Source organism: Nelumbo lutea, chromosome 7, assembly GCF_056320005.1.
Source record: "Nelumbo lutea isolate HS-2025 chromosome 7, American lotus-T2T, whole genome shotgun sequence".
NCBI lineage: Eukaryota > Viridiplantae > Streptophyta > Magnoliopsida > Proteales > Nelumbonaceae > Nelumbo > Nelumbo lutea.
Window position 1 is genome coordinate 17,916,194 of NC_142690.1, and position 72,089 is coordinate 17,988,282.

General features: G+C 37.5%; 3 protein-coding genes across 7 annotated transcripts; 2 read left to right on the forward strand and 1 right to left on the reverse strand.

Moving 5' to 3' along the window:
- The first annotated feature begins 12,255 nt into the window (after window positions 1–12,255).
- Window positions 12,256–49,289, forward strand: SCAB1 (plectin-like protein). 5 transcript variants are annotated; one of them, XM_088955029.1, is made up of 14 exons: window positions 12,256–12,576; window positions 12,667–12,742; window positions 13,388–13,686; window positions 13,954–14,082; window positions 15,339–15,431; window positions 28,896–29,036; window positions 31,764–31,832; window positions 32,837–32,920; window positions 34,941–35,121; window positions 37,439–37,555; window positions 38,157–38,215; window positions 48,133–48,267; window positions 48,738–48,887; window positions 48,975–49,289. In XM_088955029.1, exons 3-14 carry the CDS (start codon window positions 13,405–13,407, stop codon window positions 49,017–49,019), a joined length of 1,485 nt encoding a protein of 494 aa, XP_088811155.1. In that variant the 5' UTR covers window positions 12,256–12,576; window positions 12,667–12,742; window positions 13,388–13,404; the 3' UTR covers window positions 49,020–49,289. The 5 variants fall into 5 exon arrangements, with proteins under 5 accessions (XP_088811155.1, XP_088811158.1, XP_088811157.1 ...); XM_088955030.1 differs by having other exon boundaries at window positions 12,268–12,576; window positions 12,652–12,742; XM_088955032.1 differs by lacking the exon at window positions 13,954–14,082.
- Window positions 49,290–53,889: 4,600 nt separating this feature from the next.
- Window positions 53,890–57,331, forward strand: LOC148845423 (G2/mitotic-specific cyclin S13-7-like). The gene is made up of 9 exons (XM_088954815.1): window positions 53,890–54,232; window positions 55,028–55,172; window positions 55,253–55,319; window positions 55,411–55,662; window positions 55,791–55,916; window positions 56,010–56,258; window positions 56,346–56,504; window positions 56,595–56,773; window positions 56,862–57,331. The coding sequence occupies exons 1-9, from the start codon at window positions 54,196–54,198 to the stop codon at window positions 57,031–57,033; spliced, it is 1,386 nt and encodes a 461-aa protein (XP_088810941.1). The 5' UTR covers window positions 53,890–54,195; the 3' UTR covers window positions 57,034–57,331.
- A 5,040-nt stretch (window positions 57,332–62,371) lies between these two features.
- Window positions 62,372–63,834, reverse strand: LOC148845424 (glutathione transferase GST 23-like). The gene is made up of 2 exons (XM_088955564.1): window positions 63,520–63,834; window positions 62,372–62,900 (listed from the first exon to the last, which is right to left on the reverse strand). Exons 1-2 carry the CDS (start codon window positions 63,832–63,834, stop codon window positions 62,547–62,549), a joined length of 669 nt encoding a protein of 222 aa, XP_088811690.1. The 3' UTR covers window positions 62,372–62,546.
- Between the last annotated feature and the right edge of the window lie 8,255 nt (window positions 63,835–72,089).

Genomic DNA, 72,089 nt, shown 5'->3' on the forward strand with positions numbered 1-72,089 from the left:
GATCGCATATTCTGATGCTGATTGGGCCGGTGATCCTACTGATAGACACTCCACTACTGGTTATTGATTTTTTCTTGGAGATTTCCTTATCTCTTGGCATAGTAAGAAGCAAACGGTTGTCTCTCATTCCAGTACTGAAGCTAAATATCGAGCTCTTGCTGACACTACCTCCGAGCTACTATGGTTACGATGGTTATTCTTTGACATGGGAATTACTCATTCATCTGCAACCCCTCTTCACTGCGACAATCATAGCGCCATACAAATTGCCCACAATGAGGTCTTTCATGAGTGCACTAAGCATATTGAGACTGATTGTCACTTTATTCGTCATCATGTGCTCGAGGATACTGTTCTCCTTATTCTTGTCCCTTCCCAGGATCAGTCTGCAGATATATTTACCAAACCTCACTCTCCTATTCGCTTCCGTGCTCTCGTTGGCAAACTCCAGATGACTGATACATTACCATCTTGAGTTTGAGGGGGGATGTTAGCATATTATCTCCTTCCTTCTAGGAGATAGTTGTACATATCTTATCTTCTCTTCTTTCCTTATTGTATCTTCTTTAGGTCACCGACCTTGTCTCCCTATTGTATCCCTATTATAATTAGCTCTATTATAAATAGAGTTGTAGCCTATTGAATAAATATATTAAAGAGAAAGATCTTCTTCATTCATCCTTCTTGGTTCCTATCTAGTGGGGTGAGGGTATTTTAAGGGACAGATGTCAAAAAAAAATTCCAAGTGTTCATTGAACATACTTACAACTCTGTGCCTACCTCATCCAAATCCAACAAAAATATAGTCACTAGTTTATGTTTCGCGCTCGAAAACAATTGCACACAGAACAGCCAAGTCTATTCTCGACGAACGACTCCTCACTTTCTCTGCAATCCAACCTGGTTCACTGTTCGTTCCTTATCTCTCTTTTATATTTCCAATTTTTTCTTTGTTCATTCCTTTTCTTTATCTACCATAAGATTTCTGTTGATATGGCCCCATTTCTTTTGCCCACAAAAAAGACTTTAAAAGGTTTGGCTTCTTTACCATTTGAAATGGCATTTGCACAAGTAAATGAGTGATGATCACCACAGCCATTGACAATGTTCAGTCACCCTTGATATGATTGATCTATTCATGGCTTTGGTCACTAGGTAACTGATTTAGCATCCTATTAACTTCAAATCTCCTATGTTTTATTCTCAAGTGTTTGGTCTAGCGTTTCATTTTCCTATTGTGTATAAGATTTTCTTTTCATATTCTCTTTACCTCTTCGGTTTTGTTTTGTAGGGTTTTCACATGGACAGCAAGGAGTATTGCATCTAATATGGTTTTGGTTTCTATTTTGAATGGTTCTAGGGTTTGATTCTTTTGTTGCGTCTAGGGTTTTCATAGTCAATGGTACAAAGGATTCACAAATATGGCCATTTTTTTTATTTTCACAATGTAGACATAGAAGCATTCTTATGAGATCCCATTTTTTTGGATTTAAATAGATGAATCTTTGTCTATAATGATTCGAATTTTCAATTATGTTGTGGACATACGTGGTTACACATTTAGATACTTCTCAATGTTTCTAAATCGATGGGCATTTAGCTCATTTTACATCTTATAAGAAGAAAATATGTTTCAAACATATAAATTTTAGAATTTAACTATGATGCACTGATTAATATTAGTTAATTGCACATTGAATTGAGATTTCAACCAGCCAATCATATAAATGTGTGATTACTTTTCATTTTTTCATCTTTCAGAAAGTGTGCTTTCACATTTAGCGAATTGTACTTGTCTTCACATTCAACCAATCACATCTTTTGCTACGATGTACAACGGATGCACCACAGGTTTTGCCTAAACTTTATTAACATAGAAAAATGAATTAGAGCTATTTAATAATGAATTTATCAGCTAAAGAGGCGTTTGATAACACTAAATCTGCCACTTATCTTTAAAAAACTTACTTTTCAGAGGTAAGAGGTGTTTGGGGTCATGTCTTGAAAGTTGATTTGAATGCCACTTTTAAATCTTAAAACTTTAAGACCAACGCGGTCAGATGCATTTCAGACTTGGCCAAAAGTCTAAAATATCCTTCATATTTTTTATAATGACAAATTATGCCTTTCATATTTCAGATCTTTTGTCATCGAACAATAAGGGAGACGACGATGGAGAACTTGAACAAACCCTATGATGGAGATGTCATCAGAAAGAAAATCTCTCTCACATCCCATTCTTCTCCCTCCCCCCCCCCCCTCTCTCTCTCTCTGATAACTCAAAGAAACCCTTCCGGTAGCTTCGATCTCTACCTCTGTTCAAATTTCTTTGATGCAAGAAATCCTTCCGGTCCTTCACGATCATTTCGGTTCAAGTTTCTCTCATATAGAGAAAAAATTGCCCATCTCCGCCTCTATTGGCATGTTCTTCACCGTCGATCTTTGGCAGAAATTTGACTCCGATGGCCTCTATGTGGACTCCAGATCGTCTGATTCAGCTTTGAGTTTGTTGTCGATCTCTGATGCAAGAGGCCACGCTGTGAAATCCCACCACTGCCGCTGCAACGCTCAGTAGCGACGGTTAACACCCTCCCTCCCTCCCTCTCTCTCTCTCTCTCTCTCTCTCTCTCTCTCTCTCTCTCCATCTGTTCTCTACTCCAGACCACTATCTTCTCTGCCCCATTCCGCTTCGAGTTAGATTCAAGTTCACCGTCAAACTTTGATGCAAGAGGCCTCGCTGTGAAATCCCGCCCCTGCCACTGCAACTCTCAGTAGTGGCGGTTAACACCCTCCCTTCCTCCCAGTCTCTCTCTCTCCCTCTCCATCTCTTATCGATTCACAGCCACTGTCTTCTCCGCCCCATTCACTACTCTACAACTAATGTAAGACAGAATATGTAAAATTAATTATTAATTCTTTTAATTTTAATTAATTATAAAATATTTTAATAGTTTTTAAGATATTAATTTTCTAATTACTAAATTTTTTTTAAATTGTTTCATAGACTTTATTACTATTTTTATTATTATTTTAGTTCTTAATACTTTATTTTTAATTTATAAATTTTTACTTTCCAATTTTGTTCTTATTTTAATAAATTATTTATTATTTTTTTATAATTTTTATTTGTATTAATTATTAATTATTAAATGTTTTAATAGTTTTAAGATATTAATTTGCTAATTATTAAATATTTTCTCATTGCTTCATGGACTTTATTACTATTTTCATTATTATTTTAACTTTTAATTATTTATTTTTAATTTATAAGTTTATATGTATTTTTCAATTTTATTCTTATTTTAATAAATTATATTTTATTTTTATAATTTATTCATATTTTAATATTATTTTTGAATTTAATAATTTATTTTTATGAAATAGTGCAAATTGAACTCAAAATTATCAAATAGTTTGTTTTAGGGGTAAAATAGTAAAATCAATGAATTTCAGATCCTAAAGGTTCGACCCAACACAAACAACCTTATTATTCAAAGCCTCTAAAAAGTAGAAAAACATTTATGCCTCTTTTTAGATTTCAGACACTTTTAATATGTTTTTAATTTTTCGGACTTCAGATCAAGGTTCAAAATATTGATACGCTTGATATGTCGATAGGGGCATATCGGGTGATATCGATAATGCTTTTTATGCCTTTTATTTATTTATTTTTAAACCGGTTCTGGGGTCTGGTTTAAGGCTCCTAGCGGGTGTATTGGGGGGTCTTGGAATGATACATATCGAACGATACGAGCCGATACGTGTTGATACTCTAAATCTTACTTTAGATTTCAGATTTATCAAATGCCACCTAAATCATGATACTTTTTCTAAGCTACTATGCATATGTTAGATGTTGCACGTCAAGATTATAGAATGAAATCATTAGTATCGAAGCAAATAAATTAAATTAAACATGCAACTCATCTTCAGAAAAAAAAAAAGGAAGTAGAAAATTTAACCTATTATAATCTAAAGTTAATGATTTCAAATAAAAAGAAAGAAAGTTGATTCAAGGCTCCATGCTTCATGGTCTTAACTACAAGATTCTTAAGTTTTTGAGTTTGAACCAATTTCCATAGGAGATTGCTCTGTATAAACACTTTAAATCTGCTATATTCATCATTTTGGAAAAGCTCAGAATTCTCATCTCTAGGTGTATTAAGTCCTTTATGCAATTATTAAACCTCTATTTATAGATTTTACAAGCCTATGACATTTTTAGAAAAAAAAATGAACACTTGATTAAACATGGATCAGTCACAATTGAAATTTTATAAAATGGCTTGGTTTTGATTTATATATAGAGAAGTGAGAATTTTAGGCTTATTGAATTCCTAATGTTTGTACATAGGGCTACAACTTGGGCTAAGTTGGGTTGAAATTTAGGTTAGAGTTAGGCTTGAAAATATGAACATATGAACCACACTTAACTTCATGTTGGTTTAAGGTTGAAGCCTTGGGCAACTTGGCCCAACCCAAACTCGACATGATGCATAAATATCATATATAAATGTTCATGTATGCATGTATAAGTTATGCATTTATGAATATAATAATGCTAAATTATCAATAGATATCCATCAACAATTTTAAAATTAAATGCAAAACTTTTCTAGTATGACATGGGCATTACTATAATTTTGTCCTTGTAGATATAATAATGCTAAATTGATCAATCAACTTTGATATGTTAATCTTAACCTTAAAATTAAGAAATAAGAAGATTTCAACAAAGATGAGTGAAAAAATTGGGCCAACACAAGCCCGACCTGACCCCAACCCAACCTAAAGCCACCGGGGTGGGTTATGGTTCAAGTTCAACAACTCAAGATGGGCTAAGGTTCGACCTCAATCCAACCTAGCCCCGTCTCGACTTGCACCCCTATTTGTACAACAGTACAAGCCCTTGACAATTCAACCCAAGGTTTGTACTCGGAGAAAAGCAAAATGTATAGAATATTGTTAGCTTTTCAAACAACATCCAAAAAAAGTTAGAAAATAATGCAATAGCTGTATGTAGACCTGTTCATGGGCCAGGTAGCCCGCTGGCCCAGCCTGGCCCAGGCTTGCACATCTCTTAGGCCCGTGGGCCTAAAGTCGGGCTAAAAACACTAAGCCCGCTTTATTTTCGGGCCGGGCTCAGGGTTTATCATAAAAGCCCAGCCCGAGCCCGAGCCTGGCCCGACTTTATTTTATATAATAAAAATATATAAATATTTGTATATATTATATAAAATATTTTTATTATTAGCCCAAAATCCTAACCCAACTTTCCCTCTTATGGCCTTTTCGATCTCTTTTGAATCGCTCTTCACACTTTCTTTCTTCAACCCTCAAACTTCCATGTTCTTCTCACTCGGCCACACACACTTGTTACCCTTCCACCTCTTCCACCCAAACAATTCAAGTCCACCACACCATTGGTCTTAAACAAAACTTCAGAAATCTTTTAGATAAAATCAATACTTCAGAAAATTTGAGAACAATTTAGAAAAAAAAAAAACAGTTGCAATTTGGGAACAAATAGGTCGGGCTTCAGGCTTTTATGAGGGCCGGGCTCGGGCTCAGGCTTTACCAAATTCTGTTAATAACTAGTGAAATCCCGGCCCGAGTTTGGACCAGCCTGGCCCATGAACAGGTCTGGCTGTATGGTTTTTTGACCCAGCTGTATAAACAGAAAATCCAACCGTATAGTTGAAAATCCAGCCATCTAACCAAATTACAACCCATTTATAGAATTTCTGCCAAATATTAAAGGGTTATTTTTTAAAACCTTCATTGTTAACAAGCCCTTATAAAAAATTCTGCAAAAGCTGATAAAATATAGTCAAATTAATAAAAAAAAATAACACAACCATATGTTTGATTTAACCTTGATTTATCCTTCATCTTATTTGTTGCATTGTTACTATTTTCTCCCAACATGAACAATCACCATAGTTTTTTTTTTTTTTTTCAGAAGGTCTCTTATACAATTTGATTCAAGAAATTTGGAGAATTGGACTAAGTTTGATTCTAAACAAGAGAGTGCAAAACTGCAAAATTTGCAATTTTCTGAGTTGCACAATTAAGCAAAGCAAAGCACATAGATACTGATGAGAAAGGTGAGAAGCGATGTAGGCTGATCTTCTGATTGACAAAATATATGTTCTTCAGAGAGTATAACGGATGGAGATTGGAATTCAATTAGTAAAATGTGATCAGTTTTATTTATTTTAATACATTAAGCAGTTGGAGATGCTGTTAGTTTAACAACCACCACTACCTTTGGTGGCTTGCTGTTGGTAAAATATGAGGTTTTTAGCTATAAGATATAATGGTTATAAATTGGAAACCGAAATTAGTAAATGACTAATGTCAAGATTTTATTATTTTAATACATTAGGGTAGTTGATGATGCTACCAATGTAATGCATCATAAAATATCTGAATTGACTTATTTGTGTTTAACTGGTTGCTTATCTCTTCTCTTATTTCTCTTTATTTGTTTTTTTTATTTATTTATTAAAGGGTCTTCGAATAATCTTGGACACATTTTCATTATAACATTGTTAGATGTTTGAATAGTCCAGGATTCTCATGTTTTGTTTTAGACCTACAGACGGGAGTTCACATCTCCGCCCCATAAAGGGCCACCCCACAACGTCTCACAGCACATTCCTGTCAATGTATTGGAAAATCTTTCGATGATAATATCATAGATTTTGGTATTATCATTGGGAGATATTCTCAATACACATCGGAGATGTTCTGTGGAACGTTGTGGGATGGCCCCTTGTGGGGTGGAGATGTGTACTCCATAGACGGATCGGGTTGGGTGATGGCAAAATTGGGGTTGGGCTGGTAAAAAGATTTGCCCCCTAATCCTAATTATTCAGGTTGACCTGCAGGTCAGATGGGTCGATGGTTCAATCTTCTATATTAGGTTGTTTTTTATCAAGTCAGTGTTTATTTTTTTATCAAAAGTATGGGTGTTATCGTCCGGTTTTAACAGTTCAACCATTTGTGTTAATGCTGGTTCAGAAGTGTAAATTTGAAAAGATGTATCCCTGATGTGATCTAATTCGCTCTAAACCTCAATCCACTTCAAAAGCATACTAGTGGAAGGGGCCCTGCGTTGCAAGGGCTCGCTCATAAACTATCAGGTTCGAGTTTGAGTTGAATTAGAGACATGAGCTCAAGCTTGAGCTTGGCTCGAGTCAAAAGCTTGAAAGTTCGAGCTCGGCTACCTTCGATTGTAGGTCTCTCAAGCAGCCAAGGTGTCGAGCCGAGATCTCCCTCAATTGTTGAGGTGCCAAATTGAGGTCTTCCTCAACTGCTGAGGTGTCAAGCTGAGGTCTCCCTTAGTTGTCAAGGTGATGAGCCAAGATCTCTCTCAGTAATCGAGGTGCCGAGTCGAGGTCTCCCTCGATTAGTCGAGGTGTCGTCTAACTCGAGCTCGATTCGAATTAGAGACTTGAGCTTGAGCTCAAAAGTTCGAGCTTGGCTTGGCTCAAACTCGACTACCTTTGATTGCATGTCCCCTAGTAGCCGAGATGCCGAGCTAATGTCTCCCTTAGTTGGTGAGAGAGTTGCATTTTGTAATTTATAAGGAGAGAGAGATGGCAGGAGAGAGAGAGATATGGCATTCTTGTAATTTGTAAGAGAGAGAGAGAGTGACATTCTTATTATTTGAAAGAAAAAAAGCAAATGAGAGAGTTGGTATAGAGTGGCATTCTTGTAATTTTAATGAAAAAAGGCAAAAATACTGTTAGATTCCATTTCCCTCATCCTTAGGCCTTCTTATGTACACATTTTAGCTTAATATATTTATATGGATGTTTGAAAAAAGGTCAATGCTGGGTTGGTTGAATCCTATTCTAGTTTGGGTTACTAGACTAGAGACCCTTATCCACTTTTTCAGGTAGGGTTAGGCTTTTTGTGAGGTCTTGTTTCTGATTTTAAGTTTTGAGTTTTGTGTATGGAGTGTTTGTATACTGAAAAAAGGAGTTATTTTTTTTGGCAAGGGTAACTAATTTAGAGGAACTATTTTAAGTTTGCAATCGAACTAAGGTGGCATTTGATTGCATTATTCAGACGTGAAGTCTAAAATAGTTACTTTTTAGATGCCATAGCCGTTTGGGTGTGCCTCTTAATCCATTAGTATTCAATACAAAAATTGATTTTCTATAGCTATGTTTGGGAGTGTGTGTGTTAAAAATAAGTGCTTATTTGAATAAGCACTTATTTGCATTTGACATTCAGCTTTTTCAAGCACTTATTTCATATTGGGCATTTGATGTTTTTTTTTTCAATAAACACTCGTTACTCTTTTATCCTTCATTTTCTTCAAAATATACCATCATACTCTATAGTCCAAGCATAGCATAGTTTCTCTATTCATTTTTCAATAACAATACTACCAGTGACTATGCTTCCAATACACATTCAAATCTAACACATATGTGGGATTTAACTCTGACCAAGTCTACGAGCTTGCACTCTACAGAGGCAATGTCATTGCTTCGATTAATAGGCGGAAAGCTTCTTTGACCTCGAATTCTCTAATCAAGATGCCTACGAACTCTTCAAGGAAAACAATGAGCTAGAGCTTGAATGGAGGAGAGAGACCTCGAGAAGGGCAAGACCTAAGTATTGTGAGAGCCATCTCTCTTGACGAGAGGCTCCTAATTGGAAATCGTCGATCAAAATCTCCTAGTCCTGCATTAAGAGCTGCTTTGATGGCTTTAATGTGCCAATTTTACCCGCAATAAGAAAATTGAACTAGAGAAAGCAACTCTTAGGGGGCGTTCTTTTTCTGGATTTTGAGATGGGGAAAGTTGGTCAATGATATTTTGATTTCCAGTGAGGAAGAATCCCATGTTTGATCTTTTTCTAGATTTATGTGGATAAATAACTTTCCCACCTAGGGGAAAAGTTGCTAATACTTGAATGGGAAATAAAAGAACATGCGCAAATGCACTTATCTGGGTAAGTCTTTGCTAAGAATCACTTACCTGGGTAAATAACTTACGAAAAACGAACGTGGCCTTAAAAGAAAACAAAGTAGGCATGTAGGGAAGTTGCGGAGGTAGTGCTGGAACAAAGAACAAAAACTGAAAAACTCAAAGATAGTGAGAGAGAGAGATCTAGATGTCATAAAGTTTCCACCGTGGAACGAGTGAGAGCAGAATGTGATAGACCCAAATCAATATGCGGTGGAGAGAGATTTGGGTGTCAAAAAGTTTCCATCGCTGTTGGACGCAGTTGACAAGCGTTCCGCCCTGGTTGCAGAGAGCAATGGAGAAGAAAACCATGTGTTTTTACATTCAAGGTAATAAATGGAATTGTAAAAATTAAATAGGAACAGTTTTGCTAGAAAAAAATCGAATAAGTGCTTATTATTTAAGCACTTAAAAAAGTTGGAAATTCGGGTTTAAAAATAAGCCCTTATTTTTAAAGTAATCACTTATTTTGGGCTTATTTCCTAAACACAAAAATAAATACTTAATGGTGTGGTCTTAGCCCAAATAAGCACTTATTTCGAATAAACACTTATTTTTAAGCACTTCCAAATATGGCCTATAATACCCAATTCAGATCCTCCTCAAAATTGACCAACTTGGGCTATATGCGTGGATCTTGATCCATTCCCAGTAGCTCCATAAAAATTATCCAAACCCAGCCCCATTTATTAATTCATACCAGATATCCAAGTTTAATTCTAATCCAAGGTTAAATTGGGTGATATAATAGGTGTTTGACATCAATGCTGGGAACATTGCACCTAGACCTATTCATGGGTCAGGCTCGGGCTTGGCTTTTGCCAAAATTTGAATGGGGCCTAACTTAAAGCCCAAGCCCGACATAGTGTAAGAGAGGCCCAAAGCCCAACTTGTGAACAGGTCTAATCATATCATTTTCTCATAAAAATATTGCTGGACATGTGGAGTTGTAAGCACCGTTTTTTGAGAAAACGCTGCCTATTTTTTGTTTGGAACCGGTGCTGCCACATAGGCGTTTTCTGAGAAAACAACACTAGTTTTGTTTGGTACGAGTGTTGGCAGCAACATTTCCAACATTAATCTATATTATTCAACGTCGAGGATGATGCCATATCATTGCATCGTTGATAACAATAAATTAATTTTTCAGAAAATATTAAATTTAACATTGCTCGAGATGACTTTTTGATTTCCAAGACTTAATATGGAGTAACATTTTTTTTGAAAAAGCAACACTAAACAAGAGGACATTGTTTAAAGCACCATTTTCTCTAATGTGACACCTACATGGCACCGTTTTTTAAGAAAACTACATCTATGCCAAACACCCGCACAGGGCTTTCAAAAAGAATTGGGTGATATAGCATCATGTGCATATATGGATCTGTTCTATAACCATTGAATACGAAGCTGGAGCAAATGCCCTACGTCCCCAGTCATCTGGCATCTGTTCAGAGTCTTCAGACCAATGCCCAGCATTGTCCATACAATGGAGCCAGGTTCTTTATCTCTTGGGCCCATAGGGCACGGACATCAGAAAGCTGCTGAGCTCAACCCTCCCATTAGTCAATGGAAACATGCAGCTGAATATTGCCTTTCGGACCCAAAAGAAGATGGTATGGCGACAACATCAAAGCACTTTTTGTTGTCTGAAAACCCTCTCTCTATCTCTCTCTCTCAAAATAATCAATGTCACAACAAACAAAATAAAACAGTCAAGTTATTGCATGGGAATTATGCTGAATCATAACTTCCTCCAAATTACGCTTTCTGATTGCACGCGAATACTAATTTCAACCATTATCTTATCTTTGGAAGCTGGATGGTGGTCTACGCTCTACCTGTTTAATGGGATGGTTGTTAGAAACTTAGAATTAGGTAGCTGAGTGAATGGTCTGACCCGATCTTTTTATATATCTTATCATAATCATGAAAGAAAGATCTAGAGGCTGTTCGGCAATCTAAATAGAACTTTAGACAACCTAGCAAACCAAAAAGAAGGATTGAACTTTTGGGGTTTTGTATTTGAAAATTAAAGATTGTTTGGTAATTGTTTATCAGGCTGTTGGAAACGATTATAAAGTAATTTGGGGTGTAGAAAGACCAAAAAGTTCTATTTGAAGTTTTACTATTTTCAGTTATTTTGAAAGCTCATCCTTTAGTCTTTCCATGTTTTAATTATGAAATGGAAAACGCTAAATTTTGATCTTCTAAGCTTTAAAATAACCCCAAGATGAGAGTTCTTGTCAATGACTCGATGGTTTTCTTAGTTCAGCAGATAGAGATGATAATGGGACGAATTTGAAAAGAGTTTTGTAGATTCTAGACTCTTTTCACATCCCATCTTTACAATCCTCCCGATTATACCTTAATCAAAACTTCAACATGAAAATACAAAACCCTCTCTGACCCTATCTTACCTACTTTGAGGGTGGGATGGATTGGATCACCTAAATCTAACAAAAGTTAGTAAAGTTACTAAAAATAGTTTAAATTAGTAAAGTAGGTATAAGTACTAAACTTAATAAACATTTCTATGTTATACTTAAGCATTAAACAACAAAAATAACATATCAAAATTCCCAATAACCGAGATACTTTTCAGTTATTTTAAGTGTTAGGGGCATTTTAATATACGGATGATCAGGTTCAGGCTTAACCAAAACCCATATGGATTGTAAATGACAAATCCTGTTCCTGCCCTAAAATCCGTTTTAACCAAAAAAAAAAAAAAAACACATGATTTTTGCCGCTTCTTTACTGGGTCCGGGTCTAGAATAAAGTTACTGGGTCCATTCAGTAACTAGGTTGGTCTGGCTAGGGTTTTCGAACAATGATTCAACACTGTTAATTTGAAAAGAACTTTTACCAAGAAAAGCATAAGAGCTGAGTTGAAAAGATCCAACTTGTTGGCTTCAAGATGAAGGGAGGTTTCCCACTGCTTTCAGCCCTCAGATTGGCATCTGAGGAGCATTCCCGCATTTTAACCGGGGTCTCTGGATTTACGCAGGAAATACATTCTATGAGATGCGGCACGTTCAAAACCGTCAGATTGGGATCATCGACTTTGGAGCAAAAGGATTTGGAATGAACTCCGCAGGTGGGGTCACCCGCACATGGTCAATAACTTCTTCAAAGCAGCTCAACGAAAGCACTATCGTAAATTTGAACAACTAGAGGGTGCAATTCCAGACTCCCCCAGTCTATCGGCTGAAAGAAGCCAGAGTGGGTCCCGTCTAGAGGTTTAAGATTCAAGTAAGCAGAAGCTTTATGACGCTGAGAAAATTCAAGTGGGGAGAGGGAGGGAGAGAGAGATGGAGAGAGAGGAAGAGAGAGGGTGGCGAGGGCGGCTTTTCTTTTGCTTTCTTTTCCTTTTAAAAAAGTTGACATCTTTAGTCTCTCTCTCCGTTCGTATTTAAAACCCTCTCTCTTCCTCTTCCATTCTGTTTTCTGCTGCTCTTTCTTTCATTCTCATCTCCAAAAATATCCACTTGGAGTCTTCAGCAGATGATCGAGCGAGCTCTGACCGATCGAAGAATCTGATAATTAAAGCTCTCCTTTTTGACCATTAATTCCTACTTGATGATCTGTAAGTAAAAAAAAGTTCTCATTGTTGAGCTTCTTTTCTGGGTTATTCTTCTCTGTTTTTCTCTGAATGATCCAGTGGCTGGGGTTCCAGTTTGTTTGTCCTAAGAGTTTTAATGTTGAAGCTTCCACTGTTTCATGATCGAGTTGCGAGGATTGGTTTCATCTGGGTTAGTTTTGTTTTCCATTTTACCTTTCAAAGTTGTGTAGGTATTGTATTTTCGAGCTTCATAATTTGCGAATTTTGGATCATTGTTCCTTGATGGAGTCTATGAAAATTCATGGCTTTCTGTACTCTAAAGAAGTCAGGAGGTTTGGTTGGTAGCAGAGGAGTGGGGGTGTGAGGAAACTACTACATTTAGTTGTGACAATGCATTCTGAGGAGAATAGATGTTATATAAGTTTCATCTATGTCTATCACTAGCTACCAATTAAAATCCTAGTGCAATGCGGGAGCTCCTCCTCCCCTCCCGGCCGAAAAAAAAAACGAAAAGAAGAGAGAGAGAGAGAGAGAGAGAGAGAGAGAAGGTTAGGTACCTTTATCCATTCAACGATTTTGATTTGTCAGCATCTTTTTTTATCTTTAAAGTCCAATTTTGAGCTGTTTTTTCCCTTTGTTTTGAATTTTAGAAGAATGGGTAACTTAATTTAATGAAAACAATTGGGGGTGAGGATGATCTACCTTGTGGTTTTATTTTATAAGACTTGCCATTTTTAGTGGAATTTTTATACCTTGATTTTGATAGAATTCTTCTTCTTTTTCTTGTTCTTTTGTTGTTGTTATTGTTCATTTTGGTCCTTTTGATGATATACAGAGGTTCAGTCAGTGAAGATGACGAGGGTAAGCCGGGATTTTGGTAATACCATGCAGAGGGACGCGGTTCCGTCGGTATCGGCCGACGTGAGCTTTGTCTCAAATCGATTTCCACATTATAGAATAGGAGCCAACAATAAGATTATGGAACCGAAGGAGGGTCCAGAGGTGCCGTCCATGAAAGATATTGTTGCACGGGAGACCGCAAAGCTAATAGAACAGAAAAAGCGTCTCTCAGTTCGGGACCTTGCCAGTAAATTTGAGAAGGGTCTGGCTGCTGCTGCTAAGTTGTCTGAGGAGGTTAATGCCTACTAAATTTGTAGTCCTTTCCTGGTTGCATTGTTCACACATGTTTGTAATTTTTAATAGTCTCATTCAGTATAGTTCTTCCTGAAATCACTATGGAAACAACATTAAGTAATATCAGTTCCATCTTATAGCAATAGTATTTTGTTATTTCTTTTTCTTGTCCTTTTTAAAATTTTCAAAGTGGAAAAGAATATCAACATTAAAGGTGAATTGATGATATTCTGAGTGAATTGCACCTGAGCCTTTCTTTAAATTCAGGCTAGATTTAAAGATGCGGCTTCACTTGAGAGACATGTCCTTTTGAAGAAGCTCAGAGATGCTTTGGAATCTTTGAGAGGCCGTGTGGCTGGTAGAAACAAAGATGATGTAGAGGAGGCAATTGCCATGGTTTGTTCTGTATATTCTTATCTTCTTTCCATATGTAATACTCTTATTTGTATGGGAGTGGTTTCAAACTTTTGGAAATATTCATCAAACATACCGTTTAGTATCTATTCTTATTTATTCCTTGGGATCATAGTTTTGTTTTAGTTTTTCAACCAGTTTTTATTTCTAGAAAGGAAATACCACAATATAGAATCTAGTCATTAAAAGATTTTGTGTGCTTCTTTTCCTTATCTTTTAGATGAGTTATTACCTGAGTTGTTTTTGTAAAATGAATGGGGCATTCTAAAAATATAATGCTCTACCTGGCTGCAACCTCTTGGAGTGCTTCGTGTAAAAATATCTGCTTCTGAGTAAGTGCCGAAAGAAAAGTGAAGTTATGTATTTGTAGTCTTCGCTCTAATTGGTTCCAAAAGCCAAATCCAGCTAGTGGTCTTTGCTTAAACTCTAGGGCCATTATGGTCCTCATCTTTATATTAAGTCTATGCTTTATACAGTTATTGATTTGTATTTTGCTGTCAGTTGTCATCTATTACTTTATATGATTGTTGGTTACCACCTCTAATATTGTGCATATACATTGCGATTATTTGTTTAAGAGTCCATAATTTAATGATGGATATGGCACTGAACATAGTGGAGTGGCAGAACATTCATGTGGTCAATCCAATATTGTTGGGACAAGGCTTAGTTGAGTTGAGTTATGATATGATAATATGTTGGTTTTATGAGAAATAAAGGAATTTTACTCTTTAATCTATATGATATAATTAAGGCCCTTGTAGTTGTATTATGATTCCCAGTTTCAGAATGTCTTATATAATTGCAGATTTGCAGCCAACTTTGTCAAGTTAAGTCGATCATATTTTAGTTAGAAATATTAGCTGTAAGATACTTTCTGTCATCTTTATATTGTGAGAAATTGAAGACTTTTACTCTTTAACCTATATGATTCAATTAAAGCCCTTGTAGTTTTTATTATGGTTCCTAGTTTCAGAATGCCTTATATAATTACAGCCAACTTTGTCAATCTTAAAATGAAGACTAATATTTTAGTCAGAAATATTAGCTGTAAAATTTTTTATATCTTATTTATATTGTCTTCTTACTGAATATATTCTTTCTTGATGAATTTCTTCTGACAATGTTTATTATGGTTTTGTGCACATTTCATATAATTATTCTTACTATATATGATGCCTTTTAACCAAAATGTATGGTAAGACCTTAAATTGCAGTATTGTACTGTATGTCTTCAGGTGGAAGCATTAGCAGTACAGTTGACTAAAAGTGAAGGAGATCTAATTCATGAAAAGTCAGAAGTGAAAAAGTTAGCAAATATTCTCAAGCAGGTGCTGTAGAGGCCTTTAAAATTTGTATATAAATTATTCAGTCATATTTTCTGTGTGTTTTATTTCTTATATCAAAAGAGGCAATATTTTCTTTCTGTCATTTATGTAATGTTTATGAAATGTATAAAGTATTGTATTGCACAGTTCAAAAAAAAAAAAAAAAAGAATGTCATACAGAGACACAGAAAGATACACATGCACTGAATGTATATTTCTGTGTCATATGTATTTGCACATTTGCACCTACTGTCGTATGTATAATTATATTACATAGACATAGAAAGAAACAATGACACATACAAACGCATGCATTGAATGGTCATTTTTATTCTCACTAGAGTGCCTTGCATGTAGATGCATGTATGTAGTTGTTTGCTTTGTTGAACCTTCTTTTTTGTTTTACTGGGATGATGAGATTTAAATTAATCCTTATTGCTGTCAACATTTTTTTTTGATTTAAAAAAAAAAAGAATGATACAGAGGCAATAATCCCTTCCCAACTATAACAGAACTATTAACCATCAATCCAAACCCATGGAACATGGATTTTTTTTTTTTTTTAAATGGAACATGGAAGTTAATGACAACACATTTTCCCTCTTCCAAATACAACATTGCCCACTAGGGGTGAGTAATCGGTTTATTTGGTTAAAAAAATGAGCCAAATAAACCATTTTTTTTAAAACCGAAGTTTGAAATGGAAAACCAAGCTGAAACCAAAATAATGAAAAACCAAAAATTTTGGTGATTTCGGTTAAAACCAAATTTATTTAATATATTAATATACATTAACATATTATATATATATAATAATAATATATTTTTATAATATAATATTATATATTATAATATGTAATATAATATATTATATATATTCTAAATAATATATAACATATATTTTAATATATAATTATATATATTATAAATAATAAAGTTTGGTTAATTTAGTAAACCAAATTTCCTAATCTGAAAACCGAAACCGAAACTGAAATTTTTGGTTTTAACCGAACAATGCTCACCCATACTGCCCACACTCAAATTCTTATAAACAAAACCACACACCCACATGAAATTTTAGTAAAGACAGCTAAAGGCTTTGCCACAGTAAACCTAGATTACCTGCCTACCATATCTAACCCTGACTCCATACCTTCCTAAGTTTACCCTTGCTATATCAAATTTACTTCTCCACCCCTTCCTTAAACAATGCTCCTCAATAAAACACTTTTTTGTAAACTCTTCAGTCCCTCATCCTCCTGTTTTTCTTCTACTTCAGAATCTTCATTTCTATTATCAAAACAGACCTTCTCAACGTGTTCCATACTTCCTCTTCTGGTCTGCAGATAATGTGTCTCACAAAACAAAAATTTGGGAGTTCCTCTTCGTGTATTTGTCCTCTACATTACCAATCTGTTTTAAGTGCTCCTTATCTTAACCTGTGGCTATTCATTCCCTACCTCTCTTCCATCCTTTTCATTACTTGACAAACCCAACACCAGTAGAAGATTCATCTGAAATATTATTTTTTTTCCCACCCAAATGAGTGATTGTGAACCTGGGGATTTTGTTTTGAGCCCCTCTTTTGTAGACTTCAAACTTTTTGTGTGAATCAGCACCACTACTGCCACTTTTCAATACAGAGAAGACTTTAGTAACTTAGACTTATGATTCTTGGAATTTTTAAATCTTCTAGCTGCAGTTTTACCCTTTTTTTGAACAATAACAGAACCTTTTATTATGGAAATTCTGATCCTTCTTCCACTTTTCTTCATTCAGTGAATCTGCCAAATTACCATTCATAAGTCTTAATGTGATATATCCTGGTTCACAGTCCTACATCGACCTTATCCATGCTAACCCTCCAATTGAAACCTTAACACTTTCTACTAACCTAGGCATCATGAAGAAGCAACTAAGCCTTCACGTAGAGATTAATGGTGAATTTCTAGACCATCCATCATGTCAACCATCTAAATTGGTGATACCACTCCACTTTGAGTCTGATTATCACCATCATTGCCAAACCCTGCATTATCATTAGGAATCTCTTTATCCATGACTTTCAACTCGAACCTGTCCCCCACTTTTTGAATAGGAATTACTTAACCCAACCCACCCAATTTTGTTAACAGTACCCTTATTCTTATTGAAGTCTATATTTACAATTTTTCAATACTACTGTCAACTGGTTGAGTTTTGTCAGGTCAAAGTGGGTTTATGACTTGACTTAACCTGATCCATTGACACCCCTACCTACTCTTGTTTTCACCTACCGACACTAAACCGTAACTTATCTTTAGATTGGTCTAGAGGTACATGAATAAATTGGAGAACTTTAACAGATTCTTGGGCCACTTAGAGGTACAAGTTGGATACCTGATTTGAAGAGTTTACACCCGGGCCAATTGAAATTTTAACAATTTTCCAACCCAATCCAGCTCAAATTGCACTCCTAGGGACAGTGCTGGAGATAGATTTTCTTCGATCACTTTTTCTTACTACCCCACCTCAGTTCTATCTTTTAGCTTTAACGTTTATCAGTGTTTATTGACTCTCATGCATGTCATAGCTTCCTGGTTCAACATATCACTGACCTGCTCTTTGATATTTTTACACCTCTTGGTTGGTGCCTAGTCACTACCCAAATTTAATTGTCTATTGGGTTCCTCTTTTCTATCCTTTTATCCTTCAATCCATTTGGTTCCAACCTTTTTTGAATTATGAGCCCACTTAAAAGCAAAGTTTTAAAAAATGACCTGGAAACAGAACCTTTTCTTCCCCTTGTGGTGAGTCAGTGGTTTAACAATCTGGGTGATGGGCACAAGCCCAGTCAAGCTACTTGGCCCGTTTCCTTAGTCCTGCTTTTTTCATACAAGATAACTTATGTGAGGGGTCCATGTCAGCAAGCTTGTTATTTGTTACAATTGACAGAGTGAGTTAGCTCTGATCCAGTGCAAGTAAGGTAGCTGCTATGAATGGATGTGAATAGATATTGAAAGGGACATTTTGGCCGAACAAACTCTTTTTCTTCTTCTTCCTCTTCTTCTCTATCTGTGCCTCTTAGGAGGTCCGAGCTCCCTCAAAGAAGCTCTTGTGATAGGCAGTCCCTATCACTGAATCACTTTTTTTTTTTTTTTTTTTTAAATTTTTTATATGTAACTGAGTCACTTTTATTATTGCAAATCACAAATAAGAGTATAAGTACCCTGAGGTAGGGTAGTGATTACTAGCCTACCTCAAAAAAGTTACAAAAGTTACAATCTAGCACAGTACAAATGAGTCCTGTTAACCCCTTGCTTAGCCAATGTATTAGTCACCACATTTGCAGATCTTTGCACCCATTCTTTCTTAAGCTTCTAATTAACTATTCGATCTGCTTCAATTCATTTCTATAAATGCAAACTGCTTTTTCATGAATTTTTAACCATCCAGTCACAACTTTAGAGTCACCTTCAATAACTAAATTTGTGATATTCATTTCTGTTACCTGCTGTAGTCCATGAAGTACTGCAGTGAACTCAGCCCTTGTACAATCTCCAAAACTGATAGGTCCCGAAAACATAACAATGTTGTGGCCTTGTGTATTTCTAAAATCTCCATCCAAGGTTCAAAATATAGATACAGGCCAATACGCCCCATCCGGCATATCAGCCTGTATCTTTAGCTGCTTTCTTTTTCTTTTTTTTTTTTGTTTTTTTCTAAACCAGTTCAAGGTGGTCGGTTTAAGGCATGCCTACCCCTGAAATAGGTAAGACCCCAAAACACTTAGTATAGGGGCGTATCGGAGGGTCATTGATACAATATGTATTGGCTGATACGCCTCAATACCTGACGACATTTTAATCCTTGACCACACCTATACCCAATGGGCCTAGGTTACCATTTATCGGTAGTTGAGACTAACATTGTTGTCTTTTTATAAAAATATTATATATATATATATATATAATATTCTATGTAATTTTATAATATTTATATATTTGAATATATCATATATTATAAAATAAAACATACACACACATATGTGTGCGTGTGTGTGTAATGTATGTATAAAAATATTATTGGTTGGGTTGGGCCTAGGCACAACTTGCAATTTCCAGACTTGCAAATCTACTCTTAATGTGAAGGCCATTTTTTTGATCAGCAACACAGAAATGATTTCATCATAAAAAAAGGCATGAATACAACAAGAAGTTGTGGAAAAATAAAAAGATCAGCTATAGAAAAGCTGACTCAACCCAGATATTACAATTGAGTTCTTTGTACCCCTTGCCTAGCTAGACCATCTGCCAAGCTATTTGTAGTTCTTCTCACCCACTTAACTCTTAATGTGAAGGCCTATTGGTAGCCTTTTCTGTTCCCAAAATTAAGCTCTCTATGGCTGGATGTTTAACACACTTTTAGGTCTCTAATATGATAATTTCATATGTATAGAGTCCATGATGCCAAGAGGGTATGGATTAGGGTTTAGTAGAGAAAGACTTATTGAATTATCCATTCCACTTCTTTAACCAGTGGCTAGGATTAGAAAGACTTACTGAATTTGTAAAGAGGTCCAATAGCATATTTTCAATTATACTATTTTTTTTTGATAGTACCAAAGATCATGAATTCCATTAATTAAAGACAAACAAGTACAACCAGATGTTGTGATTTACTATTCATAGAGATTTTGTATACAGGACCCTTGTTATCTTACCCCAGCACATACTTCTTACATGAGAGCCCAAAACAACTATTTCCTACTAGTCCCATTTTTAGCCAGAAAGTTTTCCAAACTCGGTGTTTTAAAAGCGCAAGGCAAGGCACACGCCTTTTTGAAGCAAGGCATAAAAATACAAAAAATTCTAAAAAAATAAAAAATGCTAGAAAATTAAAAAAAATGCCAAAAAATAAAAAATATTAAACATAATATTAATAAAAAAATATAAACTTAAATTTTAAAATAAATGTTTTAAAAACCTATTACCTAAAATTGAAATACATAAACATAACATGTAAAGCATATTCAAATGAGAATTTAAAAATAAAATCAAACATATAAAACATTTTGAAGCATGTAAAACCCACATTCTCTTTTTTTCCTCAATCACATTACTTCAATTAGCTAACGTGACGTAAAACATATTACATTCCTGATTCTATGAGTCACCTTTGTGCCACGCCCCTCGAGGCAAGCCCAAACAAGCCCATGTTAGGGTCTTAAATTCTTAATTCTCATATAAAAAATAATGATTTTATAATTTTAATTGCTTTTTTAAGAAGATATTTTATTAGGATGAATGAATGAACAACATTAGAAAATAGGGGGTTCTCGGACCTAAAATGAACAACATTATAATTTTAACATAGACTTGTTTGGGCTTGTCTTGAGGGGCGTGGCATGGGGGTCCGGGGGTGGAGCCCCTAACCCAACCGTTAGGTACAAAAAGGCAAAAAACATCAAATTTTCAAAAGGTGCACGCTTGGGCTGAGGCGCAAGGTGCGCACACCTAGGCGGACCAGGCGTGCGCCTAGGACCAAGGCGAGGCACATACCCTAAAATGCGCTTCGCCTGTGTGCCTAGGTGCACCTTTTAAATCATTGGCCAAACTATTAGCTGATCTTTGTACTCATTGAACTTCTAGATGCATGGTTTTTGAAAACCATCTAAATCGTCTGGTTTCATTTCTATTACTCCAAACAGCTTTACTACCCACCATTAGCCAACTGATTACCACTTTGGAATCTCCTTCAATAATCAATCTTTCAGCTTCCATTTCCTTAGCCCTTTGCACTCCAAATATTGTTTCCATAAGTTCTGATCTGATTGAATATCCTTGACCTATTGGACCTAAATATATTGCAAGCAAAATCCCGTTCTCATCCCTTGTTGCTCCCCTGACTCTTGAATGCTCTAGATAGCCCAAATTACTTCCATCAAAATTCAGCTTCAACCGCCCCTAATTGGTAATGTCCAATCCATCTTCATTTTTGGATTTTTAGATGATGAAACTGCTGCCCTAATTGTGAAGTCTGAGAAAAAATCCATTGTCTTCTCCCAATTTGCTACCCTTACTGTAATGCTTTTAATTATTGCCTCCTTACTTCCTTCTTTCCCCTCAAAAATTATTGTATTCCTTTCCTACCACAAGGTCCAAATCACAGAAGCATGGCAACATCAAACAATCCTTCCTAGCTAATAGGGGGAGTTCATATGCATCCAATAATATACATGCTGGTTGGTTTCTTTAATTAATTATTTTTGTTCCTTATAAAAGAAGTCCATTGTTAAATTGTGGGTGCTTAAATCTTTTCTTATTACTTTCACCCAAGTGCTTTTCAGTCTCTGTTGGAACCCAAACACTCCCTCCGAACCCAACTTTGGGAGTGGAGCAGGCCACCACCAATCAACATTTCACTAGAAGACAAAAAGGGTAGAGTGACACGCGGCAGAGCCCCCGGAGTTAGTTACACTCAGAGCCTTCCAGAGTTAGTTACACTGCCACCAGAAGATATTCTCTCCATGATTGCACACATGTAGGCCAGCTGTATAAGGCCTTGATCATGTAATAAGCAGTGTGAATGAATATCTCTTTTATCTCTCTCTCTCTCTCTCTGAGTCATTTTCTTCCTACCCTTCCCTCTCTTCTCTCCTTCATCTTCTGTTTCAGGAGGTTAAGCCACCTTCGAAGGGGCTTCCGATGTGAGCGGTAACTCATCAATTGGTATCAGAGCCAGGCTATCCAGATCACAGGCTTCACGATGCCACAAACACGTTCCTCTACCATGGATGATAGGGTCGACCAGCTTGAGGTTGGATTCCACCAGGTGTTGAACGAACTCAGGGAACTCAAAGTGGTCGTCTCAAGCTTCGCCTCTCAACAACAATCCAGAGAGACCAATCACCCAGTAGGAGCGGAAGCCTCTGCTTCCAGTAGCCAAAGAACAGGGTATTGCCCCATCGGAAAAGTCACTAAGATTAACTTTCCCAACTATTCTGGTTGAGATCCCATTCCTTGGATCTTCAGAGTAGAAAGATTTTTCGAATACCACGAAACTCCCGCACACTAGTGTGTTTCCATCGCTTCCATTCATCTAGAAGGAGACGCGATTCTATGGCTCCAGTAGTATCGCCAAAATCATCCCCAGTTAACTTGGGTGGAGTTTACTGAAGCTCTGTGCTTCCGTTTTGGGCCGACGACGTTCGTGGACTACAACGAGCTTATCACTCGGTTGAAGCAGACTGGAATGGTAGCAGAGTACCAGCTCGAGTTCGAGTGAATGGTGACCAGGGTACACGGTTGGCCGGAGAAAGCCTTAGTAGGATGTTTTGTGGGAGGCCTCAGAGAGGATATCCGTCTGGAGGTGAGGGCTCTCCGTCCGGCGACTGTCATGGCTGCGGTGGGATTGTCTCGCCTGCAAGAAGAAAAAATCGACAACCTACGCAGAGCCAACAAACCGACCTACCCGAATGTGAGGACTCCTCCATGGGTCGATCAACAACCATGAAACAGGTTGGGGATCATCAGAAGCCCATCTTGCCCCGACCCACTATGCCCTTCAAACGTCTCTCATGGGCTGAGATGCAGGCCCAACGCGAGAAAGGCCTTTGTTATAACCATGATGATAAGTTTGGACCGGGCCATAAATGCCGGGTCCAACGGGTGTTTCTCCTATAGACAGAGGAAGAGCCGAAAGAGACAGAACTAGAGCACTTAAATGACTGTGAACCGATTCCAGACGAACCAGAACCTGATGGGGCCGAGATCTCCTTACACGCCCTTATGGGCCTCAACTCTCTTCAGTTCATGCGAGTAGAAGGAAGATTGGTTGGCCGAACTGTGATGATTTTGATTGACAGTGGCTCTACCCTGAATTTCATCACTTGTCGTTTGGCAAGGCAACTAGGTATGACTATACAACCCACTCCTCTCTTTTCGATCCATGTGGCTAATGGGAGTTAGATATCATGTAATGGTGTATGTGAGAAGGAAAAAATCCTCATACAGGGCCATAATTTTGTGGTGCATCTCCACCCATTGGATTTCTTGGGGGTTGATATTATTTTGGGGATTCATTGGTTGCGTGGCCTGGTACCTGCTCTATGTGATTGGGCCAAAATGACTATGGATTTTCACCAGGATGGCCAGACTTGTCATTTACAAGGGGTGCGGCCCCCTAGTCCCCAAGGTGACACTTTAGCCTCCATCATACGAGCCTCCAAGGATGCTGGACAACCCTTATTTATGCACTTAGGCATCCGGCCCACAGTCCCAATTTTGGACAACCAGGGCTGTGTCCACCCCACAGGAGCCCAACACGAGGCCTTACGATCGATACTCGGTTAGTTTGGCGACGTATTCAAGGAGCCGAACCAATTACCTCCACCCCGGGCTCATGATCATCTGATACCTCTCTTACCAGGTTCTAAATCGGGCAATGTGAGGCCATATAGATACCCTTACTTTCAGAAGCTAGAAATTGAGAAGGCAGTGAGAGAACTATTGGTAAAAGGGCATATACAGACCAACACCAGCCCTTTTTCATCCCATGTACTCCTAGTGAAGAAGAATGATGGTAGTTGACGCTTTTGCGTAGATTACCGGGCCTTGAATCAGATTACAATGAAGGACAAGTTTCCTATACCCCTCATTGATGAACTGTTGGACGAGTTAGGAGAGGCACGAGTGTTCTCCAAATTAGACCTGCAGTCCGGGTATCATCAGATTCGGGTCCACAGGCTGACATCCACAAGATGGCTTTTAGGACCCACGATGGCCGTTATGAGTTATTGGTTATGCCTTTTGGACTCACCAACGCCCCCTCCACCTTTCAGGCTATCATGAATGACATCTTCAGGCCATTCCTAAGGCGATTTATTTTGGTGTTTTTCGATGATATTCTGGTATACAGAAGAGATTGGGGCACATATATGGAACATCTGAAATTCACCCTCACAACTCTAAGGGGGCACTAGTTACATGCCAAAATGACAAAGTGTTCCTTTGGACAAGGACAAATTCAATACTTAGGCCATGTGGTTGCAGCAGGGCGGGTCATGGTAGACCTAGAAAAGGTAGACGCCATCCAGAAGTGGCCCAAGCCTACTACTGTAAAGGCTCTACGGGGCTTTCTTGGGCTTACCGGATATTATAGGCGCTTCATTAAGGGGTATGGGCTTATGGCCACCCCTCTAACGCGTCCATTAAAGAAGAATTCCTTCGGTTGGACTGATAATGCCCAACAGGCTTTTGAAGACTTGAAGATGGCAGTTTCTAGCCCTCCAGTCCTCACTCTTCCAAACTTCTCTCAGCCCTTTGAAATAGAATGTGATGCATCGGGTGTAGGAGTAGGGGCCGTCTTGATGCAGAAAGGGCAGCCCATTGCTTATTTCAGCAAGGCTCTCTCAACAATTCACCAAAGTCAGTCCACTTATGTCAAAGAAATGATGGCTGTGGTAATGGCAGTGCAAAAGTGGCGTGCATACCTATTGGGACGCCAATTTGTTATAAGGATAGACCAACGAAGTTTGAAGTACATAGCAAAGCAAAGGGTGCACACCCCGGAGCAGCAAAAATGGCTTAGTAAACTGATGGGCTTCGACTACCTCATAGAATATAAGCCTGGGCTTGCAAACAGAGTAGCTGATGCCTTGTCACGAGTAAAAGATTTAGCCCATCTGACCTGTTGTCAGCCCAGTTTTCCTTTGTTTGAAGCTATACGGCAAGAAGCCAGGTCTGATCTGCAGTTGTAGGATATTAGAGATAAGTGGAGTCGAGACCCTTCCCAAGTTGTTGGTTACCAAATTGTGGGGCCTTTTTCTTTAGGGGCCGGTTTGTTGTTGCCCAGAATTCAGCCCACAAGGCTGAACTGCTAAGGTTGTTTCATGACTCCGCCTTGGGGGGACACTGAGGGGTGCTACGGACCCTAAAGAGGCTCAGCAGCCACTATCATTGGGTAGGAATGCGTAAGGATGTTTTGCACTATGTATCCAAATGCCAAACCTGCCAACAACAGAAATACTCCTCACAGTCTCTCGTTGGCCTTCTACACCCCCTCAAGATTCCAGAGCCAGTGTGGGAAGACCTCTCCATGGACTTCATCACGGGTCTTCCTCGTTCTGCAGGAAAGGAGGTTATCATGGTAGTGGTTGATCGTCTCACCAAGTACAACCATTTCTCTGCATTACCTCACCCTTACACCGCAACAATGGTGGATGACATCTTCATACGGGACGTTGCTAAGCTGCATGGAACCCCAAGATCCATTGTCTCAGATCGGGACCTTGCCTTCTTGAGTTCATTCTGGAAGGAATATTTTCGGTTGCAAGGAACCCAACTTTACCCCTCCACGACTTATCACCCGTAGACTGATGGACAGACTGAAGTTCTTAATCGATGTTTGGAAGGCTACCTTAGATGCTTCACAGGGGAGAAGCCTCGACAGTGGGCTCATTGGCTTCTGTGGGCATACTACTGGTACAATTCGACTTATCAATCGGTTGTTGGAATGACACCCTTCAAAGCTCTATATGGCAGAGAACCCCCTCCCATATTACCTTATGAATATGGGCCATCCAAGGTGGCAGAAGTAGAGACTCGTCTACTTGCGAAGACAAGATTCTTAGATTGCTTAAGTCCAACTTGACAAAAGCCCAACAACGAATGAAGGCCCGCTATGACTCTCACCACCACCCACTAGATTTTCAGGTGGGTGACTTTGTTTACCTTAAGCTCCAACCTTACCGTCAGATCTCGGTAGTAAGACGGACTTGGCACAAGCTAGCACCCAGGTATTATGGGCCTTATAAGGTTCTGGAGAGAGTGGGCCTTGTTGCTTACCGGTTGGACCTCCCTGCAATCTCAAAGCTTCATCCAGTGTTTCACATCTCACTTCTTAAGAAGGCGGTTGGAAATCATACTCCTGTCTCATCCAACTTGCCCTAATTCACTGAAGAAGGGGACATTGACACGAAGCCTATCAGAATTGTGGATTTTCGTTGGGTTCGACGAGGTGGTCAGGTTGTGCCAGAAGCCAAGGTAGAATGGGCTGGGCTTCCTCCAGATGACGCCACTTGGGAACCTTATCTAAGGCTGAACGAGAGGTTTCCGAACCTAGACCTTGAGGGCAAGGTCAATGCTAAGGGGGGAGGAATTGTTGGAACCCAAACACTCCCTCCGAACCCAACTATGGGAGTGGAGTAGGCCACCACCAATCAGCATTTCACTAGAAGACAGAAAGGGTAGTGTGACACGCAGTAGAGCCCCCAGAGTTAGTTACAATCAGAGCCTTCCAGAGTTAGTTACTCTTCCACCAGAAGATATTCTCTCCATGATTGCACACATGTAGGCCAGCTATATAAGGCTCTGATCATGTAATAAGCAGTGTGAACGAATATCTCTTTTATCTCTCTCTCTCTCTGAGTCATTTTCTTCCTACCCTTCTCTCTCTTCTCTCCTTCATCTTCCGTTTCAGGAGGTTAAGCCACCCTTGAAGGGGCTTCCGAGGTGAGCGGTAACTCATCAGTCTCCCCTAGCCCTTTTAGCCCCTTCAACTTGTAACATATCACTTTTTCTAAACGGTACTGTAGATTTTATGAACATGACAATACCATCTCAATCTACTTTCTCTCATTTTATCACCTATTGGAGCTACTCCTAGGTTTCTTCATATAACTTCATTTCTAACCTTTTCCTTTCTTGTTTTACCCATGGTTTAAAGTGTCCCTAATTTCCCTAATATTTGTTTCCATTTCCATGGGTAGTGACATGAAATTTTACTGGAATTGACATATTCCTCAATGAACACTACTAGCACTATGTGGAGTACAGGAGATAGTTTCCACGACATATTTCCATTTCCACTTCCATGGTCAGCGACATGAAATTTTACTAGAATCGACATATCCCAAGTGAACACTACCAACACACTGTGGAATACAAGAGATAGTATTATGACATAAGTTGGTGACAATATTGTAGATATGTGGAGTAACAATGTTATTGCCCGCCTAACTTAAATGATTTCCACTTTGAGCTAACTCAATATTTCATTTCAAACATGAAGCTAAATATTAGTTTGTGTTTGTGTAATAGATCATTTGGTTGATCTATTACTACCATTTACATTTTCTATGAGTGTAAATTTTGCTTTAACTCATTCTATCATGAAGCTCCAAATCTTAAGGTTTACAGTGCAACATCAGAACATATTCTTTTGTCTATAGCCTTAGTTTCTTAGCTTTGTTTAGTGATTTTAAACAAGATAATATTTTAAAAAGGTGTGCCTGTGCTTCTCTTATCATTTCATAAGATATGATTCTATATTTTGCATAGTTTACAATGTTTCCACCATGTCTATAAATTTTACAATATTTCCATACAATGTTTCCAACATTTCCGATGTGTTTCTTATATTTGGATGACTGACAGTTCCACCGACACCGATCCATCTAAGCATTTGCAATGTACACACTGTTCCATACAACATGGCTGCCCTTGTTACTATTTTATAGAAATTTTCTTTTATTTGAAGAGGTATTTATCTATCACACAAGACTCTAGACACACCCCTCAATTTTGCCCATTCTGTCCTTTTTATGAATTATTGAACCAAGGTAACGGAAGAAGTGACATTGATTTATCTCTTGGTCCCCAATCCTAAGTGTTCCCTGGTTTGCTCTCCTACAGTCCTACTATTATTAGATTTACATTGCATGCATTCTATTTTAGTCCTTATTTTAAATCCTCTTGTTTTTAATACAGTTGTCTATAAACCTAATTTGTCATTTAATCCTTCACTAGTTTCATCGAATAATACCATGTCATCAGCAAACATCTTGCACCATAGAACCCCTTCTTGAATATGTAATTATGTAAAATTAAAATGTATTCAATCTTCTTACATTAAAAGGGCAAACTATCTTCCACTTTACTATTTATCATTTAGCAATATCCATTTGGATCTGATTTCACAAAGCATCCTACCAAACAAGACAGATCTAGGCATTGTGATATATATCTGGTTGACAAAACTGTCACCCTTTGGCTACTCATTGCTAATATGGAAATCAATCTGGTTATATTGCTTGTCAGCCAACTTCCTTCTCCATGCTGGATAGCTGAGGTGAAACAGGAGAGTGCCACCAGTTTTCAAAGAAGGGCATGAAACAGTTGTCCCTAATGTGTACTGGCTAGACAATTCTACTATGACCTTTGATAAAAAAAATTTCCACCATGACCTCCATTCTGTTTAGGAGAAGTAATCCTACCCCAATCAGCATTTCACTAAAAGAGAGGGTTTAAGCTAAGGAAATTTTCTTTCATCTGTCATTATTGAATGCAACAATTAATAATAAATTTAGTTATACCTTTTGACGTTATGTTCTTATTGCACCACAAATTGGGATTCTCAAATGGCCCTGATATAAACAATGCAAATCTCATTTCTTATTAGGAAAACACACTATATATTTGATTCCAGGCTTCTGAAGATGCTAGAAAATTGGTTGATGAGGAAAGGTCTTTTGCACGTGCTGAGATTGAGAATGCTAGAGCAGCAGTGCAGAGAGTTGAAGAAGCTCTGAAGGAACAAGAACGAATTGCCCAAACTTCTGGAAAGCAGGTTTGCTATCGTCTTTTCTGCCATACAAATATAGTAATATACAATAGAAGTTTCTAAAAGCTTACCTTTCTTCTGTTTCCTTTGTAGATTCAAGTTTGCCATTTCTTATTTCAGTTACTCTTTTCTTTCTGGATTTGTTCCAAATATATGAATCTTTCACACTTTGTCGCATTGCTATTTGAGAACTTTTTTCCTGGCTGTAGGATTAGTGGATTACAATTGCACTATATTTTGGTTACGAATTCTCTTTCAAGGATAGGGCTGCCAATAGGTTGGGCAAACCTGACAGACCTGAACTGAACAGACCCAATTATATAGGGTCTGGGTCTGCATTATCTGTCCCATCTATAATTGGGTTGGGATCAGTTTTGGTTGTTCCGGACCGATAAAGCCTGAACCAACTATATAATATAATTGTGTGTGTGTGTGTGTGTGTGTGTCTATATATATAATTATGTTTATGTATGTCATCATTGTTAAGATGTCCAAAATGTGTCAACTTAACAATAATTAATTTTATGTTCATATTACAGTCGAAGTTATAGATGTCTACCTGTCAAATTGGGTCTTATTGGGTCAGACCTGATTGCTCTGATTACACCGCCTGGTTTGGAACTTCTACATATTTACTTTTTGGGTCAAGACTGTGTACCCTAACCTGGACCAGGTCTGTCCAGTTGACAGCACTATTCAAGGGTGTATTGATTTGCAAACAAGCATTGTGCTTCAATGCAATGGAAATGCTTTTTTTTGTGTATAAAGATTATTATTCTATTATATGAGGACTTGGTCTAACATAACTTTTTGTGAACCAAGAACAATACTATTACAAGGGCAACATAATTTGAACAATATTGTAACTTTCAAGTTTGTATTTAATAATCTTAATTTATTCTGTAACTGATAAAAAAAATCTTAATTTATTCTGTAGTTGACATCTCAGTAAAGAAGTATCTCAACAGAAAAATGTAACATCAAAGATTTATCATGCTGTGATACGTGAAATTCTAGTGAGAAACTACATATCAAAATGTGGGAAGTGTTCACAAAGGAGATCAAGCACATGAAAAGAACTACTAAAGGTTTAAAGCAGAAATGTAAGAGAAATGTGGGCCAACATACTTGGCTAGACTGAGTCGGAGAGGTCCTTTTTTTGTGTTTCTCTAGTCATAGTCATAAACCTATGACTGGCCTATATACTGCAAACTATCTAAACTTTTTACTCATCAAACCTATTTAAGACAATTAGTCAAATCTTAATTGAATAAAACAAAACTAAATCAAAACTTAAAATGCCAACCTATTTAGCTCTTTGTGAGGCCTACTCCAATTCATGTCCAATTCATTAATTAAAATGCCAACCTATTTCATGTTGGTACTCATGACATGGAAATATGCCAACATTTTAAAAAATGTTCAGATTCAATGCTTGATTCAGACTTGATTAGCCTTTTGGATTCCTTAATCAGCCTTGGAAACTGTGCTAAAAGCCATTTTCTGCATTTTATTCTGCCTTACAATGTAGGAGGTTGTACTCTTCTTTATCTTCCTTATGAAAAAGAGTAATCCTGGTTTTACAGTTCATAATTCATCTGGTATTAATTAACCAAATACCTATTGCCATGCATCCATTGTTTTTACATATTCATTCTTTTCTCATGGGTTTTTGGGTTCTTCCCCTTTAGCCATTCTTTTTTTGATCTCCTGAGACATAATCATGCTGTTTTTGTATCAAGATGCATAATTAATCCCTGTTTAGGTCCTATTTGGGAGGATGAAGTGAAGCTGTTTCCAATACTATCAATCTTCTGCCTAGTAGACATAGAATAACCTATAGCTAGTATAATGTTGGGTTGGAGTCCCTTCACCCGAGTGAAGTTTGGGATTTGAAAAATGGTGACAATGAACCTAGGAAAACCTTGCAAAGTTGTCTCAGTTTTTTCCTAATTAGCATGCTGTATGCATGTTATTTTGGTATGTTTAGGTACTTGGTCACATTGCTGCTAGATTAGAACTTGTGAGGATTATTTTTCCGAGTGGGAGGATGGTAAGGTATATGTAAAATGTCCATTTGATGAAGAACCTTCTGGATTATCACACTATTTGTCCTTTCTGACATATATTTGATGAATGATGATGAACTTCTAGATTAAGTTTTTTATGTATTATACTCCTTACATATGAATAATAAACAAGGTATCAAATGAGGAGTCAGAAAGGCTAGTGTTGACTCTGCCATGCTGTAGTAGGCCTTTGACCTATATCTTGGCACATAGAGTGAGTGTGATGTGAAGAACTACATGGACCTATTTAGTCTTCTCCTTGAACTGCCATTATGTGTTTGCGATTCATAATAATATTCCATTGTGTGATATAACTTGATTTTTGATAGAAGAGAAGTTAAAATTAATGTTCTTGATCAATTGCTTCATATTGTGAACGAGGAAAAACATGTAAAAACTTTTAGGTTTGTTTGGAGATAGACTGCTTAATAGTTTTTATAGCTAAGGGAAATTAAGAAAGTGTGTAAATTTCTTCATCTAATTCTGTGTTGTCACAAGTATTTGGATCCTCTTAATCTCCCCAATTAGCATTTTCTGCTGATTATTTAACAATATAATAGTTTACAAGTTATCTAGCTGATAAAAGAAACTTACAAGTTATCTTCTTTTTTTTTTTCTTTTCTTTTATGCTTGTAATTTTGTATTTCATGGTTGAAATTGTTAGGAATTGGAAGATTTAAGGAAGGAGGTTCAAGAGGCTAGAAGAATTAAGATGCTACATCAACCAAGCAAGGTATACTGTATAAGTTTAACCTTATGGATTTTTATTGTAATCTATTCAGTCGTTTATGCATATTTCCTTTATAAGGTAGTTTTGGGCAGAAGTTTTCTGGTCTTTTGTTTCTATTTGGACAGGAATATGAAGTTTTTGGTTGTACGTGACCAAGGATATACTGGTCATTTCCATTATCTTTTGAACTGTCTGAATGTAGCCCACCTTATACTTTTCCTCTTCAAGCTGTGCTCTTTCTCATACTTTTCCTCTTCAAGCTGTGCTCTTTCTTATAACTTTTCCTCTCCAAACTGTGTTCTTTCTTTTTCTCTTTCTTTTCCTACTTCTCTTCCATCTTCTTTCTTTCTCTCTTGTCTTCTAAATCAATCGGTCTATAAACAAATTCTACAAGGAGATTAGGGAATAAATAAATTGGTTTCAGAGAAACAAAGTCTTTGTCTTGTTGGACGATCTTCCATGCAAAATTCATACAGTTTTTAAGATCAGCAAACTACATGGAGTGTTGAAAGCGCCAATTAATCTTTCTTTTATTGTCTGGATTATAGAACCCAAATGAAATATAGAAGTGAAAAACATGTGAGATGATTTTCATAATCAACCAACCCATCCAAGTGTGGCCTGAGTTATGTTTGCTTTAGATCAGGCTGGGCCTGGGTTGGTAGGCTCAGGCTTTGACCTTGATTTGAGTTGGCCATGAGCCCGGGGTCCATATATTAGGGTTGGGCTTAAACTTAGCCTACCTGCCCAAGTTATATGCTTGTATGCTTGTATCCCTAAGAGAGGATCCCTTGTAAATGTAGATGTCCTGGATGCCTCTTTTTAAATATCAGGTCATTGTATTTGTACCTTCTCTATACTTCCTTTTCTGATAATTGACACAATTTCATGTTACCAATAAAAAAAGGTGCTATTTTTTTTTCCATTCTGAATGCTGCCATTATCAAATTTTATGTTACTATCTTGTTTTTCCCTTGATAGTTTATTATATTGTGATACATATATAGGTAATGGACATGGAACACGAACTTCGAGCATTACGAACTCAGCTTGCAGAGAAGTCTATGCACTCTCTTCAGCTTCAGAAAGAGGTCAGTTCTCTGTCAAGTAGCTCTTCTCTATTAATTGTAATATATGGCTTATATATGAAATTCCTTATGATTCTTTCTAGTTTCCCATTCTATGGTTGAACATCTCTAGCAGTTAGCAGTTATTTTGTTTTCATGGCAGTTCCACTTGTCACATACAGCTCATATTTTTGGCTTCTTACCCATTTTGTTAATTGGTCTTGAACCATTTGGATGGAAGAAAGTGAACGCCAGTTTCTCTAGTTGTATGGTTTTCATCACCATTTTTCTTGTATTCACAATTTTTTGAAATTTGTTTGGTTATATATTGCTTTCTTTGTAGTTTATTTTTATGACCCAAGTAGATGTGATCGGATAGATTTTTTTTATTTTTATTTTTTTTATTTTTTATCAATACCTAGATAGCTATGTTTCCCATTCTAAATTTCTAATATTTAAAAATTTGGAAAGTCTACTGAAGGAATTACCCATACTGTGTTCAACTGTTTTCTGCATGGTTCTGTTCAGTTCTTCCTCTTCTATGTCTTGTTCCAAAGTGGTGTCTATTATTGAATGTTATGGTGATTTTGTTTATTCATACTTCTGGGCGAATCATACTTGATTATACCAGTTGATAAAGCATTGTTGTTTTTTTTTGTATGTTGGGTGATAATTCCTAAACAGCATCAAGGGTTCTGTACTATGACATGAGCAAAATTTAAGGAGCAAACTAGTATCTTATTTGTGAATTTTTTCCATTGAATATGTGCTGCAATGTTGTAAGACTTGGACTGTTCAACCATTGGGTTGGCCCGGTGACTTGTGACACACACACACACACATACATACATACATACACACACATACATATATATATATATATATATCATAATAGAGGGTGGGCCTTGGTGCAATGGCTAATGGCTGGGTTGCTTCATTGGTAGGAGCCTCGTGCACTGGGCTGCCATTTTTATATAATATATCATAATACTATAACATGTGTACTTTTGTGGTTTGATGGTCATTTTTCTGATCTTCATTCAAATGATTAGTCTTGTGAACCATGCTTTTGTAAAAAGTGCACACACATGGTCAAGTCAATATAGGCATTTTCATTTCAGTAAAATTCAACATAGGCATTAAAGAAACAAAAAAAGAAACACAAAAGGTTTTGTGGCTTAATGTTAATATGCAGTTCTTTGTAATCATCATCATTTTACAATATATGGTGATTTGGATGGGTCATTGAAAATCAGCTGGGTAACTAAAACCCAACTAGTTTTCAATGGTTTTTCCTGGGTTAGTAGCTTGGCAGATGGTTTTTGGGGAAAAACTAAAAATTGGGATTTAAATTTTAAAGGGCCATTTACTAAAACACCCCTATACTTTGCAATGAATTTACTTGATCGACCTTCCATTAGATGAAAGTGGGAAATGACAGTTTTGCCACTAACATCCATTCAAATAAATTTAATCAAAAGAAACAAAAAACAAAAATGCCATTTTTCCCCCTAGTAAAACATGGACAACCACTATTTTTCTCTAATTGGTCAATTTTGTTTTCTATAAACAAACATGGATCCATACCCTTGAAAAATTTCCACTCGGTTTAAGGGTACTTTTGGAATAAACAACCATAGGTTCATACCCTTAGGCATTTTCCACTTAGTTTAGGTGATCATGTTACTATTTTCATTTGGCAAACAAATAGTTCTTCATGAAGTTCGATTAAGTAAATATGTTGTAAATTATAAGGGGTGTTTTAGTAAACTACAGACTATAGGGTAGGTTTTAGTAAATTGTGAAACTATAGGGGTGTTTTAGTAAATGACCCAATTTTAAAATACTGGATTTCCCTCGGGTTCCTGAGTCTGATGGTCTGACCATCTGGTATGGTCTGTGTTTTACAACATTGATTGGCTGACATATGATTGTACTTGCACTCTCTTTTGTTTGTCTTGTGAGGTATTAAATGGAAATCCAAGAGCAGTTGTTTTTGTGTGTTAATTTCTTGTACTATACTTTTGTCCTTTTACTCTTTCAGCTGGCAATGATCAAGAAGCTTCAGGAAAACAAATCCCGGTTGTATGTGATAGATGGTTCTGAAACCTTAGGTTCATATTTACGGATCACCTCTTGTGTGGATAAAGCTCCAGATATTTTGAAATGTTCTATCCAATGGTACCGTGTATTGCCTGATGGTGGAAAGAAGGAACTAATTTCTGGTAATTACTTGCTTAACTACTTTTTATTGATTCTTTAATGTGTTTTGTTTCAGTGTTTTTTTCTTATATGCACTGATTTCATTATTTTTAGCCTGGATTGCAAACTTTACTCAAATGGTTAATGATGTGGCCTCCTAGTATAACTTTGATTCACAAAAGTTGTGTTAGATTTCATGTGTTAGCGATCTATGTTTTATGGATGCTTGGTTTTTTACCAATGTTGAGTGCTACAATTTTTAGTTTGAATTCTGTATCTGCTCTGCATCCACAATGATTCCTGGGTAACTGTATGGGTATTGTATCTTGTTGGATACTTCATTTCTTTTGTGTGTGTAAATTCCTTGTTAGATACCATGCCCAGATGCTTCCTTACCAAACCCAGCTATCCTGAAGAAAAGCATCTGTTGCAAAGCACATATAGCTATTTTTTGTTATTTCATGTTACTAGCTGCAATGTAAGAACTTCATGGCTTAAGCCAAACTGCAATTCCATTTGGATTTCTGGGTGATAGTTGAGTTATATATTCAGATGAATATTTTCTCTGATATAATCATTTTTACATGGGGTCAGGGAAAGAACTAGATATATGTCTAGATGGAAACCTTGTAAAAAATTTGCAAAATCTGATTTATTGTGATCTTTAGCGCTGTTTATTTTTATGTATTTGGTAAAATGGTAATTTTGACTTCCATAAGGCCTCTATAACTGATAACACTTATTTTTAAGTATGGAACTTTTCATAATCCTTTTTAGCTTCTAGTTTGATATATTTGAGTGGTAAAAATAAATATAGTCGTCCTTATAAAATGAATTAGTGCAACTGTAAAAGTTCCTTGAAAATTTGGTTTCTTCAAATCCAATGTGACACACTTTTTAAATAGACTTTGCCCACATGAGGTGGTTATGATAATTTTTGTTCATTCTGCCTTGGATAAAATCTTTCCAAGAATAATGTGGTTGCGCATGGAAGATGCCCCATTTGATGAAATTGCAATAAGTAATGGGTCAAGCAATCAACAAAGTTACAAGTCGAGTGAGCCTTATCCCATTCAACGATTAAAACTTGATACTAGTTGGCTTATGTTAGCCATTATTCCTTGCCTTTCGACGATGCAGAAAAGAATGAATATCAGGGATAGACAATTGTTCCAGTATATCTCTTTTTTATCTAGATTTGATGAACGGTACCATTACGATACAACATTATACATGGTGTATTATTATGGATTTTTGATTATAGCATCCAGAAAGAGAAGCAGATTAACCATTAGAAAAAAAGAAAGAGGGATGCCCATTTGAAGGATCTACTTGTTCCTGTCTTCCTTTTCTTTATTCTCTTTTATCTCAAGATCCTTCCATTAGAGTCTAATCTCCTTCATGTTAAAGTGAATGCTGGAAATGTCTTGTCTGGGGAAGCAGTGCTGTAGTTTTGCTATGATTTACGAGGTTTCACAAAAATTCAGTCTGATTAGATGACATTTAGCCAATTGACTATGTAAATTTGCTTGCAGTTTTTTTAGAACTTTTTCATGTCAATTTCCTTGCTGGAAACTTTCTATTGGTGCTTCTCATCTTCTGGACATATGACTTGTTAGGCGACCCTTTTCCATGAGGTTTTGGGGTGTCTTACTCTTTGTTTTCTGGGTAGGCTGGAGGATCAGAAATTGGATACATTCACCTTCATATAATCTTGTCCAAACTCTTTTGGAGAAACATAAACAATCATTTAGAGCATTACTCCATTCTCTACCTTGTGTATTTGGAAGGAGAAAGATTGAAAGATATTTACAAGGAAATCAGGACCAGTGCACAGAATCTTCAAGGACATCAGAGGTTTTATTATGGATCAGGTACTAGTGCACAATGTTATGAATGGGACTAATTTTGATTTGAGGTGGAAAAATTACCGAGGCATTGAAGGTGTCTACCGTTATTTTTCTCTCCTATATGGCTTTTACTCAAAAACATTACCAAAGCTATTATTAATCGATTAAAGATGTTGCTTATTGAAAAGAGAGAAGTGAGACGTGGAGATAGTCCTCCAAATGCAATTAAGAGCGCAGACTGCAGACGTTTATTCACTTTATTCATTTGTTTATAAGAAGTGTAGATCTGTGCATGTTCTGATGCTTAGACTGTTTCTCTTTTCACAACAAACTTGAGGTTGTTTTGTCATCAAGTGTGGTTTAACTATTTGTTTATGGTTTCTGGTTTTGCAGTCCTGTTGTGTATGTGTGTGGACACATATGTTCATGTTGCACATTTCTTTTCTTTTGGTCATGTTATTTCTTACTTTCCAGATTTTTATCATGTCAGGGGCCACAAAACCATTCTATGCTCCAGAGCCTTTTGATGTTGGGCGGATCTTACAAGCTGATATTGTTTCAGATGACCAAACAGTCTCGGTGACAACTGCTGGTCCCATTGATCCTGGTTTGGCCTTGGTCCTGGATCTGTAACATAATTGTTATAGTGGAAAATCATTATTCTGAATATTTGGAATGTCTTGTAGCACAAATTTGTGCACATATTCATACACATGGTTGCCATGCTAGGTATCTGGATGCAACACTGTATCCGGTTCAGCCTGAGAGATCTACAGGGACCAAAAATTAATATGATATTATCTCCACCGTTTAAAATAATATTATTTTCTGTTAGAAAGTGCATTTACCCTAGACATTTCAGGAAGCTCATCAGATTTGACGGTTAAAAATATCTGATCATATACTTATAAAAAAAAAATCTGATCATATTGATTTTTGGTCCTTGAAACCTCAGAAGCAGGGCTAATCCCTATTTCATGATTCCACTTGATGTATGCAATATGTAGTGGTTTGGTGCTTAATTTTTTTGGCACTAAACACTCAAGCTAAAACTTCTTTTTCTGTAGTATGATATCAATTAATATATGAAAAACTTTTTGAAGAAAAGTTTTTTCTACTTGAAAATTTTGTTTATGAGAATTGTATCTCCACTTGTTTTTCTGTCTAGGTTAGTTAAAACTAATCCAAAATACAACTATTTTATACAGCTGCAGGATTGGGAAGCTATGTTGAAGCACTTGTCAGGAAACCTGAAACTGAATTCAATGTATGTTTTCTAACCTCCTCCAGTATTTAACCATTTGTTATTTTGATGATTATGCTGAACATTAATTGATTGTTGTGGTTATATACTGATTATTTTTAGTTGATGCAAGTAAAATAATGTTTTGAGTTAACATGTATCAATGGAGAACTTAATTTTAGTTAGCTCTTTGTTTGGATGAGTTGCCAGACAATGTGTTGTATTTGTAGAATATACAACATTGGAATCTTTTACTTTAGTAGCTTAAATGGTGGCTTAGAAGTGCTCAATGTGTTTCCTGCTTTACCCTCTATATATTTGACGAATTTTTGCCCCTTGTTTTTTTGGCCTTCTTTAACTGAGAAAAGTTGAAAACTTCCAATGCTTATTATCGTTTAGAAGGGGGGTTCAACATATTATGCAGTAAGAAAAGTGGACTGGACAAGCTAGTACTGTTGTACAAAATAGATGGCTGAACTGAAATAAACTCTACTGATGCACAAATATATCAAATACATATAATAAATAAAATAATAGTACTTGTTTGGTGAATACAATCTTATCTGGAAATTGAGACAATCTTGCCTGAAGTGAATCCTGTCATTTCTGTACTTGGGGATCATGAAGTTGATGTGAGGTATGCTGTAGTAGCATTTTTTTTTATCAATAACACTTTCATTAATTCATCAGTATGAAATTTACAAGTTGAAGACAAACACACTTATCTTCCAAGAGTCACAAAGAGCTTCAAGAAAGGAAAAAAAGAAAAAGAGAAAAAGACACTAACGTTACAGCTTAGCCCAAAACAAAGAATCCCTTTCTGCCCCTTGTTTAGGTAAACCGTCAGCTAGGGAATTAGCCGATCTTTTAATCCAACATGTCTTCACTTCCATCTCCCGCACCAGCCACTTGAATTTCCTCCTCTCATTATTGTACTTCCATAAATCATTTTGATCTTTAGTCAGCCACCCTATCACCACCTCTGAATCCCCTTGAATTATGAGTTTCTTGATGTTCAATTCCTTATCTTTCCGGACTCCTTCCATAACTGCAAAGATCTCAGCTCTAAGGGAGTCATCCACTCCAATTGGGCCTGAGAATATAGTAGAGATGACCCCATTTTCATCCCTACAAACACCCCTGATCCCCGATTGTCCCGGGTTTCCCCTACTACACCCATCAAAGTTTAATTTCAAGAATCCACTAGATGGGGGGGTCCAAGGCACACTCATTACTGACTTGGTCTGCGTGCAATTTGCAATTTCACCCCCCTTCCTCAACATGTCATCCACAGTGTAATCTGTGAATAGTTCCAACGATTTCAGCCACTGTACTGCCCTAATATGTATGATAGCTCACAGATCTGCTGCTCCTCTCTGTGTTTCTGAGAATATCTTGGAGTTTTTTTCTTCCCACAGTGTCCAACATATTGCAGCCCTTAGTCCTGTCCACATTGTCCTTCCCCTTTTTATTCGCCACCTAAAAAAGGACGTGGAGAAAAGGCCCTACAAGTCTGATGGGGGGGATTCCAGCTGCATCCAAATAAGGAGAAAGCCCAATCCCAAATTGACCTAGCGAAGTGGCAAGACACCAGTAGGTGAAAACAGTCTCCCCATCTGCTTTACACAGAACACACCACTGAGGTGACAAGCAAGTATTGGGTCTCTTCTTTTGGAGTAGATCACTAGTGTTGATTCTTTCTAGATAGGCTTCCCAACAAAAACTACCAACCCTAGGGGGTATAGCTTTGCACCAAACCTCACCAACAGGGAAAGGGGGAAGGTTAGGACTCGTGGACTGACTTAAGACTTTGAAGAACGAAGCACAAGAGAAAATGCCATTGGGGGTAGGTGTCCAAATTCTAGAATCCGCCCTAGTGGGGTCTAAGACAACGTTATCAAGAAGTGCAATAAGGCTCGAAATACTGTCGAAGTCTGAGTCCCTCAAATCCCTTCTTACACCCAAGTTCCACCCATTTCCAGAAATGAAAGAGGACGGGGTGATGAAAGACGAGATCGGCTCATTTTTCAAATCAGAAAGAGCATACAAAGACGGAAACTGATCCTTTAGAGGGGCGCTCCCCACCTAGGTTTGTTCCCAAAATTTTATGGAGTTCCCGGAATTCAAGTCATACCTGATATTAGGGAAGAAAACTGGTAGTAGGTCATGAATGGCTTTCCAAGGAGAATTGCTTGTGGTCCTAGCTCTGATTCCAGCATGCCATCCATTGTGCTCTAGCCCATGTATAATTGCCACTATTCTAGCCCATAACTTCTCCTTCTCCATAGGAAGCCTCCACAACCACTTCCCCAACAGAGTCAAATTCCTTCTCCTAATACTCCCAAGCCCCAAACCACCACACGACTTACTCCTACACACTATCTCCCATCTAACCCTATGATCTCTCTTCTCCTCTCCCGGCTCCCACAGGAAATCTTTCATTAGCTTCTCTAAACTGTTAGCTATCTTCACTGGGATTTTAAACACCAACATGAAAAAGATGGGTAAGTTATCAAGCGTGGCCTTAATTAGTGTAATTCTCCCACCAAGAGAGAGGTAGTTCTTTTTCTAGGATACTGGTCTTTTTTCAAACCTTTCCATCACCGGGTTCCAAAAACTCTCTCTCTTGGGATTATCACCTAATGGCAACCCTAAGTAGTTCAAAGGCCACCCCGAAACTTAACACCCCAGCACTTCAGCACTCTCCCTGATCTCTCCCTCCTTCAAATTCACCCCCACTACACAACTTTTCCCAAGGTTAACCTTCAAATTGGACATTTGCTCAAACAATTGTATCACCGACTTTAAATTCCTGATATACCTCACATTACCGCCTTCACAAAATAGAATCGTGTCATCAGCAAATTGTAAGTGAGTGAGGGGGGTTCCCATCCTCCCAACTCTCCAGCCTCTAATGAGCCCCCTAGAATCTGCTCTGTGAATCAATTTTCCCAAAACCTCCACAATTAGAATGAACAAGAAAGGAGAAAGGGGGTCTCCTTGTCTTATACCCCTACTGGCTGGAAAGAAATCCACCACTGTCCCATTCACTAGCACTAAATAATGGCAATTCTGGACACAACCCATGATCCACTTACACCATCTAGCCCCAAACACGAATGTAGTTAAAATTTTCCTCAAGAAATCCCAGTCCACCAATTCATAAGCCTTTTCCAAGTCCAGCTTATAGACCACTCCCTTCTTCTTATCCCTCTTAAAGTTCTCTACACTCTAATTAGCAATTAAAATCTGATCTGTAATTTGTCTTCCACTCACAAAAGCTCCTTGATTGTGTGCAATGATATCTGGCAGTACCTTCTTCAGCCTCAAAGACAACACTTTTGCAATGATCTTATACAAGCTATTAACCAAGCTAATTGGCCTAAAATCCTTCAGGTGGGATGCATCTTTCTTTTTTGGAATTAAGGCTATAAGTGTAGAGTTCACACCCAGATTGACAATTCCTCTCCTGAAAAACTCCTCAAACGCCCGCAAGAGATCATCTTTCAAGATATCCCAACAATCTTGATAAAAAGCCATTGTGAACCCATCTGGCCCCGGGGCTTTTGTTCTATCCATAGAAAACACAACCTCCTTGATCTCTTCTAGATTAAAGCTTCTTTCCAACATTCTCCTGTTCTCCACCCCTACATCTGGCCAATCCAAACCTTCTACCCACACCCTTCTACTCACAGGCCTTCTTAGAATAGATTTGAAGTGCTCCACATAGGCCCTGGCAATCTCCTCTTGTTGTACTAACTCAACTCCATCTACTACCAATTTGGAAATAGAGTTCTTCCTTCTCCTGCCATCTGCTAGAGAGTGAAAATACTTAGTGTTTTTGTCTCCCTCTTGCAACCATTTACACTGAGATTTTTGCCTCCTGCTAATTTCCTCCTTGTGCAGGCAGTCCTCTAACTGTCTTCTCTAGTCTCTCCTGAGATCCTTGTCTTCCTCTCCAAATTCTCCCCTTTCCTCTTTAGAGTCAGGGCTTTCAATCTTATCCATTAGGTCTCCCTTTCTTTCTTCTATCCTCCCGAACTCCATCAAATTCCACTCCTTGATTCTTGCTTTCAAGAATTGTAGTTTCTTATGGAATCTCATCCCCTCCCATTCCACCAGTGGGTTACACTCGTGCCACCACTCCCTCACTTTGTTAGGAAACCCTGGATGAAGTAACCACATATTTTCAAATCTAAAGGGGGTAGGACATCCACACCTTCTTTCCTCCTTACATAACACTATGGGCCAATGATCCGAGGTCACCTTTGGGAGAGTCTAGAAGCCAAGGTTCCCCAATGTTCTTCCCAATCCAAAGAGAACATGAATCTATCCAGCTTAGAGCAAATGGGTCTAGATTGGAGATTTGACCATGTAAATGCCTTATGTGCTAGGGGAATCTCTTTAAGTTCAAAGGCATCCACAAAACTGTTAAACTTCTTCATGCTTTTTGTCACCCTTTGGATAACCTTATTGGACTCCTCCGAGAATCTGATCACATTGAAATCCCCACCCATGCACCAAGGCCCATCCCACAACCCTTAACATCAGCCAATTCCTCCCACAACTCCTTTCTCTCTCTGTAATCATTCGGTCCGTAAACATTTGTGAACACCCACATATAATCATCCTCTTGCTGCTTAAACTTCATGGAAACCGAATACTTTCCGATCAACTCCTCCAGACCTTCAACCACATCCCTCTTCCACATTGTTACAATCCCCCCAGAAGCACCCCATGATGGAGTCGCCACCCAGCTAATCCCCCTAGCTTTCCATACACTCCTTGCCCACTTGTCATTAAACTCCATTCTTTTAGACTCTTGCAACAACACAATGTCTGGGTCATACTGTCTTATTACCTCTTTTATTGTTACTCTCTTCTTTGCACTCCCAATTCCCCTCACATTCCAACTAAGAATCTTCATTCCGCTTCTTTTTTAAAACCCCTTGCCACCCTACCCACTACTTTCCCCCTTTCCTTCTATGTCCTTTTACCCCGAGCTTCTTGTCTCTTTCTACATCTCTCTTCAATCTCTCTACTTCACTCAATCTCCTCTTCTTTGTTATGATCTGCTTCTTCCTCTTCTGTAAACTTTCTTTCAACTGATTCAAATCTTTCAACCTACATCCCAACTTCCCTACAAAATTTGCTATCGTGTCTTCTCTCACCGAGTCCTCCACCCCTACCCTTCCTACAAAATCCCCTCCATCTTTGTCCACCTGCCCTTCCTTTCTCTCCTCTAGTCCCACCTCTGTTCTTTCCTCTCCATCCTTCCTCCCTTTCATGTTACCTCCCTCCTTCCTTGCTCTCTCCTCGTAATCCTCTCCATCTCTGCCCTCATTCCTTTCCCTCCTCTCCACTAACCCCTCCTCTCTTCCTTCCTCCCCTTCCCTCCTCCAGATCAGCTTCCCTTCCACTTCCTTAAGCACTCTTTCAATGATTTCCCACACTTTTCCACTCGTATACATTTATTCCCACACCTTCCCACATTCCTTCCTTCCCCTCTCCCCCTCCTTGGAGAGCCCGCTTGCTAGCTCGGCTGCATATTCATGGGCTATAGGACATGGAATAGAAACGGAATCTGGAACCAAAGACATAGGAGACACATTAATAGCACAAATCGAAATCACATGGTTACCTGGGACTGATTGACAAGCTAGAAAAGGATTGCTCCCGGCCTCCCTCTCTTGTTCTAGAGGTTGGTAAACATTTATCTCCCTGAGTTGGTTGGGAAGTACTTCTGTCCTTTGGTCAACCTGGTGATCTTTCCACTCTACCCCTGGTTCACCCCTAGATGGCGTGTTCCTGCTCTGCTTCCGGTTCTCCCGGTTTGCCCCTTCTGATAATCCTTGCACACTCTGTAGTCTTGGGAATGAGATAAGCCGATTGCACTCTTCACCCTGAAATAAGCTTGCAATATTCCACCCATCCATGTCACCTCCAGCACAACTACCTTCGTCGTTTACACTGCCCACGCTAGTGCCATCAACAGAAGGGTCCTCCGATTCATCATCGCCTTCACTGCCTTGCACCCAACCTTCAATCTTCTCTTTTTTCTCTTCAGTTCTTCCCCTAGCGAAACTTGGCTTCGGCCTCTCTGAGGAGCGTCGCAAGGGGCTAAGCTCCTTCAGACTTCGTCGGAAAACCCACTGTAAAGCCCGCTTCTTCTCTGGTTTCCGGTGCTGCGCGCATTCCCCCCTGTCTCGCGACTGGGGATGCTAATAGACCGTTAACGTTGTCTATCTTAGTCGAAACCCTAGTCATGTGGTTCATTAAAAGCTCACGCGCCTTTTTAACAAACTAGGTCGGGCCCGCTGACCTGTTTGGGCCTTTAATAACACCACTAACAGTCCGCATGGGCTTTTTCTTTGGCCCATTCTTAAACACCCGCGAGCTCACATGACTTTTAAGAAGGTCACGCACGTCCAACCCCGGGCTCGGTTTGGCTTTATCAGGTCTAGGTTTGGTTCTTCCTTGGACCAACCCCTTTTCCTTGTTCAAAAAAATCAGATTGGCGCCGGTTACAACCTGTGCAAAGGACCTGCCACCCTCCAGACCGTTCACTGCTTCCACATGCGAAAATCCCACCCCCTGAATGCTACCCTTTTGTTTCTCCAGCATTTGTTTTTCCATTTTAGTGAAAGTGCTTTTCTTGTTTGAATCCTCCAACCCTTTCTTGCCACGCAGTTCTTCTTCTTCAACCTTCTCATCTCGCTCCCTACGAGCCTCTTTCCAGAGCACCCATTCAATGGATGAAGCCAGCCACACTGAGTAGCATTGACCTTCAACTAGCACCTCTATCTTCCGAGGAATCTCTTCAGGTTTTACTCCATTCAATAAAATGGAAGCTGAACAAAGGTCTCCCCAGAAGGCACCTCCTAGTGATCCTCCACACATCAAAGCAATGGCTTCAGCAGTTTCTTGCTTCCACAAGTGAAAGGGAAGACCTAAGAGACGCACCAGCACTCCATCTTCAACAAAGAAATCTTTGGAGTTTGATCCCGGACACCATCTTGATACTCTGAAGTTTCCAAGTTTAGCTTGGATATTTAAAGCCTCAACTTCTACTCTATTCTCAAGCAGATCCAGCAAAGCCTTGTCCTTCTCAAAAGGTGTTAAAATAAATGTGCTCTTCAACTTTAAACTTGCTGTTAACAGATCTGCAACTTTCCTCCAGTCTAGAATGTGAGCTGAATCTTTAACTATCAGTTTACTTTCCCGATCACCTCTCTGTATGTTTACTCCCATTCTGTATTTACCTGCCCCAGCTATCACTAAAAGAGTCTCTTGCTTATTATTGCTCACCATACTATTAGAACTGCTTATCTTTCTTTTTACTATTACTTCTCTTTTAGCACCCAAGCGTTGCAGCAGTTCACATAAGGCGCCATGAACTTCCTTCCAGCCCTGACTCTTCCTTCCTTCTGGGATGCAGACCATCTGCTTTCTACCCTTGCCAAAAAATTCTGTCAAAGAAATAAAATAATCTTTAAGGTTTCTCTTACACTCTACAACAAACCTTCTTCCAGTTTCTGAGAGGAGCTCTTTCCAACTATTTTGTTTGCCTTTGTTACTTGCACCTTCCACAAACTCCTTGAACCCTTCAATTACCCCCAAACCTTCTAACAGCACCATCCCTCTCTTGCTTCCCTGATTTTCAAGCTCAGCTGACCATTTAATCTCAGTTCCTCAAATAGGAGCTCCTTAGATTCAATCTTCAAAGCTTTTTTCCAACGGCTTACCTCCACAAATTCTCCCATCTTCAATGGAATCCCCCTTCTATCCTTCTTTGTTCAGTGCAGTATGTTTTATTGGGAAGTTGGCTCCAGGATTCAACAATAAAGCTTGTCCTTCTAGGCGTGTGCTTGCAAAATAGGAGATATCCTTAGGCTTGTTCTATCAACAAGAAGAAAGAACAATGATTTAAATCACAAGTTAGATGCATTGATGAGGAAGATTTCTTGATAAAAGGCCAGGAAATCAAGTAAAAACTATTTTGAAAAATTATTAAATGAAAAACATGTAGAGGGTGCTAATGGAGGAGGGATTAGTAACTGAAATAGTACTAAAGCAACATATACCTTCACAAAATTAGAATTACTAAAGTGAAGGAAGGCACTAAACAAGATGAAGAAAGGAAAGGTGTTAGGACCTGATAATATTTCAATAGAAGTGTGGGAAGGTATGGGAGAGGTAGGCTTATTATGGCTAATTAAACTATTTAATTGAAACAAAGAAAATATTCCAATGGATGGATAAAACAAGGGTGGGATACAAAGTTGTAATGATTATCATGGAATTAAACTCATACTCACACTTTAAAACTTTAGGAGAGAATAATTGAGCAAAGGTTACAACATGAAACAATTATTTTAGAGAACCGATTTTGGTTATGCCAAGGAGATCAACTATGGAAGCTATCTTTTTATTAAGACAATTAATTGAAAAGTTAAGAGAGAAGAAGAGAGATCTTCATACGGTTTTCATTGACTTAGATAAAGCATATGATAGAATCTATGGAGAGATAATATGGTGGGTTTTGGAAAAGAAAGGAGTCCCAAATGGATATGTGGACTTAATAAGGCTATGTATGAAGGTGAAAAAACCAATGTTAGAATAGATTTTACAGTTACCATTGGTCTTCACCAAGATTCAACACTTCGTCCTTATTTATCTGCACTAGTTATAGATGAATTGACAACATATTCAAGAGGAGGTCCCATGGTGCTTGATGTTTGCTGATGACATGGTATTAATAGTTGAAACTGGTGAAAGGTTAAATGCAAAGTTAGATTTATGGACAACTGCATTAGAAACAAGAGGGTTTAAAATAAGTAGGACTAAAACAAAATATGTGCAATGTAAATTTAATAATAATAGGAGTGCAAATCAGCATATACTTAGGATTGGAGGCCAAGAGATAATGTGGTGTCTTCCATTACCTTGTTCAATAATTCATAACAAAGTAGAGATTGAGGATGTTGCCCATGAAATTAGGATGTGCAAAATGGAGGCATGCATCCAGAGTTTTATGTGATAGGTGAAACCACTTCGGCTAAATGGAAAAATGGTTATAAGGTCAGCTATGTTGTATGGAGTAGTGTCTGGCAGTGAAACACCATGTCAAAAAAACGAGTGTGGCAGAAATGTGAATGCTTAGATTGCTGAGTGGTAAAACCAGAAACTCAGAAAGGGCAGGTTTAGAAATGAAGTTAAATGAACCTAGGAGTAGCTCCGATAGGTGATAAAATGAGAAAAATAGATTGAGATGTCTTAGTTGTGCATAAAAGACCATCTACAGCATCTGATAGAAAAAGTGAGTTGTTTCAAATTTAGGGGGCTAGAAGCACTAGGGACAAATCAAAAAGGACTTGGGTGGAAGTAATAAGAAATGATTTAAGTGCCCATAATTTAGGGTTGGATATTGCACTGAACAGAATGGAATGGCGAAACAGGATTAAGTGACCCCATGTAGTTGGGACAAGGTTTAGATGATGATGATGGTTCCTTGGGATGACATAATGGGGGTAGCCCATCCCCCAAACGCATAGCCCCCTAACCTTGCTGAAGACCGGATTCAATCCCAAGTCTCTGCTGGAGCCAGCCAGAGACTTTAACAACTGAGCCTGCTTCCACCCTCTTCATCTTAAGTATCTTGATCATCGTCAGTTACTATATTGGATATTAAAATAAGTCTTTCCACAAGCTTTTCGTTCCAACTGATATTGGATATTGTGCAACACTTGTATGGGGCCAAACTGTTACAATCATACATGGCCGTGCCAACCATGGGTGAAATGTAGTACTATTTAACTTGGAAGTATTAGCTTATTTAGTGCATAATATGTGATTATTTTTATATGATGGCATTATAAATTTATAATTGCTTCCTAGAAACTTCCACCATCTCCTAAGTCTGGTGTTCATAATCGTCACAGGTAGTTATTACCCAGATGAATGGACAAGATCATCCATCGAATGTTGTTCACACATTTCATGTGGGAAAGATGAGGATAAAGCTCTGTAAAGGAAGATTTACGAAGGCTAAAGAAAACTACTCCAATTCAATGCAGGTAAATTGTTACGTGATTCTAATATTGTGTGCTATCATGTTCTCTGAAGATAAGTAAGTGTCAAAGCTGGAAACTGAGGTGACTTTTGTCAAAAGCATTTGGCAGTACTCGATTTCTTACCTGGACAAATGCTTTCTGAGATCTGCTTGTCAAAAAGTACTTCTAATGGCATAATCGTAGAAGGAATTAATGTTTTATGTATTTATTCCCCTTCAATCAATATGGCTAATCGGCTCTTGCTAGAAGTTTATTAGATTATTAATTACTATGTTTTCTTATTTACTGGCAATTAATGCATTGGAACCTTGTTGTTGCTTACAGTTAAGGAGATGTTTTGTTTCTTCTACAAGTTCTAGCTCTTTAATTGAAATCTAGAATGCCGGTTTCTTTCATTTAACTGATAAATATTTTTGGGAATTGAAAGAGTTACCCGTGAATGGGCATTTCTTACACTTTCTTCGCCTTCCCAGTTATGTGGAGTTAGAGGGGCTGGTAATGCGGCACCACAGGCATTGTTTTGGCATGTAAAGAAAGGACAATCCTTGGTATTAGCTTTTGAATCAGAGCGAGAAAGGAATGCAGCCATTATGCTTGCCAGAAGATTTGCTTTTGACTGTAATGTAAGCATCTCCTGGCTTCCAACTTGCAATCTATTTATCAATCCTTTATCAGAATCATATTCTAAATTTAATTGTTTAAATTGCCAGATTATGCTTGCTGGACCCGGTGATCGAACGCCTTTGGGGAACTAACTTGGTTTGCTTCTCTTTCCTTGAATGTAAAGTATTACTAGTATAGCTTCCGGAATATGTGTATTTGCTTGTTTGTAACAATTAAAAGAAAGAATTGGTGTGTTGTATTATTTGTAAGCTGGGCTTCCTCCATTCTGGTTGCATCCTAACATCAAAGGCATCCTTTTTTATTTGCCTTTTTATTTGGTTGTAACAATTTTTCCACCTTATGTTTACGATTCATGTGCAGCTGACTAGCATTCTATTAATTAAACTATTGGCTTTGGGTGATATCTGAGTGGAAATTGATGGCGTTTGTTTCTTCATTTTTTCTTTTTGGACTGCATCGTTGATGGTGTTTGGTCATCCAAGTCTAAATGTTTCTCTATGTCGACCTAGTTTCACACTCAGTTTTGCTTCATCCGCAATGAAAAAAGAAGAAAAAAAGGCCCTACTACAGTAAACTCGCGCAGAATAAGATACATTTGAGGATCAAAAGATGATATCCAGCGATTGTATCATAGAGTTAATAGTAGTATACAGTTATAAGAATGGAAAAGAATAAAAGTTGCAACTAAATGAGATAGTGCCGTATTGTGAACCATCATCGAAGCAAAACTGGCGTCCTTTTGCTTGAACCATGTTATCAGGCACTGATTTCCATAAAATATCTCTGGCCTTATAAAATGGAAATGGACCCATGAAGGTGTGGAAATGGGTATTTACAGATTATGGGATTGTCGTTTCAATTAGTGGGACCATATAAAATCTTTTTAACTTTACCGCATCTCTACTATATGGAAGAACAAAATGATTCAACCAAAATGCTAAATAAATTGTTAGTTATCTTTCTTTACGATGTTTGAAGGAAGATTCTTTTTAGGAGTTAACTTTCTTGTGAATCCGGGTACTTGATGGGGATGGGAAAAATTGCCATCCCTAAGTAATAACAAGTGAAAACATACGTTCTCTACTCTTAAATGCAAATAAATATTGGTTAGTGGGTATAAATTCTTCATAAGGAATACCTAGAATAGGTAATCCACCCATTTGATTGACATCAATTTAAAAAATCCCTAGCCCACCACCATCACCCAAGTGAAGAGAGTTGATGTGAACACTTCACATTTCACAAAATGCTTGCCAAACATTTGAGTTACAATAATAGGAATATTGGGAAATTGCATCAACTCCATAAAATTCTATTTTGTTGTAACTCTTTCTCATTGTCACTTCAATCCATTCAAGTAGGCCTGAACAAAATAATCCAAACCCTTAAATCTGAATTTATCTCTCCATTTCTATCTTCGGTTTCACATATGCATCAATGTTGGGTATGAACTTTCATTAATCTTGATAGCGACAAAGTCATTGGGGTAGTTGCCAACCTTCTCAAGTGTCAGAGCCTTAAATTTTGCTACCACTATAACAACGTTCAACTTGATCCATGAGTATTGTGTGCTTTGCTTGGAAGCCACCGTGTTCTAATTCTACACTTTGTACCCAATTAATGAAGCTTTCATTTGGAATGTTAATATATCTAATTTTGAAATTAGGATAACCCTACAATAGCTCTAAATTGAATACCAATTTAAAGTGACAATGTTGAAATTGAAACCCCCAAAGGGGTTCATGATATGAATGTTCATTTAGTTATATGAGCCAATTTTGATTAGATTCCATATGAATTGGTAGGACCATGAATGGTACATATGATAACTCTTTTATTTTCTTGAAATTTAAGATTTATATAAAGAGCTATCCTATATTCGCATGGTATTTTAGCTCATAAGGAGAGTAATTTAGGTGGCACTCGGTAGTGTAAAAATATCATGGACGTAGAATGTGGTGTTCTACTAGGTGTGGATGATTCTCGTTCACAAAATAGCATAGACAGGGACGATCCACACTCCAATTTATTGTTAATATTATTTTCTCGTGGATAGGCCACACTATGGTATGGACAATTTGTGGGAAAGATTCGGTATAACACACCTATGTTACATTGGTCCAACTACTCTTATTTTATTTAATCTTTTAATATATTATAATTTATGTAGAATTTATTTTTTAAATTATTTATTGTTGAAGATAATATTATAACGACAAATATATTTATTTTTTATTTATTAGTATTTACATATTGGTGTTTTATTTTATCCGTTATTATTTTATATTCATGATCGTATGGGTGTAAATGGATCAGATTATGATCCGATCCTATTTTTGTCATATTTGGATAACCATTCATCGTATTTTTAGATTGGATCGGATTTGATTTGGATCACCCCTATTCGATTCGACATGATCAATTGTGTAAAATCATCTCACAAGTTATACATGAGATATATAGAATCAATAGGTGTAGTGCAGACGAGTCCATATTACATTGACAGAATGCTCTTGTGGGTATAGACAGTTTCTATCTATATAATTTGACCCACAGTTCAGAACAGATGGAAACAATAGTGTGATGTGGACTAGTATACCCACCAATTTCTCATCCACATTACAGAATACCCCCTTAACTTGTCAAGTGAATAATACATAATGATAAGTTGATAACCCCAGATTGCACTATTCACTTACTGCTTTGATGTACAATGCTAAGAGATGACTTGCAACTATTGTTGCCTTCATATCTAATCAATCCTCAGAGATGACTTGCAGCGCAACTCTTGTTCATATTGATACCTTGACAATATAATTTTGAGGGAGCAATAAACTAATTGATAGATGTAAGAGAGGTATAACAAAGAGAGCATTAAGTTCGGTCTTAATCATCTACTCTCTTGCTTGTACTTTTCACATATTCGCAATGGTGAAGCTGGATGTCGTGTTTGCATGTTTTTTATTTAGGCTCAGTTTGGAAGGAGTATAAACATAAATTTGTAGAGTGCAAAACCTTGTATTTTATATTATTTTGTATATATTTATACGGTACATATTTGTATTTATACTTTTTTGCAAACTGAGCCTCAAAAAAACAGTGTAAAAGATCTGAGAAATAAGCTAGTTTTGACCAATTAAGTACCCCGATGAATTGTGATGAGCACCACCTGATTGATCACCCTTTTTATGATATATGATACTGGTTGATTGGATGTAAGTTTTTCCTATATCATTGTGGAGAAATTCCTACTGTTATAATGAGTTCAGGTTGGACCTAGTTCAGAGTGTATATGTGCTACTGTCACTCCAGTCTTTTACTTTGTTGTATGACTGATGTGTGGCATTATTATTGGATAAACGACGGGACTCTTCCTATTTAGAAGGGCTTAAACGCTGGCTTTCCAAGGGCACCACATGAACAGCCTTATAACTCTATGAATTGTGTTTGGTGAATAATTTGGAGAGCCCAACATGGCCGCCCATCAGTTATTTGAAGGTCTGTTCACTTCAACCTCTTTAAATAGCTTATAATGAACGCTTCAAAGCAGCTGAATCAGTTTACTGAATTTTTGGCTCTTCCCAAATGGGACCTTGGGCTGTGGATAAGCTTTGTCCGATGTCCATTGTCACACAGCCACTTCACTATTATTATGCAAGGGAATGAATATCTCCGCATGAATGACAAGAGGAATGTTCCCAATGTGCTGCTGCAATGGACTGTTGGGACAGTATTGGGAGCTTGAATGGGTAGGGCTGTTCATAAGAAGGCCCAATCCGATTAAACCGACCAATCCGGATCGATCCAACCCGAGTCAGTTGGGTTTTTATTAGTACAGGTCGGTTTTGAGTTATGCAAATTCTTAAACTGATGATTTGGGTCGTTTTCGATTTTCATATAAGAAAACTGAAACCGACGCGAACTGAACCGACTTAGTTCCTAATTCAAACATGAAGTTCCAAAGCCCATTAGGCCACCTAGTTTTTGAATGGTTGCAAGAAACTTTGGATTAGTGAATAGTGATTAATGAATAATTTTTGTGATTAAGTTTTTATTTAAATTTTATCATAGGAGACGACTGAAATGATGTTCTATGACTGTTTTTAAAATTAGCAAGATTTTATTAAAACCGAAACTAACCCAAATTGACCCAACCCAATTCAAACCGAACAAGTCGGTTTTGCTTAACACTGGGTCAATTTTGGTTTCTATGTGAAGTAACCCGATCGGGTCAAATCAGTTGGAAAAACGACAGTAAATTTACCCAATCCGACAAGAGGAGACTCTACTCTAATAAATGGGATTGGGGAAGTCTCTGGTTGAAAGTTGAAACATCATGGGAAACTCATTCAATTGGGGACCACTAAACCGATCTCAGTGGGACATACTAATGGGGCCCACGTACCAAATCAAATCCATGGTATAACTGCACATGAAGCACACGACAGGCACGCGGCGTCCGTATCCAAGGTTTTTATGTAGATACAGCCGAAACATACGTTTCAACGGGCTCCACCGTCCACCTACAACTACAGGACTAGAGCCAACCAATTTGATGAGTCAACTCATAGAGTCCAAAATTTCTGATCCTGATGATAATATCTGATGATTCGGATCTTCTGAGGAGGGCCCACTCAGCAATTCCATATCCGTGATGCCTGCGCAACGTGGCAATTATTTTCTGATTTTAGTGCTTCCTCCGCACAAATTGGCTCCCACGCAGCGAACCCACAGCACATCTCAGCCTGCGTTATGAACATCTCCCCGTGACATGATATTCCCTAATGCACGGTTGGGATGTGTTGTGGGCGCGTGTGTGGCCCGCTGAGTAGGGAGCCAATGCGATCCCCAGAAAAAGCTGCCGAAAAATAGAGGAGATACTTCTTCCACTCTGTTTAGAGGCAACGGTAACATCAACGGTAACTTTTACGAATCATAAAGCCCTAGTGATTTAGAAGGTAGAAACCCTCTTTTAATCCGTTGGATTTCAACAGATCCGACGGTTCAAGATTTAAAAAAATAAGACCGTTGTGGGAAGACGCGTCACTCCCTCTGGTTCAAAAAGGTAAAGCGCTACGGTCAGTTTTCATTTCCATTCGGAACACAGCCTAGATAAAGAGAGAGGAAGAAAAGAAGTAAGAACAGAAGGAAAGAAGAGCGGAAGGGAGAGATCACTGTTGTTGATTGTTGCTCGAGGTGGCGACTGCAAACCCAGAAGGGGAGACGCGGAGCAGCAGGCTCCATTCATTTCTATCGTCACTTTTCTCGAACCTTGGAGGAGTTTTTGGGCAGAATCAAGAAGCGGAGATGGCATCTAGACCAATTGTTCCACAGCAGCCCAGAGGTAATAAAGCATCCACGGCCCTCTAATATTGATTTTCTTTTGTTTTTCTTCGATTTGTATGACGGTATGCTGTGGGTCGTTCTCTTTCTTGAGGAGAATTTTCATCTTGTCTTCAATTTTAGAATCTTCAATTGAGTTTCTTCCAATTGTTAGTGGAAATGTTATTTATAGGTGTTATTAATTGGAAGTTCTCTTTCGTTTAGTCTGTCTCTGTTTGTGGTGTCGGTGAAGATCACTCATTTAGTTTATTTGATGTTTCTTCTTGGTGATCTGGGTACTTTTCTTTTTTTTTTGAAACTTTCATTATTCTCTGCACGTGGCGCTTGTTCTTGGTCGCCTGGGTATGCTTGAGAAGAAATAGACATTTGATTTCTAAGTTTTCGATTTGGGGGGTTATGGTTTGAGAAGATGCCGTTTTCATTTTGGGTTTTTAGAGTTGTTAGTTCACTTACGGTTTCTGGCGCTTGTTCTTGGTCGCCTGGGTATGCTTTGAGAAGAAATAGACATTTGATTTCTAAGTTTTCATTTTGGGTTTTTAGAGTTGTTAGTTCACTTACGGTTTCTGGCGCTTGTTCTTGGTCGCCTGGGTATGCTTGAGAAATAGACATTTGATTTCTAAGTTTTCGATTTGGGGGGTTATGGTTTGAGAAGATGCCGTTTTCATTTTGGGTTTTTAGAGTTCTAGTTCACTTACGGTTTCTATGTTCTTTAACTTTACGTCCTTTTTCGTATGGGGATTCTGTTCTTTGTCTACTGTTCAATGAATTTATGGCATCTCTTGCGAATACTTTGCAGGTGGGGCAGTCGTTGATGCAGCCAAGCAGAAGAATGGCGCTCTGGAAGGAAAGAACCGTCGAGCACTGGGAGATATTGGGAATCTAGTCACCGTTCGAGGTGTCGAGGGGAAGCCCCAGCAGCAGTTCTCTCGCCCTGCAACAAGGTTTTTTTCATTCTCTCTCTCTCTCTCTCTCTCAACTTCTCTGATTTCTTTATCGAATTATTTCCTTTCTGCTCTCCTAGGAGCTTCTGTGCGCAGCTACTCGCCAATGCACAGACTGATGCACGAGTTGCAGTAGAGAATAACAAGGTAACAACGTGTGTTCTCAGCAATTTTCTTAATGCATGATTAATATTTTCAATTTGAGCTATTGAACAAACGGGGTTCTTTTAATTTGCAGAGACAAGTTGCAGTAGTTGTCGACGAAACCATAGTTGTTGATGCTGATGCGGTGGGAAAGGGAAATCCAGCACCAAAAGTAGCTCCAAAAAGGGTCACTGTTAAGCCAAAACCTCAGGAAGTAATCGAGATAAGCCCAGATACAGAAGAGGTGACCAAAGAGAAGCCTCCTGTAAATCAGAGAAGGCCAAGGGAAGGATCGTCCAGGAAGAAAGTTCAGACCCTCACTTCAATCCTTACTGCTCGTAGCAAGGTATATCATCCTTTGTAGATCTAAACTAGGACCCAGTTGAGAGAAATTGTTTTTTTTTTTTTTTTTTTTTTTTTTTTTTTTTTTGTTTCTTTTGCTGTCTGTGTGTTTAATGGGTTTCATTTGTTCAGGTGGCTTGTGGTTTGACCGATAAACCGAAAGATCCAATTGTCGACATTGATGCAGCAGATGTCAATGATCAGTTGGCAGTAGTCGAGTATGTTGAAGACATCTACCAATTCTACAAGCTTACAGAGGTATATATTTTTTCCTGTTTCTCACACACGCTTCCATATACGAAGTTAAGCATCTATTAGCCAATCTATGGATGTTTCTGTACCTGGGTGCAGAGCGAGAGCCTTGTTCGTGACTACATGGATTCACAGCCAGACATCAACGAGAAGATGAGAGCAATTCTTGTGGATTGGTTAATCGAAGTCCACCACAAGTTTGAACTTATGCCTGAAACGCTCTATCTTACCATCCTCATTGTCGATCGGTTCCTTTCCATGAAGCTTGCTCCAAGAAAAGAGTTGCAGTTGGTTGGAATAGGTGCCATGCTTATAGCCAGCAAGTACGAAGAGATTTGGGCTCCAGAGGTAAAAACATAGATTTCTTAGAAATGTTTCTTGTTTCTTGTTTCTTGTTTGCTAACTCTTAGTCCATGGATTCTTGGAATTGTGCAGGTCAATGACTTTGTCTGCATATCAGATAGAGCATACAACCGAGAACAGATACTGGCCATTGAGAAAGCAATACTGGGCAAGCTTGAATGGACCTTTACAGTCCCTACGCCCTATGTATTCCTTGTCCGCTTTATCAAGGCCTCTGTTGCTGATCAGGAGGTAATAAGGTCTTGCTATGTTTTCAGCTCTACTGTGTGTTATTCAATGGTGTAGATTTTGCTGACTGAATGCTTTTCCTTTGAAATCCAGATGGAGCATATGGTGTTCTTCCTTGCTGAGCTGGGTTTGATGCAGTATGCCACCACAAAGTACTGTCCATCGATGATTGCAGCCTCTGCAGTGTATGCTGCTCGGTGCACCCTGAACAAATTGCCTCTGTGGAGTGAAACGCTTCAACTCCACACGGGTTACTCAGAAGCACAGCTTATGTAAGCCCTATCTTCTATTTCTCTTCTTGGCTTTAAGAGTTTATTTATGTCTATTACCTGCTGAGTTTCTCCTATTTTGTTATGACAGGGACTGTGCTAAGCTGTTGGTTAGCTTCCACTCAGTGGCAGCAGAGAGCAAGCTGAAGGTGGTATACAAGAAATATTCCAACCCAGAACGCAAAGCTGTTGCTCTGCTCCCTGCGGCCAAAACTCTTTTGACTCCATCATCATCATCATCTGCAGTATTGAAGAGCACATGAGCTGCACACTACGAAACTTCACAAGATTGATCATTGCACTTCGATGATCCGTAGCTATCCAATGTTTTTGGTTTTTTTTTTCATTCTTTTGTTTTTTCATTTTTATGGAGCAGTCACTGTTTGTGATTATCAAGTCACTGTGTGTAGCCTCAGCACTTGGTTTATTTTGTAAAGGCTGGGAAGAAATATTGAAGAACCGGAAGTTCTTTTTTGTTCATTCCGTTTTATCCAGTGTTTGTAATGGTGACAGAAGTTATCGAAACTATCCAATCAATCCATTGATCAATGTTCAACAATATCCAAGCTGAAAAAGTCCAACAATATCTCCGCTGGCCTCCCTCAGCATCAAATGGTGACACTCCTAGTGCCTCTAATTTTCATTGGATGACTTGAGACCTGCTTCCTCCATTAAAACCAAAGTCCTAAAAAGATGAACTAGAATGAAGTCATACTGGACCAGATCGGATTGGACCAATATTCATTCGGTTATCGACAGCCACCCATCGAGCATATATTTCTAAAATCTCTGATACCAGAGTTCACAATCAAGGTGAAAGTTGTGTACTTTTTCAATCAGAACTCTGATACCAGAGTTCACAATTAAGCTCTTAGGGAGGTATTAAAGAAAAATCTTCCACAGACTTTATTAATATCATTTTAAGACTTTAATAATATCATTAAATTAAATAACAATTTAATAATAAACACAAAGCTCAAATCACAATGATTATAATTAACATTATCTTCATTCCAAAATTTGTTGGTAGAATATATAAGCTGAAATGTGTACGTGATGAGGGAGACCTCGGCTTGGCACCTCGGTCATTAAGGGGGATTTTGGCTCAGCACCTCAACAATTGAGGAATACCTCAGCTTGGCACTTTGTCAACTGAGGGAGACCTTAGACACCTTGTCTGTTAGGGAAACTTCAGCAAGACATTTCAGCAGCTGAAGAAGACCTCAGTTTGACACCTCGGCAATTGAGGGAGACCTTGGCTGCTTGAGAGACTTTTTTCAATCAAAGGTAGTCGAGCTTGAACTTCCAAGTTTTTGACTCGAGACAAACTTGAGATCAAGAGTCTCTAATTCAAATTGAGGTTGAGCCTGACAGTTTATGAGTGAGCCCCTATAACGTGCAGGGCCCCTCTGCTAGTGTTAAATGAGGTAGAGGGCAAAAAAGCCAATCCGTGCCCACCACGTATTTTCGGCATGCACAAGCACTGTAATCTTCTTGTGGTTACAGGTGAGAAGGCGTTGGCTCTTGTTTTTCAAGGCCCATTCGATTCTTAGAGCTCAAGGGCTTGCCCACATCCCTAGCAACGTTACTTGGTCTCTGGCCATTTTCTCTGTTTCTCAGTTTTGTATTGGTAGGTAGATACTTGTCTAATATGTTGATCTATTTTTACTTTGTCACAGTTTCCTGGAAATGACTCATGGCTTTCTTGTTGAACTTGTTGCAACTGACCATGTTATCAATTCAAATTATAGTAGTGTTTTCTGTATGTGGACATGCATATATACTTTCTAGAGAATCAAGATGGGGAAGATTTCTCTCTTTTCTACTCATGATCCTGAACCTTGGAGAGATGAAGTAGAAGAATTGAAATCTCAGTTCTTCTGGAAGTAGATTGAAATGCATTGATTATCTCAACTGGGTTCCTCCCAGTCGAGTAAGGTCCAAGGAACTGTATCAGGAGGCTTGCCAATGACTTGACATTGCAAAAGTCTTTAAGAAAAAAAAGTGGAAATCAATCTCACTGTGTTAGTCTTCTTTTGAGCTGCACAAGTCAAAATATAGAACTCTGCGCCATTTTTGTGCATATAAAGGGAAAAAAGTTACTCATTTGGATGATAATTTCCTGTTACCTGCTAGCAAAGATGTAAAATGCAAGGCTGTATTGGTTGTCTTGTTGATTATTTTATGACTTGTTATGGTTGTACATTGAATTTGTTTGTGACTCGCTTTCTTAACCCTTTCTGGTTGGGGTATGGGCTTTTGGCTTCATATTTAGCTTATGGATCCGACCTGAATATAAAAGGTTATGTATTTTTTTGGGGGGTGAGTGGGTTCCTCTCTTCTATATCTTAGTATTTAGTATTTATCTTGTGAGAGAAGTTAAGAGACTTGGGGTGTATTTAGGATTTAGGGTTTTTTCTGTGAGTGAGATTGTGAATGTATAACTGTGTATTCTTCTCGATTGTTGATCTTATAATAGATTTCTGCTTCTTTGCTCCTGGATTCGATCCCAAGCCTACACTACAACCAGCAGGAGACCTTAAAAACCAGCCGTTTGGCATTTTGCAGGAACGAAGGTATCTTAGAATATAAAAAAAGGCAATCTAGAAATTTTCGTCTATATGGAGTTGGGGAGGGACAGATGTATGCAACCTTATACCTGTAGATATACAAAGAGGCTATTTCAAAGGATTTGGGGAAGTTGTATCATGGGATGTAAGGCAAAGGCATGAGAGAGAGAGAGAAATCGTTTTGAAAGGTTTACAAAGATTATCGGCAAAGAGTTCAAATCAGCCCCCAATAACGTCCCACACCAAATCTCTGCCGTGTATTGAGAATCGGCAAGGTGACAAAAGAAACCAACCTCAAGCAAAGTGGAATCCTCCAAGTTGGGGCTGGCTTAAGGTCAATGTGTGGATGCTTGCTTTTTGGCTGAGCGCAAATCTACGTACTTTTTTCTGGCAATATGTCTATCTTTGGCCAAGTTAAACTTAAGTAGGCACTTGTCATCGGCAGCTTGACCCAAGTAAACACCACTGCAAAGAATATGCTCTCTTCAACCAGATGAACACTGCACACTTGTCATCGGCAGCTTGACCCATCTATACTGAACACTGCACTGACTGCAGCATAGTATATATGAATTGAACTGAGTCCGGATCCTTTTTCTCCTCACACTGACCTCACAACATATACCAGCTGTACATCGAGAACATCTCCCATATTTGTATGTTATTATTCATGGGAGATGTTCCAATACATGATTAGATGTGGCTGTAAGATCAGTGTGAGAGAAGCACTCTGTAAGGAGGAGCAGTTCCCAATTCGAGTTTGTCTCCAAAAGATATCTAACAACATTAGAGTAGTCTCTTTTGAAAATAAAGTTTAATGGACCCAACTCCAGGCCACCTTCAAACCTGAAAGAATGCTACCCCAACTAGGCCCATTTGTCTAATATTTCCTCTTGGAAGCTATCTTCCTAGGTCCATGTCACTTCAGAGTTGGGATCTCCTACCAACGAAACATGTTCCAACCCCCTACTAACTTCATCTAAGACTGCACATTTCACCATGAAACTGGGACCTACCATAAAATTGGGATCCAACATGAATGAGATGTGTGATGTCAGGTCATGTTGGTAGGGGGTTGGAACATGTTTTGTTGGTAGGAGATATGGACTCGTTGCTTCAAGTCCATATCCATGAATCACACATATCAAGCATATTTCTAAAATCTCGGACGACTTCCTTTCTTCTCTTTTCCAGAATTCACACAGTTAAAATCACCAATAAAACATACAATAATCATTTGGGATTTTCTACTCACTTTTCCTACCCACTCCCTACCCGCCGTGAATTAGAACCACACATCTCTATTATGGAATAAGAGCAATTCAGGGCGGATAAGGAATGAGCAAGAAAAGTGAGTAGGAAATCTGAGCTCTACAATAGCTAAAGAATTCCAATTAGTGAGATCATATAAATTGTCCCAAAGTTGACGCCTTCCTGCTTGATTATTGGGACCATATAACACTAACAGACCTATCCTACTTTTTTTTCCTGATTTGGATACAAAATATTTCTCAGGCCATAATAAACATTTTAATTTCGTTGTTAACACCTTATTGTTTGAAAGGAACATACCTTCTGGAATCTGGATGAATATGAATGCAATTAATTTATTTTTCTTTGACTATATATACCCGAACTTAATGCTGATTTTACCAAGTTAATATTTTGACTAGCTAGGTTAAATGAAACTATACCACAAGTTCCTTTTGTTTACTTGAGCCAGTCAAAATTTTCACATATAAATTAATGGTCGGATTTTATTACAATATATTATAAGAGTAAGGCTATAAATTTTGCAGTATTTTATTTTATACAAGGGAAGAAAATCATAATGAAAAGGAGCTCAACCCCAGTAATCTGTAGTGCATATATAATTCAGTTTTATGTCCAACTGAATTAATTAATTAACTGTTAATTCTACACCAAAAATATTGAAATAACACTGAGGCTTCTTCAAACAACAACCCCCACTCTTTAGACACGTAGCATTGTAAAATTTTAATAAATAGAAGCTTAGAAGAGAATAAATTCTCATTCTTAAAAAAGTCTATTCACTCACAAAAACGTGATAACTTCACTCTCTTAAAATTCGCACACATAGCATCCAAGGTTCAAAGTATTGGCCGATATGTATCATGCTGATGGCTTTCTAATACGCCCCTCCAGGGGTTGTATTGGGTTGAACCATGGTTCATAGGGTAGCTGGGCCTTAAACCGACCTCTCTGAACCAAATTTGAAAAGAAAATAAATAAAACTTAAAAATAAAAATACTGATATAGACCGATATGCCCTACTGGCTTATTAGCCTGTATCAATACTTTGAACCTTGGTAGCATCCTAATCCCTAAAAAGTGGTCATTCCAAATGTTATGGTAATAACTGAAATTTATTCAAACACAACCATTTCAAAAGTAACAATTAAGCAAATAATTTAACTTAAAAATATTCAAAATATTAAATGGATAAAAATAAAAATAAATGAAATTCATAAAAATGACTAATCAATTTATACAAATGGTGTAGTTACATTCTTTTAGATGAAATAGTTTATTAATTGCAAATTGGATTTAACTTTTTTTGGAAATATAACCTAATTTGGCTTTTGAAAATAAATCTATCAAATAAATAGTAAATACCAATTAAAGTGGGTTACTGCTTACAAATAAGACCTCATTTAATCTCTTTAGTCATATTAAAACAACATAAATTAATAGTGATTTTCAAACAAAGTAGGTCAGAATAGATTGTCAATTACAAAGATGTAAAACACATATTAATTTTTTATAGTTAAATAATAAATTTCAAATTAAATGATACTGTAGTTGCCCCTTAGTGTGAGGTCATTTTCTAGATAAAACATGGTTAGTCTCTTAAATGAAATATAAATCCTATCCTAAATGTCTAATATAAATAATTTAAAAATTAAAATAATTCAGAATTTCAGATTAATGGTCCCGTACATAATACGGGGGTCATTCCTAGCAAACATAAAATATAAACCCAATCAAGTGATCAACCATTAAGGCCTCATTGTTTTGGTTGATCTCTTATTACAAACTCCCAAATATAGTTACATACAGGTATAATCATGAATCAAAATACAAATAAATGAGCATTTCTTCTTCTTCTTCTTCTTCTTCTTCTTCTTTCTTATAAGTGAATGATTGATACATATAGAGATGCTTGGGTAAACAACTCAGATATTTTAAGATGATGAAGTAATTAACTTTTGACGGAAAGTTTGAAGATGATGAAGTAGTTTTTCTCTTGGAGGTAGGAGCTCTTTCACTGAAGGAACATCCAGAAAATTTTTGAACCACTCTTTCAGAGAAGGCAGTGAATCCTCTCCAACCAATATTATTCCGGTAATCTCTTCCAAAAGAGGAACCCAGTAAGCCATCCAACCAAAAACAATATCCAAGAAACCAATTGCATCGCCTCCGAAGAACTTGCTTTCTCTGGGTATTTTTTCTAGGGTTTTCAGGTTCTCTATGGCTTCAATTTTAGCATTTTCTTGCACTAAGAAGAAGTGCAAAAATTGTATTATCAGAGCAATTGGCTGAAATTTTCTAAAGAAAAATCTTCCACAGACTTAACATAATATCAGACTTATCAATTTAATGATGCATGTAATGAAACAAATATCACAAAAAATTAGTAATTAATAAATAAATTATTTAATTTTCAGATAAAATGTTAATTATATTTGAGGACAAGGCTAAGCCAACCTATTTTTCTAAATACTCTTGTAGTAAGTATTATTAGAGGTAAGAATCTTTTGCATTGATGGAAATTTCATGAAAGTATATTATTTTACTCCAAAAATTGTAGCTAGAAGTGTTCCCCTTAATGTCAATATATGGATTTCTCTGTATTTTTTACTAGGAATATAATGAAATGTTTCTATATAGTAAAAATAATAAATAAAATTATAATTCATATGTTGAAGACGGTTGAAGAATGTAAGAACACATATTAACAGATAATTTTGAAAATAATCCACTCCCATAAGCCCATAACAATCACTATAAATGATAATTTTACTGAATCGGACATTTAACTACTGACTACATCTAGAGAAATTGACTGATTAAAAACTCTCTTAGTGAATCAAAATAAAGTAGTTGATCTGTTTATTGGTAAGTGTGTGCAATGTGCTCGATGAAATGACTTCTTACCTTATCATCGGCAAATTTAGCCCAGAAACGAGCCATTGCTCTTTCGTAAGGATCTTCAGGCAATATACGATTGTGACTCCATGTTTCGTCGATGTATTCGAGTATGACGAGGGATTCTGCGATGGGTTTTCCGGCATGCACAAGCACCGGAACCTTCTTGTGGACAGGGTTACAGGTGAGAAGGCGTTGGCTCTTGTTATCCAGATCTTCATCAATGTATTCGTAGTGGATACCTTTGATTTTCAAGGCCCATTCAATTCTAAGAGACAATGGGCTAGCCCACATCCCTAGCAACGTTACTTGGTCTGTAGCCATTTTTGCTGTTTATTAATAATTTTGTGGCCAACACGGCCTACATATATATAGCGATAGTTGTGGTCTGAACTGAAATTTCTAATGGATTTGTCAACTTTCTCACAATTTCATGGAAATCACTCATGGCTTCTTTATTAGACTTTTGTTATTGAAAGTGACCATGAATTCCGCATCATGTCGACATATCAAAAGAAAATTATCGTATTACAAAACAGTGATTTCAGTATGTCACATACTTTCTAGAGAGTGGAATTGATCCTAATAAGTCATTACATTCATACATTGGAAACATTTCTCTTGTCTTTCATGGTGAGATGTTCCTGATGTACAGTTTCAATGGCTTATTTGGATAGCTCGTTGATATCGTTTGTTGGGATCAGTTCCAGTCATCCCCTTTCTAGAGGATAAGATTTCCTTGAATTGGATCTCCTGCCAACAAAACATATTCCAAAAACCTACTAACATGATCTGACACTGCACATCTCAAAACATGTGCAGGGGATCCCGACTCAATTTCCCTCCCTCTTCCTCATGATCCTTCATTGAAGGAGATTCAAATTAATGAGTTGTAATGGGCCAAGCCTGGCTAGGTCAAGGCCAATTTCAACTAAGGTTGCAAATTGGGCTATAAATTAAATGGAGTTTAGATCTGGATTGGGTCCAATTGAATCCAATTCAATTAAATTGGATCTGCATAATATGTTGTTGTTTATTGGATTGGGATTGGACCATACCCAATAAACAATTACAATATGGAACTGGAATGGGTTGGTAACAAGTTAGATTCAATATAAATCCAATCCAATGTTAATTACGCAGTAGGAAGTCATCAGTATTAATTCTCGACTAATTGAATGAGTTATTAGGATCTTTTATCAACAAAACATGTTATAACCCTCTATCAACTTGATCTAACACCGCACGTCTCGCCATGAGATTGGAATCCACTATAAAAATGGAACCTGCCATATTGATAGAGGGTTGAAACGTGTTTTATTGGTAGGTGATCCGAACTCTAATTGAACGTGGTGGAATAATCTAACTAATTAAGCTAGCAATTGATAGAAGAACACATGAATCATTACCATTGATTTTCTTAGATGGCTTCCACTGAGACTAATATCTTATTTACATTATTTTATTAATTATTTAAGTGGGTCCTATTTCCTACGAGTATAAAAAGCCAAATGAAATGTTTTGTACAGAAAATACATTACTGTTGGCATAATCTAATATCCATTTTATTGCAAATGCATCGGATTAGATTTCCATAATTTGGATTCAGATTGGAAATCAAGGATATTTATTGGATTGGATTGGATCTAATCCATTAACAGCCCTAACTGCAAACGAATTCGATCGAAGTATATTATGCTACTACGGAAATCCATAAAAAAAAAAAAAACCGTAGGAAATTCATCGTAGTATGATAAAATAGTATTATGCTGTTGGTGGCATTCTTGTTGTGACAATTGAGATAAGACTGGATTGAGTTTTTTTTTTTTGGTCAGCCAACTGTATTGAGTTAAAGATTGCAACTTTTTTAATAATATTAATTGAATGATTTTTTTCTATAGATCACGAGCTGAGCTTTTTACAAGTTATTTGAGTTTGATTTGTGAAAAGCTCAATTTAACTTGGTCTAAATTAAGCTTTGAGTGAATATATAAGCCCGTTTGCTAATCGATCCAAACTTGAACCTAATAAAACTCAACTTGTGAGACTCGTGAATCTTATATCACTAAAAGAAAGTGAGGCTTTAATGGCGTTTTTGTTAATGGCATTTATATAATCGCCACTATATATTATCTTTAATGGCGTTTATTAAAAATGCCATTACATACATTTTAAGTGGCAATTATTAAAACGCCGTTAAAAATATATTTAAATTGCCTCTAAATATATGGTTTTTAAGTGGCATTTATTAAATCGCCGTTTAAATCACCTTTAAAAGCCATTATATCAGCAATTTATTTTTATCCATTGATTTCACTTCAACATCAGTGGTTTAGAATTAACTTCAATGGAGAAATTATGCAACAAAAATTGGCGCGTGGATACCAATTTCTTCCCACACCCATTCTCCTCTTTGGCAATGCACGTCTCCTGTTAGTCTACCAAGAACCATTCACTGGAAGCGACCATGATAGAACCCTAATTTCTTCGCTTAAAACTATTGTGTTCTCCCCTCCATCAAATCTCGGCTTTTTTTTAGAATATTTTTATTTGTTTTTGATCTCTTGCAAGCTAGATACGTTGAGTTTGGCTCTGTCATATCTTCTACAATGGATGAGCCATTAGTCCTCACATGCTTCGAGCTGGTAAGTTTAATTTCAATTCATGTATTCCTTCTTATCTTCTCAGGAGAACCATTAAATGCCGACTATTCTTTTTTCAATCCTATGATTATTCTCTATTTTTGTTTCTTTGTAGGTTGTATTGATTTATTTTGATTGTTGTGAGTTGAGCTTGATTCGGTACTTCTCTGTATGGTTGTTGTTCATTTTTTATAGAAAATTTGTTAGTTTGGATTTGTGGGGTTTGTTTAAGATATTACAACTCTTTTTTCCTGTTGATTTATTTTAGCAATTATGGGAGTGCATGGTTGAAGTCGTTGGATTAGGTCATATTTCAGGCATTTTGTTTTAAAAGTTAAATCTTGCTTTTGTATTGATTGTTAGGAGTGTTATACCCCATCAGAGTTTTTGTGGGATTTTAATCTCATAAGAGATTAAATTTAATGGGTTTGATTGGTCAATTACATGAGAAATTGCACTTACAAACTTGATTGAAAAATTAACTTTTTTCTTACAAAACCCAATTTTGAACTTGTCCTACATTGGAAAATTATAAGCTTTGTTTTAATATTTTAATAGGAGCTGATTTACACTCTTTAGAAATAGTAGAGGAGAGTATGGTGGTTTGATACCGTGTAACGCACGCGCACATGTGTGCGGCGCAATGAGGCTCTTTAGAGGTGCACTTTGCTCGCATCGCATGGCTCGCGAAGGGTGGTTTTGGTTTTGGTGCGATGCTGGCTGTTGATCACCATTGATCAGATCAACGGTCACGATTCAATCGGGTGCGATTAAGAAGCACAATTCAAAACACACAATTTCAAAATTCACTTTCTCTCTCTCTTTCAGTCTAGTCTGATACAGTCTCATATAAGATTTCTTCGGAGATTCTTCAACAATTTTAGACCTCGATTATTGAAAGAACAAACATATGATAGGAGAAAACCATTCCTCCAAAAAGGAAAAAGAATACATGATGGAGTGTGTATGTGTGTGTTGGGGAATGGTTTTGGGCTTGTTTGTCCATTCTTTATTATAGTTTGTTTCGTGCTATTTACTGGGCCTGTTTTTCTTTTATTTGTGGGCTGGAAAGACATGCCTTTAATAAATAACCAAAGTATTGGCTACCAATTCTATGATACCGGTTGATTGGTTGCAAGTTTTCCAGCATCTTGTATTTCCAATATCATAGTTGAACACTTGTTCTTTTTGATATGCTTCTGTGTAATCTTCCCCTTCTTTATATCAATTAATCAAAAGAGATCGTGGCACTAACTTAAAACCTATAACCTATTCTCTCTTGTTTTCTCTTTTCTTCTATTCTAAAACTCTTTTGTAAGTATATGTGATTATTTATTGCTGAAATCTAGAAAACCTACTTGATATCTGTTGGTATTCATTGAATTGAACATGCAGAAATCTGCATCAGTTATCTTTTTCTTAATATTATATTCATCAGCTTCCTTTATCTAAAACCATTCAAATAACAGATAACCATCCAATTGAGCTTCTACTTCTACTGTTGAGAAGGTCTGAACATGATCCATGTAGTCATAAACCCCGCTAGCCTCTTCCTCTACATTGGGAATTTAACATTTATAGGTTGTATGTGATATATCAGATTATATATACTAACCTAGGAACATTGAAACAAATTTTATTGTATTTGTATCTCTCAAAGTTCTGGTCTATGGTCCTACAACATGCATAACCTGAAACAAAACAGAGAAGCATGCAATAGCCATGCTGAACTGAAAAAGATTTTACAGTTTATATTTAATGATGCTGAAATCAATGAACAAGGCTTGGTGAATCTGTTTTAGCTAGATTCGTTTATTTGAACTTTTATACATTTAATGTTCCAAACCTAAACCAGTTTAATGACCTAAACCTCATACTCGGATAATAGCATTGAGAATACTCGCAGTAATGAATAGCCAGATAAAGCTTAGCACAGACTCATAGATCTACAAAGATTAAACCTTCTACTCCCACAAGATTTACATCCTTGACCTCTAAATCATATTTTTTTTCCAACTAACCTCTGAAAAGTAAAAATTCTAGAATTCGTTGGTCAGTTTATGTGCTATTGAGTGTGACCTAAGGTTTTGATAGTTGCTAATAAATCCTTAAACAAGAGGTTGACAAATGGGATGACATGGTCAGATGGCCATATGCACCATGTGCATAGTGTACATGCAGCTTAAACAAGAGGCTTAGAGGATTTTTTAGTCCAGTTGATGATTTTCTAACACTGTAACACCACCTGGTTTCCAAAATTGTGTTTCTATTTCTGATGTTAGATCTCGATTTTGCACTTCCTATTGTTACTGATTCTAGAGTTTAATGAACAAATCATGCTTTTTTTGTTTTGTTGTTTAGGTAGGTAATAGAGTCTAAATGTATTAATCACACAAGTATGGTAGGAGAAGAGAATCCCTCATGTAAAAGGGCTTATTGGTTATCCATACCAATTCATGCACAGACCATCTGTGTTAACAAAAATAATGCCATTGGAGTAACTACTTTGCTTCACTCAAAACAACTGACTCTTAACATCTTTTGCCATGAACTTCTTTATCTTGATCTCAGGGTTGAGTTCATAAACTAATGAATTATATTTAAGCCTTCCATTTGGTTAACAACCTTATGGTTTTGCTCATGACTGAGGGTATGGTTCAATCATATTTTACCTTTACTGAAATTATGGTTTGGAATTTCTTCTTGTCTTAAGTAAACTAAAGCATAGATGGTTGAGTCGAAACTTGAAAATATTCAAATCCTACAAAGTGCTTGAAAGTTTCGTATTTGTGAACTTCTTGCATAGGATGGGTCCTTCTGATTTGGATCAATTTAATCATGGTTGATTCAAACAGAAATTGAATGACCTTAAGACCTGTTATTTGAAATTATTTGGAAAGATATATTCGTGATTATCTTTTTGATGTATTGAAGCACCGTATCTTTTTGGTGAGCTGAGTTTGAATAAATTGGTATTTGGCTCGTCTCAACTCAAATCCAACCCTAGCTAACTCTAATAGAAAAGAATTACGCTAAACTAGGTTCTAACTAGGTAGACCGCCTCCTACCCATAACCTCCCAATTCTATTATTAGTGAGACTTGAACCCAAGTCTCCACTACAACCTGCCAAAGACCTTATCAATTAATCCAATTGGCTCCGTTTTAAGGATGTAGCTGTCAGATTGAATAAACAGCGTGAACCCTAATGTATCTATCACTAAACGGGATCACTTGGAAGCAAAAACAATGCTAATACTTTGAGAACACGGGCATCCGGCTGAACTTGAAAATTTTTCCTATGAATTTAACATATGTATATGAGAAATTTGGATTGAGCATGGGTTGGTTCAATTCGGTTACCTACCTGTAGAGGTCAGTTCAAGATTTTTGGAACTGAAACCTAGCCTTTTAAGAACAATTTCAAGGTCTACCTGTAGAACCTATTCTTTCTTTTATCCCACATCCCTAAAAAAAATACTAACTTGTTTGTTTAAAAAATTTGTCATTTATGATTCATTAGTCAAGTGAAACCATGATCGAGTGGTTTGGGTTCAAATCTTCATATCCTCAATTTTTTAAAATTTATTTTCAGGCAAAGTTGGTTCAAAGCGGATTCCATAAGATTGACCCAACTCAGGCAAATGAAAGCTAGTTTTTTGGATTGATTCAGATAGGATAAATCCTTAAACCCTGACTAAAACTAGATCATTTCCATAAATTTAAAAGCAAACCCTATCTAATAACGGAATAGATAAGATCAGGCCCATACATTATATATAGTCATTTCCATCCGGTTCATGACTGAAGCGCGGTAGGATTGATCGATGAACTCGGTGTCACTAGGTCTGGCATAGGGCTCGTACAACTGAGTCTGTGGTGGAGCCCATACACCACGAGGTTTCCTTTGTGCCGTGGTGCTCGTTGCTCCAGTTTTGTTTGCCGACATCAAATATAATTCATCACAAAAGCTAGAATCTTTTAGCAACGAATTGGAATTTGCTTTGTTAAGACGATAATAATTCTTCAGCTGAATTGAACATATACAATGGAAGTCTAGAAAGATTGAAAAGCACATAACAAATGCAATAATCCATTTACGCTGGAAGGCATATCCACTGAAATTGGACAGATTGAATTTATGCCACTGAAGAATAGTTTGGACATTGAGCTGCTCAGATTCTAAGTCACATAAATTGAATTAAGTCCACCTTGATTATATATTATGGGACACAATGCCATAATATTGTGTTTTGGGGCACTTGAGTACCTGTAGAAAATGATGCAATAGGACTACCCTTCAACTTGTTATTTATCCAATATACACTGTTTCAATCTCCATGAAACTCCAATTTGCTTCTTAATACATGAGATCACAAGGAGTGAGTCCCCTTCGATACTGATGGCATGATTCCTGAAATTTAGAGCAACATTATGAATTTCTTACATAGCCTAAGCTTCAACAACATTAATCAAATTCAAGCCTATGGAATAAAGGACAACCCCAAAATGGTTTCTGGCAATGCAAACAATCAAACAAAAATATTATCATTCTGTGAAGTATCAAAATTTATCTTAATAGCACCCTCTCTTGAGCTATTTCAACAGCAAATTTTCTTGTTATCAAGACTTGAGTTTGGATCACTGCATGATTTTTTCTTTGATGCTCGCTCAATGATAGTGGAAGGGGGGAGGCACCGAAGAATGAAACTGCTCTTTTCACGAGCCCTTGGGCCTGCCAAATTATTTCCTCTATCCAAATTATTCCACCATTCCAAAACTAACAAATCTTTTCAACCAAGCTTGCTTAGCCAAAGAATTATAATTATGCTACAAAAGAACACTTATAGACTGTGTTTGGTTTGAAGGAAAAAATAGGGAAAGGAAGGGAAACCTTTACTTTACAAACCTTGTATAGGTTTCTCATCATTTTTTTTCCTTTCCCTACCTTTTCCTTCAAGCCAAGCATAGTCTTAAAGAAGAATGATGCCTGGTAAATGCATCGAAGAAGCATACATACAACAACTTAAAATCTAATAGATTGGATCCCGAAAAATTTAACTCATGCCCCAAATTAGGCAACCTGTCCGCTGCAAAGTTTAATTGCTTCCCTGAATTGAAGTCATGAACGTAGGAGACATCGGTTTTGCAACACTGGCGCAACGCTAGACTAGACAATCTTGGATGATAGAGCTGACCATATATCCACGGGCCGAATATCAATCCTACCACAAAGACTATTTATAATAATGTTTAGAATCACCTTCGATTATGATCTTCAAGCCCAGAAACCTCTCCCCGATTCTGTGAGTTTCAAGAGCACCCCACGCCTCAACTTCATTTATCAAATATTCCCCCATGTCCTTGCAACATACCCAAAGAGTATGTCAGAAAACCGCTGACCCGGGCGGTCAAACTGCTAAACTGTTCGACTCGGGTAGCGATTTGCGGGTTACGAATTTCATTTTCATTGATTTAAAAAAATAATAAAAACAAAAAAAAACTCTTACAAATTAGGCCTTTAGGGTTAGAATCAAAGGCATTCAATTTCATTCTAACCCTTCCCTCCTCTCAGTCCTCATACCCCGACTCATGACTTGTGGCAGCCACGATTGATGGCGATTCACGACAACCGGCGACGACAGTGAACTTTACCTACGGCGGTTTGCATTTTATAACCAGCAACAACCTCTATTTACCAATGATGAAGTGCATTTTGGCAGCTCCAGGCTTACTAGTGACTCAGATGTCTAGCTGAATAATCCCTACCTGGAAGGTGGCTTGCATGCCTAGCTGAATGGTTTCTACTTAGAAGGTGACTTGGATGCCTACCTGAAAGGTTCCTACTTGGAATTTGGCTTAGACGCCAAGCTGAATGATAAGGAGCTGGAGAGGTGGTTCTGATGCCTGGCTGAACGGTGACAAGCTGGAGAGGTGGC

Bases quoted from the DNA above. Each gene is read 5' to 3' on its own strand.
- LOC148845423 (XM_088954815.1), top strand. From the start codon at position 54,196: ATGGCATCTAGACCAATTGTTCCACAGCAGCCCAGAG. The intron at 55,320-55,410 runs GTAACAACGTGT...TTTAATTTGCAG, and splicing joins TTGCAGTAGAGAATAACAAG to AGACAAGTTGCAGTAGTTGT. The intron at 56,505-56,594 runs GTAATAAGGTCT...TTTGAAATCCAG, and splicing joins CCTCTGTTGCTGATCAGGAG to ATGGAGCATATGGTGTTCTT.
- LOC148845424 (XM_088955564.1), bottom strand. From the start codon at position 63,834: ATGGCTACAGACCAAGTAACGTTGCTAGGGATGTGGGCTAGCCCATTG. The intron at 62,901-63,519 runs GTAAGAAGTCAT...AGAAAATTTCAG, and splicing joins CTAAATTTGCCGATGATAAG to CCAATTGCTCTGATAATACA.
- SCAB1 (XM_088955029.1), top strand. From the start codon at position 13,405: ATGACGAGGGTAAGCCGGGATTTTGGTAATACCATGCAGAGGGACGCG. The intron at 29,037-31,763 runs GTTTGCTATCGT...TGAAATTGTTAG, and splicing joins CCCAAACTTCTGGAAAGCAG to GAATTGGAAGATTTAAGGAA. The intron at 37,556-38,156 runs GTTTGGCCTTGG...TATTTTATACAG, and splicing joins TGCTGGTCCCATTGATCCTG to CTGCAGGATTGGGAAGCTAT.